This window comes from Ziziphus jujuba, chromosome 12, assembly GCF_031755915.1.
Source record: "Ziziphus jujuba cultivar Dongzao chromosome 12, ASM3175591v1".
Lineage (NCBI taxonomy): Eukaryota > Viridiplantae > Streptophyta > Magnoliopsida > Rosales > Rhamnaceae > Ziziphus > Ziziphus jujuba.
The window spans coordinates 10,202,150-10,274,238 of record NC_083390.1 but is presented as its reverse complement, the minus strand read 5'-3'; the positions used below and the strand labels follow the sequence as shown (position 1 = coordinate 10,274,238).

Genomic DNA, 72,089 nt, shown 5'->3' with positions numbered 1-72,089 from the left:
TGATACCTGAAAGAGGGTAGGTTTTTTATTTATTTATTTTTTTCAAGGGAGGGTTGCTTGCTTGAACTCTCCTCTTTAAGATTTTTTTTCTTTTTTGTCAAAAAAGTTGAAATCGGCTGAAAGGATTTTTCACTTTTTTCTATGTATATTTTTATTTTCCTTAGAAGGAGATGAAATCTATTAAAAGGATATTTTTTACTCTTTTTTTTTCTATATTTTTATTTATTTTTAAGGAAATTTTTTAACTGACTTTAAAAATGATTCTTAGTATTTTTTTTTTTCATAAAACGTTTTATTATTTTATAACTATCAATAAAAAATTTTAAAGAAAAATTGCAAATGACATTTAATATTTTAAAATGTGTAATATATAATAAGAAATGAAATATATATATATATATATATAATGTGATAAAATATTTTAATGGTAAAATGACCATACTATTGGTTTTTTTTTTAATATAAGTATTTAAATTATTGTGTATTAATAATTATGAAACAAATGGTAAAAGAAATGAATTTGTTTAGCGTAGGGGTGTTTAAGTCATTTTATTATGCCATAAAGGAAAGAGGAAAAAAATTGAAAGGAAGTTAAATTTTAAAAGGCATCTTTGAAATATTCAAAAACTCAAGTTATAACTTGAAATATGATCAAATCTCAAGGGATGTGTATGATATTAAACCCCTAAACGAAAAATAATTTCTAAATAAATTTCTTAAATTTACTAACCATATTATCTATGTTAAGGTTGTCAAAATCGTTTTTACTTCTTCAAATGAAACATGGTCCAAGTAATCTAGTATGAATCAAGCGATCCATCTATGTCACTAGCTCTTCTTGATCATTCTTTTTTGCTTCAGGATAAATTCTATCAAGAAGCATTTTTCAATCAGACTTAAAAAAAATTTCTTTTAAATTTTTGCATTGTTTAAAGATATTTCATACTTTTTGATGAAATGCATAATCTTTGGAGTCGCCTTTTCTATTTGGATCAAACTACATATTTTTTAACCATTGCACATAATATTTCCCCTCTAAATGAGCCACTAAGTAATTTGGAGAAATATTCAATATAAGCTCTTTGGATGGATATGGTTGAACTGAATTCCTTCTATCATTTTCTTGTTCTTCTCTTCTATAAATATTTTGTTCATCATTTTTTTTTTCTATTTTGTACTTGATTAATCTCTTTCTTCACCTTTTCCATATGTTTTGAGTTTTCCTCTAAATTTATGTCATGGTTCTTGTTCAATGGAGGATTTATGCTGTGGTACTTGGCTTAGACTTTGTTAATAATTGATACAATCAACTTGTGGTTTACGGACATTACCATTGCTATTGACTCGTCATAGTTCACTATTCAACATTTCTTTATTAATACGATGGATAAAGCTTTTAAGAGTTTCTTCCTTCATCTAGGTGATTGAGAAGAAATATTGAGCTTCTTTTCAAAATTTTCTACTAGAGCAAAATGTGTCTTAAACTTCTTAAGTGAACAATTCAACTGAGTTTGACTCCAAAAAGTTGAATCAATTGAGCGTTATCCTTTTAGACTGTCCATAAAGATCTTGCACATCATAGATTCTCTCTCCTCTTGGGATATTAAGCTCAAGAACATCATCTAATCGTGGTGCAAAATGTGATCAGATGGGTTGGTAGTTTTATCATACAAATCAAAATTCAAAATGACAATTGTGAGGGCAATATCATACCAAGAATCTGAGCTTTGCAATGAGACATTACCAAGCTAGCAACCCATTAATTGTCAAATATAAGATCATCTCTCTTTGGCTTTTTCATCTAGTGGGCTATTAGTTCTCTTAGATCCTCCACCCTCAAAGGTTCATGCTCTAAAGAGGACTCTTTTTGGTCCCTAGTTCTAATGTGCTTCTTTTGGATGAGTAGTCTCTTTTCGTGCCGATCGATTATGCATTTAAACTTCTCTTTTGCAATGAACTTACTTCTAATTGTGATGGCTCTAGAGATTTGGTGATCATCACAATTTTACTCTTTTATGAGCCTTCATGCTCCATTCTATATTTCCCATTAAACTACTTAAGATTGAGTTAATCTACAGATTTTGATCGCTTTCAACTCTATTTATGCCTAAAACTTGGGTAACTAGCCTCTAGAAGATCAAAGTATCAGGCGAACCCAATTGATAGAAAAGATTGAGATTAATACTTTTAACATCTTTATTTGCAACTATCATGTTAGCCATCTTTTTTAATTTTCATGAGTTCAATCAGAAGAGTATCTTGTTGATTGATGTCTCTAGTTTGAACTTGATTGTCTTCTTCATTTTAAGCAACTATGCTATTGATTTATGCATAAACAATTGAACTTAGACATTGGTTCATAGGTGTTTTGAAGGTATTTACATACTTACGCAAATGATAAATCCCTTATTTGGTGCACTGCTGATATAAAAATAAGCACTTTGTGGATACTATCACAATTACCACCTGAAGCCTTGATAACCTACAAAAAAAGGGAAGAAAATAAAGGTTTTTCAGCACCAATATAGTGCCAGCTAAAGATACACCAACACTCAAGTCAAATAATATTTTGAGAGTGCCACAAAACATAAGAATGCTTGTTTGAACGTACATTGAATGAGGATCTTAATGATGTCTTTATAGCTTTGGCATTTTGGTTTCTTAAGGAAAAATAAATAAATTCACAACCTTAATGGGCTAGGTAATAACCATATATATTAAATAGGATTTTATTAGATGAAAACCCTAAATTAAGGAGTTAAGCTGGTGGCGTTAAATTTTATGGAATGTTCTATGAGTTGATTCGACTTCTTCTAAGAGGATTATATCTTAGTAATGATTATCTCAACCATAACTATAGGTTGATATTGCTATAAGAGAATAATATGTCTCAGTTATATCTCATCTTGGTCATGGAATTTGAACTATTAACTCACATAATCATCTTAGTATTATTGGTTCTCTCAGATATATAAGTTTCCTTTGCCAAGTTAGTCCTTTCAGAATTTTTAGTTTTCTTAGCCTTCATAGTTCTCTTAATCTCCGTAGTCTTTTCATGCTTCATAGCCCTCTCAACCTCTATAATTTTCTTAGACTTATCATTCTTCTTAGCTTTTCTTGAGCCTTCATAGTCTTCTCAGCCTTTATAGTCTTAGGGGCCTTTTTAGCCTTAAAAGTCCTCTTAGCATTCAAAATCTTATAAACTTTCAGAATCTTCTCAGTCTTGAATGTCATTTCATTTTTAAGAGTATTCTTTGCCTTTAAAATCTTCTCACGAAGAAATCAACTCTTAGTTTATTTTCACCCACATAATAATAATAACAATAATATTGAAACCAATAAGTAAAGTCCTTGGACATTTCAACTATGGATCAAGATGATTTGATAAGTAATATTTTCTGGGCAGATGCAAAAATGATGATTGCGTACTCTCATTTTGGTGATGTAGTTAGCTTTGATACAACTTATAGGAAAAATCAAAGTGGTCGACCTTTTGCTATACTTCTAGGGGTGAACCACCATAAACAAACTGCTATATTTGGAGTTGCATTATTATGTGATGAAAGTGCTAAAACATTTATCTGGTTGTTTGATACTTTTGTAAAAGCAATGTCAGGTAAAAAACCAAAAACTATTCTTACTGACCAAGATCCAGTAATGGCAAAAGCATTAGCTTCTCAATGGCTAGAAACATGTCACCAGTTGTGTATATGGAACTTGTATCAAAATGCAGCAAAACATCTTAGTGCAGTTTTTGCCAAATTTTGAGAGTTTGCTAAAGATTTTAGCAGCTGCATATATGATTATGAAGAAGAACAATAATTTTTTCTAGCTTGGAATGCAATGCTTGAGAAATATGATCTTAAAGATAATGATTGGCTTATACAAATGTTTGATTTGAGAAATAAATGGGCATTGGTTTATGGCAGAGAGACTTTTTGTGCAGATATGACTACTACTCAATGGAGTGAGGGTATGAATAATGTGATTAAAAATTATGTCAGCTATCAACATAATTTATTGAGGTTCTTTGAGCATTTTCAGAGGTTAATTGAAGATTGTCATTATGAAGAACTAAAGGCTGATTTCAAAGCAACTCAAAGTACTCCATCGTTATCATTTCCAGTTGAAATTCTAAAAGATGCAGCAAGTATTTACACCCCAACAGTATTCAATGTGTTCCAAGATGAGTTATGTAAGGCTTATGATTGTGCTATGCAAATATTTGATCATATTGGGACAGTGACGGAGTACAAACTTACCAATCATAAAAAACAATTTCAACATACTGTTAGATATGATTTTTCTAATAACACAGTGATTTACAGTTGTAGAAAGTTTGAGTTTACGGGAGTTTTGTGCTCCCATGCTCTTAAAGTTCTTTCTTCAAAGGATATAAAGAAAATTCATGTACAATATATATTGAAACGATTGACAAAATCTGCAAAGTTAGGAAATTCTGAATTTTTATTTGCGATACAATAAATGAAGACCCTAAAGTAAGTTTGGCAAGATGTTATAAGGTTTTTTGTAGATTACAAACTCAAGCGCCAATGAAGGCAACAGAAACAGAAGAAACGTATAAAATTGCAAGAACTGCTCTTGCTAAGATTTCAAAAGATGTGGATGCACATTTAAAAGACAATAATATTGGAAAATCCATTTCTAAAATCACAGAGGCTACAACCGTACCAAGTGCTAGTGAGAAAATTAAAGGAATTGAAAATAGGGAAAGAGTACGTGGAAAATCTACAAGGCCAAGAAATACTCTTGAAAGGGTGCGAAAGAAGAAAAATGTTGCACTTGGAGAACCATCTCAGTAACAGCCACATGCTAGTGAAATAGCACAGAATGATGTAAGAATTCACGTTCAATTCAACAAACTTAGTTATTTCAATGCATTATAATTATTATTAACCAAAATTTTGTCTACGTTATTTATATAAATATTTAATATATTTGCATATATTTTCACTTGCAAGTTTCTTCTAATTTTAATAGTCAAGATCTATTAAACTTGCCATTCAACATTGTGCATGGATACCATGGTGATCAAGTAATTCTATATTTTTAATTACATTTCATCTTCGTGGTTCATGCTTTTTTTTTTTTTTTTTATGGTAAAAATTATTAATATTATTTTATTTTCTTGTTTTTTATACATATTAAAATATTATATATATCCTAGCCATGTTACTTCAACAAATTTGATTCAGAATACAAGTATGTTGAATTTATTAGAACAGGTATTTCAAAAGATTTTTAAATATATATTTTTTTATTTTTTATTTTAAAGTTTGCATTATTTTTTATAGGAAATGACATGTATTTGTGTGTCTTTTGTAGGTGCATGCAATCTCCCAAGAATACCAAGGTTTTGGATTCAGTGACAATTATATCATTGATAATAACAAGAATATATAGAAGTTTGTTACAAGGATATGGAAACATTGAGAATAAGTTTTATGTCATTTGTTTTTACTATTTAATGCACTTTAGAAACATTTATTACATTTCTTTAGAGTAAAAAATAATATTCTTTTATATATATATATATATATTTGATGAATAAAATATTTTTTTATATTTGATGATAGATGTGTTTTGTTAAATTTATAAATTAATTTTTTTTAATATATAACATAACAGAAAGAAATTGCTGCAGTGCTTGGTAGAAAGAAAAATAGAGAAAGAAGCCTTAATGCCTGCTGCCGCCCCACGGTAGAAAAAAATAATAATAAGTAAAAAAGGTATAACAGTCATGGAATGAAAAAAGTGAAGACTGGCAGGGGATTGCACAAGGAAAAAAAAAAAAAAAAGAAGAAGGAAGAATGATTTAGGGCTTTCTTAAAACTTTAATGAGTGAGACTTGATTGGTATAATAATAATTAAAAAATATACAAGTTATAGTTGAAGGGGAGAAGAATGGCTAGAATGGCACAAGATACAACCCAAAAAAAAAAAAAAAAAAAAAAGAAAGGAAAAGAAAAGAAAAAGAACGATAAATGACTTTTTTTAAAATTTTAATAAAATGAGCCCAGTTGGAGTTTTGCAACCATAAAAAAGCTTCCGTTAGTATAACTTAATGGTGAGTGATGTGAAAATAGGAAAAAAAATATATGATGTTGCTTTAAATGAGGTGTTAATTTTTTATTAGTGAGATAGGAGTGGTGATATAATTTTAGAGATAAAAGATCTGTATCCATTAGTCACTTTTCTAAACTATAAAGGAGTTGCCTAATCAAATTTAAATTAGGAAATTAATTAGAATTTAGGATTTTGAGTTTAGGAAAGTATTTTGAACGAATTTCTTGTTATTTTTTTGCATGGCTTCAATTTCATTAATATAATAACTTTTGATCTTTAGCAAAATTAGTACTTAGGAGAGTTACACCTTTTGGTTCTCTAACAACTATAACTTGAGAATAGTACTTATGAAAGTTATACCTTTTGGTTCTCCATCAACTATCCTTTGAATTTTTCTAACTTAAAAATTAAAGTTCAATCATTGACTTATCAATAAGGTAATTCTACAACCCTTTTGTAGTATCATTCATTCCACAAAAACTTAAATCAATTAGATGATCAAGTATTAGTTTGTACGAATCTAGATTGTATTCCTTAGGTTCATATCATCAATAATAATAATAATAATAATAATAATGATGATGATGATGATAATGCATGACACTTTTTTTTATTCTTTTCTTTTTTTCCATGTAGTGTTTCTAAGTAAAATTAACCTATTAAATAGTTTATCAAATAATATGACAATTAATGTTATCTTGTTTTATTATTACCAAAAAAATGTTATGTTATTATTAGTTATCAATCTGTTTAGATTATAGGAGTAAGTATAGTTTACCGTATAAACCATACTACTATATATGTTTTCCATTTTTCCTCCTAAATTACAAAAGATCACATATATTGTAATTAAAAAAAAAAAAAAAAAACCACTTACATCACTTTTTGAACTATTATTTTATTGAGTTTGTTTATCCATGTATTTAGATTAAGATTATAGGGGTAAATATATATTTTACCATATGAACTATATATATACCACATTTTATTTATTAAGTTGTTTTATTGGATTTGTTTATCCATATGTATAGATTATAAGGGTAAATGCATTTTACTACATGAACCATACCACATGGTGTACTTCATCTCTAAACTACAAAACCATTCACGTTTAATTATTAATTTACACTATCCAAAGTAAAATAAAAGTAAGTTGTATTACTTTCGTCTAATTTATATGCCAAAATATATGATTGAATTTAACTTTAAAAAAAAAGAAAAATAAAAATTTAGAGGGATAATGTGAAAGTTTTACAGTTTAAGAAGAAAAGTGCAGAATATAGTTTAGTTCACGGTGAAATGTAGGTAACCCTAGGTTACATTAATTTGATACTAATTAACATTACTTGTAAATGTACATATATTAATTATTTGATACAATTATTTTGTGACCGTGGGAGTATTTTCTTCTTTTTTTTTATTAACTCAATTACTGCATTGTTTTGGTAACCTTTTTAGCATTATACTGCTTTAAAAAATAGAGATATATAATTAGGTTTAGATTCTTTTAAGTAGACATTAAAATCAATAAATAAAAAGCTACCAGTTCTAATTTTAAACAACACATAGGTTTCTACTACTCATATGCCCATATACAAATTTCACGAGACTTTAACACACACATATATGACACGTGGCAACAATTGTCATAATTATGACAAATATTTCTATTTAGATTAATAATAATTAAAAAAAAAAAAGATTTCGATGATTATCCATTTAAATACACACTAGGCTTAACTTAATAAGAGAAAAATTAATCTTTTAGTTTAATGTACCAATTAAAATTACATCGAAAAAATTTAATACTTTAGAATATAAAAGGCATAAAAGTTATATCGTTTTCAATAATAGATACATTTCTACTCAAATTGTATTTTTTTACTAGAACATGATTTTTTTAAAAAAAATAAATAAAAATTCCAAGTGATTTAAATAATTTAGCAACCAAATAGATAAATATTATTTATAATTTCTATTCATAAAAATTCCTACATGTTTCAATTGTCTTAGAAATTTATTTTTAAAGCAATTTCCCCCGACATAATGTCATATTGCCCTTTTTTTTAAAAAAAAAAAAACTAAATTAACCATCTATATTCAAATAAATTATTCATATAAATAAAATAATTCTAATTGTAAATCTTTTCAAACAAAACTGATAAAGAAAATGAACTGAAATAGTTTTTTTCCTGTAATCTTTTATCAATTTTAATTTAAAATTATAATTTAAACACACACACACATACACACACACATATATATATATATGGATCATTTTTATCAACAATTAATTCGATTATTAAATTTATCAATTTCATCAAACTCTCACAAAAAGTTTAGACAGGGTAATTTAATATTGTACTATAATATAAAGGAAAAATTACTTTAGAAAAAAATTATAAAAGCAAATTCAAATATGAATAAAAATAAAGATATAATGTGTTGAGTATTAAAATTTCCAAATTCAACTCGTATAATTTTAAAAATGATTATGTTAACCATAAACTCATGAAATTTTAATTTTTTTTTTTTTTTTTTTGGGGGGACAAAATTGGTTTGGCTCATTTAAGCTTGGTTCAATTTGGTCGCGGTTCATTATAATACAAAATATTAAAAACTTTGAACAATTATTTTTTATTTAATTTTTTATAAATATTTTATATGTTTAAACTAATAATATAATTTTTTATATTATATGTAAAAACAATACAAATATAACATCTATAAATTAATTCATAACCTCCTCACATCTGCTAACATATTATATGAGTGTGATTTATTTTTAATATGAATATAATTTATTGTTCAAAATTGATTCATTTTTCCGATAGATGGAGCTCAAACAAATTTAATCCGAACTAATCTGGAACCGAATTTTTTTTTGTAACTTTCCCAGATTGTAAACGAATAAAATCCACATTTAGCTGGTGCACTGCTTTTGTTTTGTTAGGTGGGGCTATATTCTGTGGGGACATCTGCCTATTTGGTCGCACCTTCACATGAGGCATTTACTTTGCTGTTCTCAACTTGTCATTACTTTAGTTGAATATGCCCTTTGGATAAGGGGGCTGCGCAAAGTGGATAATGACCTCCCCCGCTTTGCATCCAATAATATTAATAACAATTTTTATTTCATCAAAAACTTTAATATCAATTAATGAAAAAAATATATATATTTGTTTTAATATATTTTCTTATAGGTAAAGGTCCTTAATATTCTAAATTTAAAAAATTCTCACTATTATTTGATAAATATCACAAAGATAAATAGGGATGCTAATTTAAAGCTCAAAATGAAACTGACAAAAATAACTAAAAATTTTTTTTATGTGTTAGACATTTAGTGATTACATGTAACTTAAATAATTAACATGTATTTTTTTTAAAAATGATAATCTATATCATAAATTGCATATAGTCCGTTATCAGGCGCTCAATCTGAGTCAATTGTCATTGATCTTTTCATCATATAAATTATACTATGTGATAATATTTTATTAATTTATATCAAATTAACTTATCTATTTAAAGATTTATTTATTTATATTTAGTTTATATTATTATTTTTTAACTATTAATATATACATTATTTACTATAATAATTGATAAATAAAGTTAGCACTAAATAAATGCACATAGGTTATTTTGTGGTTGCATTTACACATTATCTAAGGTTTCAGAAAATATGGATATATTTGCTAAAAATTCACAACCAATAGTAAATAAAAAGTATGAACAAAAAAGAATAGAAGTTAAAATAACCCAGAATATAAACTTACATAGATAACTCTATACAACTTGATTAAGATATAGTGTCCTAAATATAATAAATTTTCCCTGTCTTTATGCTTGAATTTCTATAAAAGGTTGTCTTCCAAAAGTAAACTATCTATATTTCAAATGTTTGATGTTTTATGTGTGGATTGTCTATATCATATGACTAATTTATAAAATTTATTTGTGTCAATAATGAGATTGATTTGTTTATTGAATTTTGCAATGAGGTCCTTGGATACACATTTTCTATAATATTTCAATTGAATTATTAAACTAAAGGATCTATTCTTTCTAAAAACCCAACTGGCTTATTCCCAATTTATTATTATTATTATTATTATATGTATATTTAAATTGGTGAATAAATCATATCACTTACACATAATTTTAATTTTTAAAAGATTGAGGGATTATTGGTAGTGTAAGTTAAAATGATATGATATATATGGTATTTATATCAAATTAGGGCTTGAGGCATCTATATTGTTTGCTTGGTAAAAACTTGAGATAGAAAAGTTTGTCCATTTGGCATCGCTTCTATGCTTTTTATTTTTTTGTTTAGCAGGTTCAAGAATTCAAAGAATTCAATGAATCAATGGCTGCATTTAAGAGGTTACAAAACTGATATATCTCTAATTGAAATATAATATATGATAGTATGTAGTATTGAAAACATAATGCTATATTGTTTTTTTATCCACATGATTTATGCATATTTAATTGATTAATTTGTATATTATCACTATCATCAAAATTTGGCACAAGATATCAAACCTTTTTGAACTTGTATTCTTTCTTCTCTCTTTATAAATGTATAAAATCAAAATATGTAGTAAAAAAACTTCTTTGAAAACAAAATCAATCTTAACAAACATAGAGATCAAAACACCTTTACGTAGAGTGATGCAACTATAGTGATATCTTTCTAGAAGAAGACAAATATTCTTTGGAAACCATGAAAGATTTTTTCTTAAGTAGCCTAAGCCCAATACTAAAAGACTATCTTTTGACACAAGCACAAGCACATGCACACCCACACGCGGGCATGCGTGCGTGCGCACACACACAAACAATATATGCAGTTTTGAATTTTTGAGAATATAGATTTCACCTTATGTTAAACATCTGTAGACATGGAAATTGATAAAGATAGCTATTTGCTTAGCTAAAATTTAGTTTTAAATCATTAATTTCCATAGCACTCTCAACATTTGACAAGTTAATACATTCTCATTTTATGTTGGAAATATGTTTCCAACAGATAATTACTCTCGTGATATATATATATATATATATGTATACATATTTTTATAGTGAAGGCCCATATTACTTTATGCTCTATTAATATATCAAGTAACATTTTTAGGTTTCTATATATAAACCACTCAATAAACTTCCTTTTTTTATTATTTATTTTTTAAAATGTTTGATTTTTTCAAAACTACAACGATATTATAGAACCTAGATTTTGGAGGGTAATCCAAAGTTTAAAGGGGAATCTGGCCTAATACCCCTCGTTTGGAGGGCTTAACGAAATATACCCATACTCTCTCAAAATTTTTTTATTTACCCTTTCATATCTATTTTGTCCCTAATAAAAATTAAAAATGACTTAGATATCCTCTTTTTGTCCTTCGAGAAACCCATGCCGCAATCCCCCATATACATGCACTCTTTCTTCTTCCTTCTTCCCCTCTTTCTTCTTCCTTCTTCCCTGCATGGAAAAGAGAACATTTTACAAAACTATCAAATCCCAATAACAAAGGGTGTAGCTTTTTCTTTATTTATTTATTTTTTTGCTTTTACTTTCGGCTGTGGATTTTTGGCTTTTAGAATCGGAGTCATTTCAAGGAAGGAGGCCGGTTAATCTGATTACTAATTTTTTCCCATGTCCGTGATCACTGATCATATATATTTTTTTCATTTAAAATATTATTATGAATCGATGGGTTGTAAGTTGTTTTCCGAAAACAAAAGAAAGAAATAAAAACAAAGAGAAGAAAATAGAATGATTGCTGAGCCTCAGATGCTTCCTCCACTCGTCCCTCCTCTTGGTGAACTCTCCCTAATCATCCCAAGCGGCTTCGCCATTATCCCTCACTTCCTCTTTCTCTTTTCTTCGCAAGGGAAAAAATGGAATAGCTTTCACTTTTAATTTTTTCTTTTGGTATTTGAAAAGGATAACTTGGGAATATTAAAAACTAAAAGGGTAAAATAAAAAAAATTAAAACAACGCGGGTAGATTCCCCAAGTTTAAAGTCTCACATTGACCATAGGATATGCCCTGGTCTATACGTATGGGCTTAGGATTATAAAAGCAACAGGGGTAGAACTTTTGGGCTTGCTTAAATAGGCCAATGGACTTTACAAATGGTCAAAATCAATACTAGACTAGAATAGTTGATGGACCAAGAAGGTGGATTCTCTCTTATTGAAATGACAACAAAAAAAAAAAAAAAAAAAAGAAAAAAAGAAAAGAAAAAAAAAGTAATAGTTATAACGTAACATGATGGTGTCCTGCCTTTAATAGGAAACGGCGATAGGACTGGTCTTTAGAGCCCTTCAAGATTCTTAAATGGTCTCGTCTAGTGAAATCTCACTAAACAATCCTTATGGGAAAGCTTGATGGAACCTCATCAAAACCAAGACAACCAATCCCATGTAAGTATTGTTTAGTGGGATTTCACTAAATAAAGCCATAATAGTATATAGATTGCAAGTATAATCAACAACTATAGCACATCATACAATAGGTCATTACTAAACATACATACTAGGGTCATAAGTATGTTTACATTTTAGATCGAAGCATTTTAAGAATAATTATAAATATAGGTTATAAGATAATTCGATTGAGTCTAGAAAGAAAAAGACAAAGTAAGGAAAGATAAAATACTATTACTATTGTGGAAAATACAAAAAACGAGAAGTGATCTTGAGGTTAATTGTCTGCTAACTATCTGAATTTAGGGAAACAAATTAAAAACAAATAAAATACGAAATAAAAATATCTTAGTGAGTCATATAATACAACAAAAAATAATATTTATTTTCTTGTAGACCTTTCTCTCAAAACCTCTTATTCTACTATTTTGAATAGTTTCATTTTTTTTTTTAAAACCATTTCAGAAAACCTAACTTATATCCCAAATCAATATTATAAATTGAGTATTTCATAATTAAAGTATTTAAAATATTAATAACCTACTAAAATATAATTTAATGCTAGATAATAAACAATATAATCATAATTGTAGAAGCGATAATGAAAATGTAATAAATCCACCAATATATATATATATTAGCAAGAAAGAAAATCATGCAATATGCCATACAATATACCTAGTGCTACCAGTTGGTGTAAGGCATCCCAAAACATTATTAGACAATAAAGAAATAGAAAGAAACCAACATCATAAAGGAGTGATGCACAACTCATCATCATTCTAAGAGAACAGAATGGCATACTCAATCATCATTCTCTCATATCATAACAATATATCATCCAATGGTTACGAGGGAGTGGCATGCAACTCATCATCACTGTGAACGAATGGCACATAACTCAATCATCATTCTCTCGTCTTGTGACTACACATAAGATGATCAAGCCAAAGCGCGGGTAATAGCATAAATAAAACCACTAGTACTATATACACCTTTCAAAATCAACAATGCAATATTTATAACAATTCTTTCAAAATCATACTTTTTGTTTTTCCCAAACAAATATGATACCAAAAATCCAAAATTTAATATTCAAACCTAACCATTTATTTAAATATTCCAAATATTTCAATTCATCATTTTTTGCCAAAAAATAAATACCAATAGTGAAATATATAATATCATAAACTATTTTAAGCACTTTAAAATATAAAACATTTATATATGCTTAAAAATATGCAATTTCCAATTTACTTTTTCAAAACCAATTATTTTTCAAAAGGACTAAAATATTAATTTAAATATGTTGAAGATATTTAAATATCAAGATTTCTAAGTTAATCAAGAAATTATTATAATTTAAGATCATTTAAAACTTGTCAAAAATTACATGAAATGATAACACATATATGTAAAAGCATATATTCTTATATATATACGATAAGCATTTAAATCAAACCATATACACAAAAATATTCAAACCATATATGTATATATAATATATATGTTGTACTCATATGTCTAAAATCATTTGAAAACATAAATCACTCACTGATACCATCGATAATCACTCCTGCTCTTTCGTAGGTTCATCTCTAGGTGCAGTACAGGTGCATATAATATAATTAAATATTTTTTAGGCTCCAAGAATCATATCAAAGATATTGGTGTGTACCAAATATCTGAAAATAATTTAAACAACTATAAAATTACATAAATTGAATACCCAATAGTCCAATTACATTGCAAACGCTTAAGACTTGGTATCCAAAATTGAGATTTTTCACACGAAAATTAATTTTTTTAAAATTGAATGTTCCAATTAGGGCAATTAACATCTAATTACATAAATTCAACTTTAATTTGGTTCTACATTGTCCAATCACAATCCAATTTTCCCCGGTACACAAGTTGACTCATTTTGGGTTATTACTTAAAACTCAATTATAAATCGCAAGATCTTCAGCTCCGTAGTGTGGAAGCTCTCAAAAGCTCCCGTTCATTTATGAGGTCCTATTAGGATAGGTAGGTCCAAGCCTTTCCCCTCCCCACTATCGAGTATTAGTTTCCCATGACTGACAAATGGGACTTTAGGCTATTAAAGAAGGGGCATCGACCCCCTATTAAGATTTTACTTTCTTTATCTACATGCAAACTGAATCAGCATTAGTAAAAAAATGGTCGGCTTTATTGAAGAAAGCCCATGGGATAGGTAACACGGCGATAAACTCACCTTAGTCAATCGTTGCTAGTGGTGGCTGGAAAATGAACGAAAAGTTTGGGCCAAACTTGAAATCAACATATCTCACAAAAAGGTTTGGAATTTGGTAAATGGAGATCATATTCAAACTTAGAAGGTACAAATTAGGAGGGAAAGGTCAGTCCTATGGCTTGAAAGCTAAGATTTTCTAATAACCAGAGCAAGCGGTGGTCATCGATGTTTATGGCTGATTCAAGCGCATCGGATGACCCCAAGGCCAAAAATTTTAGGGAATGATAAAAAAACTCATGGGTATTACAGGGATAGGGTGCATGGATACTAACTTGGCTGGGAATTAGGTTAATTTTAGTGAAAACTCTTATAACATGGGTGAGGTGAGCGGTGATCTCCAATGGGTTGTACGTCAGTCATGGATTTTTTGGGGGCGACAAAAAAGGTATTTTGATGAGAATTTGCCTTTAATCGCACCATCAACAACCTGCTAAGGTGCTGATCCTATACAGCTGAAGACTAGGCCAATCACTAGGGCATAAGCCAAGAGATTTAAGAAAAAACTGGTTGGCTTCATATAAGGAGTTATCAATTCTCAAAAGGGCTTGTCAATACCCGAAGATTAAAAGCCTGTTTCAAGCATCCAAGTGGTGGAGGCGGATATGGACCAATGTAGTTGTTTTAGTGCATTTGTGGACTCCGAGTAATAAGAAATGGGTTCAACACTTCTTGAACTCAATTGATATCACTAAGAGGTCATGGAATCATGTCAAGGCAGAAGAAAAAACAACCAAAGAGGCCATTTGCGCATGATACACATTTTTGGTCAAAAATGTACCTTTTGCTGCTCGGATTGACATATCTTGATGATTAAGCTCTTTCTCTTTGTTCCAATCAATGACAACGTATGGGAATCCTAATTAATCCTATTTGACATCCTATATGGCATATTGGAGATGATTTGGAGCCTTTACAAGCTCGAAATTGGTCAAATTTAGCTTAGCTATCAAACTAATCAACTAATTTCCTAATTTGAGTTTGCCTTTATGTTTTAGGAAACTATCTTTTATTTTGATCTTGATTTTTTTATTTACCCGAAAAATCAACTTAGGAAAGTTAGAATTTTTTTTATTTTGATTGTAAATTAATTAATTCTTAAATTAAAATAAAGAAATTAATTAATACAAATTAGTTTAGAAAAGGAAGGTGAAATTTGGCCAAGCATAGTTTCCTATTTTCAATGGCCAGTTTTGACCTAATTGTTTATTGTTAATTTAAACCTACTTGAAGGCTTATTTTTCAATGAGAAAGCAGCTTACATGTTATTCAGAAATTTATTTATCAGAAAGAATTCTCTTTGTTCTTTTTAAACACCTAAAACACTTAATAGAAATCAAGTGTTTTAGTTTGACTTATCAATAGGACATCCATCACCTATTGTGGCATCTTCACCGTATACCAAGATTTCTAATCACAAGTTGATTAAGGGTTAAGGTTTCCATTAGAATCTGAACTTAATTGTGATCCAGGAAATATAATATAGGTTTAGGAGCAAGTCAAGCTAGGTTCGTATCATTTGGTATTAGAGCCAAGATTTTGTTCAGGTTTGATCTATCTATTTTTTTTTTTTTGTTATAATGCAATTTTAACATTAGTTTAAGATTTTATTACTTCACACAAGTTCTACATAAAAAAAAAAAAATAATTTTTTTCCTAGTCAAATTAGGTTTCCTTATTTTATCGTATTTTTGCTTTCTAGTTTGTTGATTGGTTTTCATCATTGTTCTTGTTAATTTAGTTTATTGTTGATTTTTCTATCATTGTTCTTGTTAATTTATGTTATTGTTGATTTTCCTTTGTTGATTTAATCTTAATTATTTGCATTCATATATTCAAAAAAAAAAGAAAAAAATAAAAAAAGGGGATTTGCTGCAACACAACAAATTTACAAATTTGTAATTTGTAGACATGGATTTGATTTTTGTTGAATCTTAAATTAAGGTTTGTGTTGTTTATGGTACTGCTGGAAGTTGTCCTTGCATTATTCTATTTGTGATTAAAAAAAAAGCCGAGAATAAAAAAAAAAAGCTACACAAAAGGCTGATTTATTGAAAACAAATTGGGGTTTGAATTTGTTTGAGTTGGAAAGATTGAAATTGAGATATTTAGAGCTGCTGTTTATTAGTTCTACATTATTGCTGGAAAATTGAATTTTGGATGGTAAAATTACTTGGATTAAAATTAGTTAAAGGATTTGATACAAAGACTTAAATTACAGTAATAGTAACCAACGACTATTCCAAGTTTTGTTCAAATTGCTTTTTGTTGCTTCTTGTTCATTGTTTGAATCTCTTTTCTAAATTTTATACTTGAAATTTTGGGTTGTTATTATTCTAGTTTGTTTCTTGATAAATCCAAAATTACCTTGTTAAATTTTTCCTTATTTTTGGTTAGTTAGGCTGAGAATATGTTTTGTTGATTCACTCGGTATTTGTTTGTTTTAGTTGCTGTTTTGTTGATAAGTTTAATTGAGGTATACTTGTGATCTAGTTACTATTTATGTGTGTTTTAATTCTCAGTTTGAGATATTCTTGGTAGTGAAAAAAAGCAAGAGTATGTGAGCTTAAAAGAGGATAAAAGCCGAAACTACTGTGCAAACACAAATGCCGAGACCTTATTTAATTGAAACACGTGAGAGAGTGATTTTGGTGAGAATTTTTGTGTTATTTATACTAACAGGGCAGATTCAAGGATAAGAAAAGGAATTCATAGGGTTCAAGGATGATTCTCGAGCAACGGGAAATGGAGGTGAAGCTACCGACATGATGGCGGTCTTGGAACAAATTCAAAGGATAAATGCTTGCTTTGATTACCTAGATCAAATGATGGATAAGTTAGAAACATCACAAGGTGGGTCGAATTCAAGGCAAGAATTTCATGCAGGCCGTTGGCGACCTAGAGAATAATTCAGGGATGGAAATATTGGAGATAATTTTGAGGAGGAAATTGATGATGTTTTTGTACTCCAAGAAAGGCCAACTCATCGGAGACAGGCAAGAGAAAAAGATGATAATCTTGGAAACATTAAGGTCAACATCCCACCATTTATGGGAAAGAGTGATGCATAAGCTTACCTATAGTGGAAGGAGCGAATGAAGATGATTTTTTATTGTCATAAGAAGGTTAAATTGGCAGCTTTGGAGTTTGGATATTATGCACTCTAATGGTGGAAAAATGAGCAAAGTACCCCAAAGAGAGTTGGTGATGAATTGATTACTATTTGGGAACAAATGAAAGGAGCCATGATTAAGAGATTTGTGCCAATCCATTATCATAGGTTGCTGCATTAAAAACTCCAATCATTAACTCAAAAAAGTAGGACCGTGGAGGATTATTATAAAGAGATGGAGATTCTCATGATGAGATTGAGCATAAATGAGGATCGTGAGGCAACCATGGCAAGGTTTTTGGGTGGTTTGAATTGCGAGATAGCTAATCAAGTGGAGCTTCAACAATATGTAGAATTGGAGGAGATGCTTTAGGTGGCCATCAAGATTAAAAATCAATTCAAGAGGAGGGGTGCAAGCTCACATTTTGGAGATGTTTTAAGCAGCGGGAGGACAAATCCAAGTATTTGGAGAAGCAATCGCACATATGATACAAACCCAAAATCGAAACATGGAGAAGAAAGTTCTAATCGGCCAATGAAGGAAGTAAAAGCCGAATCTATCCAAGCACCTAAGTTTGAAGGTAAAACTGATCCTAAACCTTCTAGAACTCGTAACATTGTGCATTTTAAGTGCTAGGGACAAGGGCATATTGCCAATCAATGTCCGAATAGGAGGATCATGGTGCTGAAAGGTAATGGAGACTTGGAATCCGAAAGTGAATAATCCGAGGGAGAGGCCGAACTCGATGATGAAGAACATGAGGAATCCAAAACACTTAAGGCTTCAAGGGCTGAATTGAGCTTGGTGGCAAGAAGGGTTCTAATCGTGTATAAAGATAAGGACCAAGTTCAAAGAGAAAATAGCTTGCACATCCGATGTGAAATTTAAGATAACATTTGTAGTATGATAGTTGATAATGGAAGTTGTACTAATGTAATTAGTAATGTGGTAGTTGAAAAATTAGGTTTAACAAACATTAAACATCTAAAACCATATAGATTACAATGGCTTAATAATATTGGTGAGATAAAAGTAAACAAACACGCCAAAGTAAAATTCAGCATCGATAAATATGTGGATGTTGTATTGTGTGATGTTGTTCCCATACATGATGGTCATATTTTACTGGGGAGGCCATGGCAACTTGATAAGAATTTCATATATTATGGAAGAGAGAATTCATTGTTTTTAAACTTAAGGGAAAAAAAGGTTAAGCTGGAGCTGTTAACTTCAAAGGAAGTGTTTAGAGATCAACTCCCAACAAAGAAGGGAGGCCGAACGACTTAAGGAGAAAGCAAGCATGGCACCCACGATTTCTCCATCCATCCAAGAGGGTATGTTTGAACTTGTTGTCCAAGGTAAGTCTTTTAAAACCCAAATTGAGTGGAAAAAGCAAGACAAACCCGAGAGTGAGAAAAATCTAGTAAAGGCCAAGAGTGAAGGAAGAAAAGGACAGCCCGTGAGTGAGAGGGGAAAAGAAGAGAAAGAGAAGAAAGAATGATTTTAATCTTAATTTTGGGGAAGTTAAAAAGGCATTTTTGAATGATAAACCCTTGCTGGTCATGATTTATAAAGATGTTTATTTAAATGATCAAGCTAACTCTGAAAAACTTGAATTGCAAAGTTCAATCTCCTCTCTTTTATAGGATTTTGAATATGTCTTTCTGAAGGAGATTCTTAATGGTTTACCACCTATTCGAGGGATTGAATATTAAATTGATTTTGTGCTGGGAGCTGCAATTCCTAATAGACCTACATATAGGAGTAATCCCAAAGAGACAAAGGAGCTGCAAAGGCAGGTAAGTGAGTTACTTGACAAAGATTATATTCGTAAGAGCATGAGTCCATGTGCTGTCCCTGTTTTATTAGTGTCTAAGAAAGATGGTTCATGGCATATGTGTGTTGATTGTAGGGCTACTTATAATATAACTATTAAATATAAGCATCCAATTCCTAGGTTAGATGATATGTTAGATGAATTACATGGAGCATGCATATTTACTAAAATTGATCTTAGGAGTGGATATCATCAAATTAGGATGAAAGAGGGTGATAAATGGAAACCTGCATTCAAAACCAAATATGGATAGTATGAATGGTTAGTCATGCATTTTGGTTTAACTAATGCACCTAGTACCTTTATGAGATTAATGAATCACGTCATGCATCCTTTCATTGGAAAATTTGTAGTTGTATACTTTGATGTTATTTTAGTATATAGCCGAAGTCTTGATGAGCATATAGAACATCTTATGCAAGTTTTAAATATTCTGAGGAAGGAAATTTTATAATATGAAAAAGTGTGATTTTTGTAAAGATGAACTTTTTTTCCTAGGATTTGTTGTAAGTGCTGCAAGAATTAAAGTTGACCAATTTAAAGTCCAAGCAATTCAAGAGTGGCCGAAACTTACCTTCATTACCCAAGTGAGGAGCTTTCATGGTTTGCTTAGTTTCTACTAAAGATTTGTCAAGGATTTTAGCACCATCGCAGCACCTTTAACCGAGGTTATAAAGAAGAATATTGGGTTCAAATAGGGCAAAGCACAAGAGAAGTCTTTCAATTTGTTGAAAAAAAATTATCTAATGCACCTTCATTAGTATTGCCAAATTTTGATAAAATTTTTGAAATTGAATGTGATGCTTCAGGTGTAGGTATTGGAGCTATCTTGATGCAAGAAGGAAGACCCATAGTATACTTTAGTGGAAAGCTAAATGGAGCGACATTGAAGTACTTGACATATGATAAAGAGATGTATGCGTTGGTGAGGGCTTTGGAGACGTGGCAGCACTACTTATTGCCAAAGGAGTTTGTGGTTCATACGGATCATGAATCATTAAAGCACATCAAAGGCTAAGGGAAGCTTAACCGATGGCATGCTAAGTGGTTAAGTTCATTGAGACTTTTCCTTATGTCATCTGCTACAAAAAAAAGGTAAGGATAATATGGTTGCTGATGCATTATCCTGAAGGTATGTATTATTTTCTACTTTAGATGCTAGATTGTTTGAATTTGAACAATTGAAAGAACTTATGAGCATGATAGTGACTTTGGAGAAATATTTAGGAACTGTAAAAAATATGGTTTTAATAAATTTTACATTTTTAGGGATATTTGTTTAAGGAAAATCAACTTTGTGTGCCTAATTGTAGCATTAAGAAATTGTTAGTGAGGGAAGGTCATGGTGGTGTTTAATGGGTCATTTGGGTGTCTTGAAGACTTTATCCGTAGTGCAAGAACACTTTTATTGCCTAATATGAAGAGATATTGGAAAGAATTTGTGAAAAATGCTTAAAATGCCGAAAATCTAAATCTAGGTTGAAACTACACGGTTTGTATCTCCCATTGCCGATTCCATCTATTCGTTGGGTGGATTTGTCTATGGATTTTGTTCTTGATTTACCAAGTCTAGCACAATTAAGGATTCAATTTTTGTTGTTGTGGATAGATTTTCTAAAATGGCACATAATAAAACTAATGATGCATGTAATGTTGCTAATTTATTCTTTAAGAAAATTATGAGGTTACATGGTATGCCTAGAATTATTGTTTCGGATAGGGATGCTAAATTCTTAAGTTACTTTTGGCAAAACTTTGTGGGATAAGTTAGGAACTAAACTTTTATTTTCAACTACTTGTCATCCACAAATTAATGGACAAACTGAGGTAGTAAATAAGACTTTGTCTGTATTGTTAAAGGCCTTATTTAGTAGAAATTTAAGAACATGGGAGGAATGTTTGCCACATGTTAAATTTTCTTATAATAGAACTTTGCATTCAGCTACTAAATATACACCATTTGAGATTGTTTATGATTTTAATCTTTTAACTCTATTAGATTTGACACATTTACCTTTAAGTAAACATGCTAATATAAATGGGAAGCAAAAAGCTAATTTTGTGAAGCGGATTCATGAAAAGACAAAAGCAAATATTAAAAGAAGGATCGAGCAATATGCAAGGAATGCTAACCAAGGCCAGATTAAAGTTATCTTTGAACCTGGAGATTGGGTATGGTTACATTTAAGAAATGAGGGGTTTCCTGAACAAAGAAAATCGAAGCTTATGCTGCACGAGGATGGACCTTTTCAAGTTTTGGAGAGGATTAATGAAAACGCTTACAAGCTTGACCTAACATGTGAGTATAATGTTAGTGCTACATTCAATGTTGCTGATTTATCTCCTTTTGCTGCAAGTGATGATTTTGATTTGAGGACAAATCATTTTTCAAGAGGAGTGGAATGATGAGAATCCGCTGGTAATTATACAACTGCCAACCCGCTGGGATGCTGATCCTATATAGTTGAAGACCGGGACAATCACTAAAGCACAAGTCAAGACATTTAAGAAAAACCTAGTTGGATTCATACAAGGAGTTATCAATTCTCAAAAGGGCTTGTCAACACCTGAAGATTCAAAGTTTTTTTCAAGCATCCAAATAGTGGAGGCCAATATGGAGCCGATAGCTATTTTAGTGCATTTATAGACTCCGTACAGTAAGGAATGGGTTCAACACTTCTTGAACTCAATTGATATCACTAAGAGGCATGGAATCAAGTCAAGGTAGAAGCAAAAGCAACCAAAGAGGCCATTTGCGCATGGAGGACATTTTTGGCCGAAAATGCACCTTTTGCCACTAGATTGACATATCTTGATGATTAAGCTCTTTCTCTTTGTTCTAATCAAGGACAGCATATGGGAATCCTAATTAATCCTATTTGGCATCCTACATGGCATATTGGAGCTGATTTGGAGCCTTTACAAGCTGGAAATTGGTCAAAGTTAGCTTAGTTGTCAAACTAGTCAACTAGTTTCCTAATTTGAGTTTGACTTTTTGTTTTAAGAAACTATTTTTTATTTTGATTTTGATTTTGATTTATTTATTTGCTGGAAAAATCAACTTAGAAAAGTTAGAATTTTATTATTTTGACTGTAAATTAATTAATTCCTAATTCAAAATAAAGGATTTAATTAATACAAATTAGTTTGGGAAAGGAAGGTGAAATTTGGCCAAGCATAGTTTCCTATTCTTAATGGTCGGTTTTGACCTTATTGTTTAGGGTTTTATTTTGTTGATTCAAACCTATTTAAAGACCTATTTTTCAATGAGAAAGCAGCTTACATATTATTCAGAAATTTATTTGAGAAAAGAATTCTCTTTCTTCTCTTTTAACACCTAAAATACTTAATAGAAATCAAGTGTTTTAGTTTGACATATCAATAGGATATCCATCATCTATTATGACGTCTTCACCATATACCAAGATTTCTAATCACAAGTTGATTAGGGGTTAAGGTTTCCATTAGAATCTGAACTTAATTGTGATCCAGACTAATATGATATGGGTTTAGGAGCAAGTCAACCTAGGTTCGTATCATATTTTATGATCTATTTCATGAGACATGGTTTTCCATGTATATATAGGGCCCTGCATCACTAATAGATAAAAATCCGAGATTGATTTGGACACTAATATATACTGAACCTCTTAGAACTCTAAACTTTTTGGCCATAACTCAAAATTTGGTGTGCTATCAGTCTATAAATTCATATCGACATGCTTTATGTAATAGAATACCAGTTAAACCAAAACCTTGACCATACAAAATTCAAGCTTGAGATCCTCAAAAGATCTAGTTGATCAAACATTGTCAAAATTTCAAAGTTTTAGGCATTTCCCGAAATAGAGTGTTACAAGAGGATTCCTCATTAAAATGGGTTATTTGGCCAAGGACAAGGCAAAACAATATACCCTAGACTACGAACAGGGTGGTGTGAGGAATGAAGTTCATATATATATAAAATAACATGACATAGATATATAGTCAGACTTACATCAGATCTATATTGTAGATTTAACACCAGATCTTCCTCTATCAGCCATTAAATCACTTTAAAAGCTAAGATTTAAAAATCAATTAATGGTTTAATATTGATTTAGTGGTATTTTAAAATTATATTTAGGGAAAGTGAAACTCGTAAGGACTAAATGAATCATAAATGTATTTTTAAATTTTAGTTTTTCAAATAATCAAATGGTTGATAAACAACGTCTAATTGTATAGATATATAATATTTTTAAAATTATTATATATATATATATATATCTATATATATATTCAAACTATGTTGTTGATTAAAATTGTTCTAAATCTAAAATTGAAAAGTAGAAGGAAGATTTCTCTTCTCTCTCCCAAACATAGATCACCACTAGATGCCTTTAGTCCACCTACCCAGACCTCAACCATCAAACATTGTTGCCACAACTAATCGATCTGCTTGTTGGCCACAATTGTCATCTTCTCTCATTTGCATCCTCTTGATCAAGCCAAAGAAATTTTCTTAAGCCAATCTTCCTTTCCTCACATCTACATTCTCTCTTAGTCAAGCCAAACAGATCTATTCAAGTAAAATGCATCTCTTGGTCTATCTATCCTTCTCCTTGTCTTTCACTTTGTCACTCGACTCGATGTTGGTACTACTAAGTATTTTGTAAACATAAGTGTGTTTATGTGACATTTGAAATACTAAGAATTTGTTAACCTGAATTGTAAATTTGTGAATCCAAAAATTCTGTAATTTTTTTAATATTTTTATATTCCTTCTCAACTATTTTTCAAATTTTTTTTTTCTTATTCATCTTTTACTCCCTTTTGTTATATCTATATATATAGAGGAACTATTATACTTAGAGGAAGTAGCTTTGTATCATATGCCATATACATTGCTTCGTTTATTAGCCACTATATTAGTTTATTGTAATCCTAACAGTCCTAGATAATTATGGAAAAAATTTCAAAATGTTATGTCAAAGGACTTTATGAGATTATATGATAACATGAAACATATAAAAACTAAAGTTTTAGACCATATCAATTTTACTTTAGGGTTTATAGGAAAAAAATGTAGATGATTATACCTTAGTAGGCTTTTATAAACCTCCAAATAATTTAAGATATATTAGTGCTACAATATTTGAATACAGAATAGAAGTATATATGCATATGATATGATAAAAAAACAACATTTTTTATTGATGGTCTTAGAGGTAGCAGAAAAACATATTTGTATATACTTGCTACCATAAGATCTAAAATTTAATTGTACTTGCAACGACATCATCAGGAGTCGCTTTGTCAATACTCCCAAGTGGGCAAACAACACATTCAAGATTTAAAATCCTACCTAATATAGAATATCATAGTAACTGTATATTAGCAAGCAATCAGGGCTATTAATACGTTTGAAATCTACACAGTCGATAATATGATATGAAGCTCCCATGTCTAAAAGACAATCAATTGAATATTTAGATAGAATACTAAGAGATATTAATGATTCCGACATGTTATTTGCTGGCCAAATAGTTTTTATTAGTGATGATTTTTGTCAAGTGTTATCTGTTGTACCAAAGGGAATAAAAAAAAAAATTGTTAACACAAGTTTAATTTGCTCATATCTTTGGCCTCAATTTCAAAAAGTTAAATGAAGTTAAAATATGTGAGCTCAACTTGATCCCATTTTTAATGAATATGTACTACACACTGGTGATGGAATTGAACAAGTTATTTATGATGATAATGTTAAAGTACCTTTTAATATGGTCATACCTTATATAGATGAAGATGATGATGATATAGCTTTAAATAGAATGATTGATCATGTACTTCCACATAGAAGTGACTATGCTAATAATTTAGACACCATGATAAATCGAGTAATATTGACTCCAAAAATATGATTATGTAGATGAGGTAAATAAATTGCTAATTAATCAACTTCCAAGTGATATTGTAAAGTATTACAGTTTTGATAAATGTCAAGGCATATATGATAATTATGTTAATGAGGAATTTTTAAATACTTTAGTACTTAATGGATTTGCTCCTCTTGAATTGTTATTGAAACCAAATTGTCCTATTTTTCTACTACATAATATTAATCCCTCAAAAGGTTTATGTAATGGCACACTACTAATTTGTCAAAGGCTTGATAGAAATATAATAGATGTAGAAATAAGTATTGGTCATTATCCTGACAAAAGAGTATCAATAATGCTATGGGTACCAAAAATTTAACGAAAATTGTAACCCAAATGACATGGCATTAACATGGCACTCCATCTAATAATGCCATATCATTAACAAAATTCCTAATTAATTAATTAGTTTTTTTTTTTTAGGGTTTATAATACTCTTAAAACAAGAAAAGAAAAAAAAAACCCAGAACTCCAATCACCAGCACTGTTGCCTACTAGCCCATCATAGCTCTTTTCTTTCTTGGACGATGAGGAAGAAGAAAAACTAGATAAATACCATTCTCCATCACAGTTGACTAAAGTTCTTATCCACTAGTCAATTGTCACCTTTTCTGGCTATTTTTTCCATCTCGTACAAAAAGATAGCTTGAGTCTCATCATCCATATATTGAGGAGTTTCATATTTGAAAACTTTCAAGTGCAAAGAGTTTCATTATCCACATATTGGAAAGGTTCATATTCAAAAACTTTCAAGCCATTGTCGTCTATGGAGCGAAATTTAGATGGTAAATTGATTTTTTCTTTACTAGATTTTTTATAGAAATGCATTTGAACTTCAATTACTTATGAGACTTTTATGTACTTTTACTTGTTAGGTTGATGCCTAATTTTCAGCTATTGTATACTAAGACCAATAAGTAGTTGTGCAGTTCCAAATTACCAAAACTTTTTTTTTTTTTGGGGAAAGCTTAAATATATTTCTTCCATTTTCTATGAAATTTAGAGGACACGCAACAATATAGGTAGCTCACATTCTTAAATATATTAATTTGAGTATGCTTATTATCTGCAACATTTGTTCTTAAGTGCTTCAATATCCAAAATAATTTTATATTCTTTTAAGAAGTTTCCAACATGAAATAGAGTGCTCCTTGTGATGATGCCATATAACTTAAAGTCTATATATATATATATATATATGTAGATATATATAAAGGGGATTTTGGGTGATGGGAATGGTTGGACATTATGGTCTCAAATTATATATAAAAGTTTTAATAGAATTATGGTGCTTGTAAAATTCATGTTTGTAAACTATGATTTTGATATGAAATTATGGTGCTTGATCTTGTATCTTGTTACGAAAAGTTTCACAATGTTTAGATGATACATTTGGCATGTGAACCTGAAATCTGGAAAGTTGATTAAAAAATAAATAAATAAAACTCTTTGTCATTCCATAGTTTTAATAGAAGATGTTAGTGTTGCCTTTGTTATTATATGATATGTTACACTTGACTTTACAATGAATAATTTTTATATCAAGTAAAAGTAGTTCATATTTATAATTTTTTTATATGACAGAGAATCTCTTTAAAGACTTGCCTCTACATAGTGAAGAATTTCATCCTCTTGAACATGAACAACAAGACGAAACAGGAGCATAATCATATTTATTATCTGAAAACCTTACTAAGGTATGTTTATGCAATATAATCAATTTCTAAAAATAAATTTAGTTTATGCTAATTTATAATTGTTTTTAATTTGAGTAATTTTCCAATATTTAAAATAGGATATTGATAATAAAGAAATCGACACTACAACAAGCACAGAAGACAAAATAGAGCCTAGGATTGGAATGGTTTTTGACTCACCTGATGAATTAATGGAATACTATAAATTCTATGGGAAGGAAAAAGGTTTCGAAATTAGCAAAAGGACTTCAAGTAAAGGAGATGATGGAGAGGTGAAATACATTACATTGGTATGCTCACGCAATGGCAAGTCAAAATGTACATCAAGAAGTGCTTTGAAATTGTATCCAGTGATAAAAACAGGATGTTAGACAAAGCTTAAAGCTATTAAATGTCCAGATGGAAGGTGGCTAATTGATTCTATTGTTCTTTAGCACAACCATGAATTAACTACTCTAAGCAAAGCTCGATATTATAAAAGTAATAGAGCAATGAAGCCATATATACAAAGGAAGTTGGAAATAAATTATAAAGCTGGAATAAGGCTTAATAAGAATTTCAATTCTTTGGTAGTTGAAGCCAGTGGACATGAATATTTGACATTTTTAGAAAAAGATTGTAGAAACTATATTGACAAGACCAGACATATACGACTATGAGAAGGTGATGCTACTGCAATTCAAAAATATTTCTTGAAAATGCAAGCTGATAATTCAAGTTTCTTTTATATGATGGATTTAGATTATGAAGGTCAAACTAAAATTTGGTTTGGGCGAATGCCAGGAGTAGGGCTACTTACAATGAATTTGGGGATGTGGTCACATTTGATACTACATATTTAAAAAATAAGTACAATATGCCTTTTGTGCCTTTTGTGGGGGTCAATCATCATGGACAATCAATATTATTTGGATGTGGGTTGATCTCTAATGAGGATACTAAGATATTTACTTGGTTGTTTCAATCTTGGCTTGCATGTATGTGTGGTTGTGCTCCAACTGCAATAATCGCTGATCAAGATAAAGCCATGTAGAATGCAATTGAAATTGTTTTTCCTTATGCACGTCATATGAGGTGTCTGTGGCATATAATGAAGAAATTACCTGAAAAATTGAAAAGCTACAAGCAGTATGAAGCTATTAAGGTTGCTCTTCAAAATGCTGTATATGATTCTTTAACTTGTGATGAATTTGAATATCGATGGAATATCTTCATTAATAAGTATGCTCTTCATTCTAATAAATGGTTATCTGGATTAGATATTGAGAGGTGATGATGGATGCTTGCATTTGTTAAAGATGTTTTCTAGGTAGGTATATCTACAACTCAACATAGTGAAAGTATGCATGCATTTTTTGATGGGTATATGAATTCAAAGACCTCTTTAAAACAATTTGTGGAGCAATAGATAATGCTTTAAGAGATAAAGTTAAAAAAGAAAACCATGAAGATTTCAATTCTTTTAACTCTTGGATCCCCTATATAACTTCTATAATATTGAAAAACAATATCAAAGTTGTTATATTGCTGCGAAATTCAAAGAATTTCAACAAGAATTAACAAGAAAATTTGTTGTGGTTTAGCTTCAAGTAAAGAGATTGCAGAAAAATAATACAAATTTGTGGTGGATGAAGATATAATGACTGGAGAGAGTAATCAGCATGTTTCTTTCATTGTATGCTTTAATGAGGATAAATATAAGATTACTTGTACTTGTTGACTATTTGAGTTTAGAGGTATATTATGTCGACATGCAATTATGTTGCTAATTCATAAAAAAAATATTTTTGTTCTAGAAAAGTATATTTTAAAACTGTGGAGGAAGGATGTAAAAAGATGTCATACTAAAGTGAGAATAAATTATATTAATTGGGGTGCCAAACCTGAAACATATCGATTTGATAAGATGTGCAACTCATATTCTGAGATTGCAGATTTGGCAACGGATAGTAATGATAAGTGCAACATGGTGATGGGGTGATTCACAATTTGAAAATGAAATTGATATTGAACGAAGGTATTGATATGTGTGCTCAGACAATAAGTGACAAGGAGAACAGTGTTTCAAATAAGAATGGAAAGGTTCTTACTCCATTGGTTGCTCAAAGTAAAGGTTGTCCTCCATTCAAAAGAAAACAATCTACAGCTGAGCAAATTTTTTGAAAAAGAAAATAGAAGAAAATACGATCAGAAAGTGACGGCAGTAAAATAACAAAGGTATGAAATAAAATGTCATTAATTAATATGTTTTAGAAATATTTTGCTATCGATGTTTTATTATTTATTATTTCTAATGTTCTTTTTTGTTTTGTAGAAATCGAACAGAAGAACATGTGGCTCAAATTCTATTGTGGACATTGAAAAAGCTTATGCATTTGGAACACAAGAAAGTGTTACATCAAACGTATAAATTGGTATAGTATAACTATATGATTTTTGTTACACAAACATACTTATATTTGTCATTGCCTAACATATTTAAGTAATTATTTTAATATTTCTTGGTATAAGGTAAATAGGACATTGAATTTTGGAGCTAATGAAACTTTTTTGGATGGACTAAATGAGTTTTATGGTTCTTCTTCTTAAGTTCATGGCCAAGGTATTGGAATGAATAGTCAAACTAATTTTATGCCTACTTTAGAAAACCATTTACATGTATTTTATACTTCATTTCATTACCTTGAGCTTATGGTTATTAAATGTGTTTATTTTTTATATATAAATATCTTATATTGTCTTATTATCAAATATCATTATCTAATACTATGAATTAACTTTCAATTTATATAGGGTGATAGGAATTTGGGCAATGAAGATGGGAGCAACAACTAGGTGGCTGCATAGGCTATATTCTTTTAGACCTATATTGTCTAGTATTTTTATGTAAGGTTGGAAAGGTGGTAGAGTTGATTTTAGAATCTGGAAATAAGAACAAAAATCTTATTTAAAATAAATTTTCATCTGAGGAGGCTTATTCTGAATTTATCAGTTGGTGGTTTCTTTTTTTGAGGATTTTATTGAAATTGATTATTTTCAAGCTGTCAGTTCAAGTTTAAGCAAAATGCATTATTCAAGAATGTTTTTTGCTGCACTCTATTAAGCAACCTCTTTAATATTTTTCTAATTTTTTATTTCTATTCTTTTTTAGAAATTTATATGTGGTGATTCCATTACAATTGATAGTTTTTATTCTAAGATAGAACAAAGTCTCTGATGGCTGCATAATTCTCTTGACAATGATATGACAAACTTTGCTTGTTAATTTTTATGAGGTTTTATCCAAAAAAATATTTAGGAAAAAAAAAAACAAAGTTGGAACTTTGAAGCTTGTTTTGATCATTTTAGTTCATACTTGGGAATTTGAAAACCTCAACTTTTCATAAGCAAAGTGTCTAGAAAACCAAAGCTGGAAGAAAATCTATGGAACTTTCAGAGTTGTATTACTTAATTAATTAGAAAGCTTACAAAGGATGCTGATGTTTTTGACCATTTATACAGAACCAGTTGAGACTTAACAACCTCAAAAATAAACTACTAACAAGCTAAAACAATTTTAATAACCAAGCTAATAGACTTTTCAATTATGTCTCTATCCCAATGATGATCAATGTTGGTGATACTAACTCTACTGATGCAATCTCATCAGCAAGATCCTTCAGTTTAGCAAAAACCTCACGCTCTTGAGGTGTGGTGCCATGCTCAACTGCAACAGCTAGTGGTAAGCCATGATGCATCAACTTTTAAGCAAGAATGGAAAGGTAGATAAACCCATATAAACCACAAAGGTCATATCAGGGTCAGTTGCATTCTCTGCTACGAACAGAGGATCTGTTCCTCCTCTCTTTGAGTGACCAGTAAGAAATCTGACACTATTTACAACACCTCAGTGTGCTAGTGGGATTCCTAACTCTGCTGCTATCCCTGAAGCAGCAGTTATGCCTGAAAAACATTCACTTTCGATTCGTAGCTGTTGTAGAAAATCCATCTCCTTCTCACTTCTTCCAAACTCCAGTAGATCCCCTCCTTTAAGTCTGACAACAGTAACTCCAGCATCAGCAAAACTAAGTAGCAACTTATGTATCTCCTCCTAGGTTCTGCTATGGTACCCAGCTGTCTTGCCAACGTAGAGAAGTCTAACCTTAGGTCCAACCAAATCTAACATATCATTGGACACCAAACCATCATACAACAAATTCGCACTCTAAATAACTCTGACTACCTTCAATGTCAATAGCTCAGGGTCCCTAGGACCAGTACCCACTACGAACACATTGCCAAGCCCACATCTCTGAAATGTTGATTTAAACACAATTCATGAGAGAACACATGCATCATCCTCACTGTAACCGACAATGGCAATTTAAGCTAGGGATTGTACGATCAAAGCTTAATGGGTTATTGTAACCTCTTTGACTTTCCTGTGGTTCCTATAGTTTTTACAGAATTGATAAGTGAACGAAAATATGGGCAAAAAATATGTTTAAAAACTAAAGCAAAGATTGCTTTCAGAAGTTCATGCAACTTTAGTCTTGAACTTAACAAGTGGCAAATATCTGTGCATGGAGGTTAAAAGGAGTCTGAAGTTGAAGAAATAGTTCCCAAATAGTTTAGTTGTCATTAAATACTACCTCCTATAAAGAAACCATCCCAGACTCTCAAATCTTCAAGTATTATCTACCTCTTAGCTTATAGCAGTATCTTTGATAATGCCACAGCTCATATTATATGTTTGTGGGTTTTGGTGACATGAAATTCCAACCTTAACTACACAATTTTAGAGATTTTATATACACTTTGGAAACCTCAACTGCCTCTTTTTCCTTCCTTTTACACATGAGAATGGTATCATTGACCATGAACGTTCAAGCTAATTTCATACACACCAAGGCAACGGAAATATTCATATGATAGGTAATTGAAAAGACTATATATCATCTCTAACAGATACACAATGAAAAAGAGTATAGTGCTTTTATATCTGATGTGAACCAAATAAGAGCAGTGCCCTCAGGTGCCCATGAGTAACTCAAAGGTAAATCCCTTGCAAAACACTTCTTAATTGCTTCCATACTTAAGAATTGTGAATATGAACACGAGACTAACTAAACCAGCTACTAAGCAAAAAATCATAATGGGTCTGCATTGAATCTGTAGAATTCAAAGAAACAACATACAGTTCCATGTTCCTATTGAATTTTTTTCTTCCTCAAAGGAAACCCGCCATCTTAGAGAAGGCAAATCATATGTCCAGAGTTTTGGAAACCAGTGGTTGCAGCTCTTATTCATCACCAGCAATACTGGATTCACCATCTTCATAGCAAGCATCACCTTTTCAAACCCCTAAAATTAAAATTAAAATAAAATCATTGATAGCTTAAACTACAAAGCCAAATAAATAAATAAGTAAATAAAAGTATATGTTATATATATATATATATATATAAAACTTACCCGTCTGTAATTCAGAGGAGCAGCAATACCTCCCACATATGCAACCATTAGTAACCATTCCAAGTATGACTCACTGAATTCGTAGCCAAATACTAACAAAAATTTCATTACCTGTTTTTTTTTTTTTTTGGTCACCAATTTTTCTATTTTTCAAAAGCAAACAAAAAAAAAAAGGAAAAAGATTGGAAAGTGTTTTCAGTTTCTAGGGCATCACTTGAAAAAAGATTGAGATAAACCCACCTAAAATTGAGAGAAACCATGTGATTACTCAGTTTCGTAGTCTTCAAGAACTCCATAAAATAGCCGACAGTTAAGGGAAAGCAGATAGTGCTGCTAGTTAGATGGCTTGGAGGACAAAAGGAATAGACGGTATTTTTTTTTCTTTTTTTTTTTTTTTTTTTGCTTTTTGAGCATATTATGTTTTAACACAATTATAAAACCTAAAAGAAAAAACTAATTAATTACTTAATTGGGAATTTTATTAGTGATGTGGCATTATTAAGTGAAGTGCGATGTCAATGCCATTTCATTTGGGTTACAATTTTGGTTAAATTTTTAGTATCCATAGCATTATTGAAAGAGTATTTCTACCATGAATTTCATTTTTACCTATTGGAAAAAAAAATAGTGTTCTCATTCAAACAGACATAATTTCCAATTTATTTAAGCTTTGCTATGACAATAAATAAAGTCCAAGGACAACCATTAGAGTATATAGGTATATATTTATCTGAACCTGTATTTTCTCATGAACAATTGTATATAGTTTTGTTTAGAAAAAATGGGTGATTCAGTTAAAATTTTGATTAAACCTAATTTTGTTGGTACAAGTAATCATATACTCACAAAAAATATTGTATGCAAAGAATTATTAAAGTTAGTTAACATATAATTGTTATCATATTTTAATATTTATAATTAACGATTTAGTGTTATTGATAATGAGTGTATTATTATATTCTATAATTGTGCTTTATTACATAAATATTAAAATACAAACTTTAAAATTTATATGTTATTTTGTGCATTATTGCATGTGCAAAACAATAGTGCAACGATGCAAGTTTATAAAAGAAATTTCTCCAATATCAAGAAGTTGGATTGCAAAAATTATCCTAACTGAAAAGGGAATGCTTAGAACATCATATAATAGTCTTATTAAATATCAAAGACTTATTTTTATCGATTCTGAGGTTAGACTGTATTTACTATTATTGATAACTAATTATTTCTTATTTATCATTAATTTTTAGCATCTCAAACTACATATATTATATATTAAACACTAAGCATGAACTATATGCAAAACATATAGACTCCTATTTAATACAATTAAATATATGTTTTTACTACACGTAAAAAGTAAAATACAATATCATTAATGTCATTATAGTTATAACACCTTTTTTAATCTATTACATCATTTATGCATTTTTAATTACATGCAAGACATATGAAGCAAGCTTTTCTTTCACTAATAAACGTTCTTTCACTTAATGATTTTCACTAGATTTTTTTCTTTTCATAAGATCATGTTACAATACTTGTATTTGTAACTTTAATTTTTTATTACTTGTTATTAGGTAGCTTGGACTATATAGCATCTGAATTTATACAATCATAAAATTAAAAATAAAAATAAAAATAAAAAAGAACATTTGTTGCACTAATTATTATGCAGTTTTACTTTTTCCTTTATACATGGTTATTATAACATATCTATCAATTAATTATTTCTTATAAATATTAAAAGGGTACACAAGTCCAAGCTTGCATTTTTAATGGAGATATTAAATTCCTTGAAGATAGTTTGATCATTTCAAAGACCTATTACATCTCCAAAGCCCATGTCAAATTCACCAAACCTAAATTTTGGATCATGGATAATGAATATCAATGGATCATTAATGCAACAATATTGATTGAAAAAGTTGTGGAAATGATGAGCCACTTATACATATCATGTACAATTTCATACCCTATGATGATCTAAGATTTTATTGGATTGTGTTGCTCAAATTGGTAAAATCCATTCTATAATTTTTCTTTATGTCATTAATACAAATTTCTAATACTTAGTTATCATCTAACACAAATATATTTTAGATTTTATTGAAGTTGTAATAGATATTCAACCAAGTAGAGATATGTTCTCAAAAAGAACAAAACGTAACATACAAGGATTGGTTTTGATCACCAAAGGTATGAAATCACCAAAGATCATTTCTAAAAATATGTTATGATGCAATCTTAAACCTATCATGCTGACAATGTGGGACCAATTTGTTACAAATGAATATGCTACCGTTGCAAATATCATAAGTAAAAAACCAATAATTATTGGAACTCATCTCAAAGTTGTCTCCCATAATGGTAAGTTTATTTTATAAGAATATCTTATTTTATTTTATTTTTTTAAAAAGAAAAAAAAAAGGCATATAACTTTTTTACTTATTTTTCTTTTCATTACAGGTTCATCATTGTCTACCAATGTAACAAGTTCTTTTGTAGTTGATCTTGACATCCCTGAGATAGAAATGCTGCATGCATGTATAATCCATCCTTATTTGGTACTAATTTGTTTATTTTAACATTTAATCATACTAAAAATAATCATACTTCCATAATTGCAGTAATATTTAGATTGATTTGCTTAACAGGTATTCTTTTTCACTAATAGGCATGCTAAATTATCCGAATCCGTCCGTACCTGCAAACCGATAACCCGTTGGGTTGCTGATCCGATACGGATGAAGATCGAGCCGATCATTAGGGCTCAAGCTAAGAGGTTAGAGACAAATTTGCTGCCTTTATCCAGGGGATAATTCATTCTCAAGAGCACTTGTCCATACCCAAAGATCCAAGACCTGTTTTGGGCATACAAGTGGTGGAAGCCGATAAGGATCCAGGTAGCGGTTTTGGTGCATCTATGGAGTCTAGGTAGCAAGAAATGGTTCCAACTCTTTATGGATTCAATAATATCATTAAGAGGTCATGGAAACAGGTCATGGCAGAAGTAAAACCAACTTGTATGGACTTGCATTGACAGCTTCAAAATTTGGTCGAAAATTACTGTATTCCTTGCTGGCTTTACTATATTTTGCTGAGTTGGCTTTTTCTCTTTCTTCCAAGTAAGGAAAACATGTGTGACTCCATAATAAGCTTATTTGGCATCCTACAAAGCATATTCAAGCTGATTTGGAGGTCAAATTGGTTAAAGATTGGTCAAAGTCAACTTAGTCAAAAAGCTAGTATTTTAGTTCCATAATTTGATTCTACTTTTTGTTTTAGGAAATTACCATTACTTTTTTGATTTTATTTATTTATTTTCTGGACAAATAAGTTTAGGAAATTTATTATTTTATTATTTTTTATTGTAAATTAATTAATTCCTAATTCAAAATAAAGGAATTAATTAATCCAAATTGGATTAGGAAAAAGGGAGACTTTCAGCCATATCAGGATTCTTCATTGCGTGGCTGGTTTTTCCTTTTTGTTTTAGGGTTTTATTTTGTTTTATGTTAGCCTATAAAAGGGCTTGTTTTTTAGGAAGAACACACCATTAATAATATTCAGAATTTATATTGTGAGATTGAATTTCTCTTTGTTCTTTTGAACACCTAAAACACCATTAGAGAATAAGTGTTTTAGTTTGACTTATCAATAGGACTTCCATAACCTATTGTGGCATCTTCACTATATACCAAGGTTTCTAATCACAGGTTGGTTAGGGGTCAAGGTGACCATTAGAACTTGAATATAATTGGATCTGGGCTAACATTATATGAGTTTAGAAGCAGGTCGTCCTAGGTTTGTATCATTAAAAATGAACAATATCTTTACAAAATTATCGTTGAAAAATCTTGGCTTGCCTTTAACACCTCCGTCAAATGAAGATTTTCAAGAAATTGATCAGATATCAAGATAGCTTGATGTGGCAAACCTTAAACCTTTTATCTCATGCATATGTTTATATCTTTTTAAAGGTATTATAAGCACTATTAAATTTTCTTTTTAACTATAGTAATCTCTTGTTTTTTTTTTTTTCCCTTTTCTTGTTCCCTTCTTTTAATGTAAGGTGACTACTTTATCAAGGTACAAATAACACTATTTCTTAAAAGTGTAACTTATGATTGATTGGCTATTATTTCTTCTCTAATCAATTTCTACATTTTATATAATATTTTAATCAATATTTATGATATATTTAATATAGGTGTCATGTGGATGTGACTTTGACTGATAAATCTGGATCATTAGTTGCAACCTTATTTGGTAAAAGCACAAATATATTGTTGGGATGCTCTGCTAAAATCTCATGAAACATTCTTCTGAGGTATATATTACCATTAACCTATTGTTGATGACATAAATTATTTACCTTTAGCTTGCCAATATCTATATACAGCAAATTATCATGCAAAATAACATTAAAAGTTTGGATACATAAATTAGTCACTACATTAATAATACCCCAAAACGTCTGTGAGGACCATTAATCTTTGGCCTTAAATGACATGGGTCTATTAATACCTAAAAGCCTTAGAGAGAAACATCACTATCTTCTTATTCCATAGCATCAATCTAAACTGAAACATACTGTTAGCATCAATTTTCAACAATGAAAAAGCAAGGCTTAAAAAGTGAGCAATTAAGTATTTTACTCTTTTGAACCTTGATTTTGTTTTTGTTATAAAGGTTTAATCTATTTTCTTTTTTCTTTTTTGATAAATAAGGGTACTTGTTTGCATGTTCACAGCTAAATTAGTATTAAATATTTGCCAAGATTTAGACCCAAATATGTATAATTTATATTAATTATGTCTAATGATGATCCTTATTATCAACCCTAAATGGAAATTGTTCAATAAAACCGATCAAAATTGAAGTATCTATTCTTTGAGTGTAACCTTATTGTACATTCTAATCTTTATTTTTAGTAACATAATGATTTATGTAGTTAAACTTTTGTTCTTTGTTAAAATTCATTTCTTTTTCAATTTATTTTAGGATTTTTTACAGCCATGCCCCTTAAATTTCTAGTGGATTTACAAATTGCACTTTATACTTAATATTCACTATCCGTACACCTTAAACTTATAGCATGTTCACACCTATACACCCTGGCTTTAATTTCGTCCACTTTTTCTTGTTAAGTGTCATGTGTTTTGTACATGCACCATTCATTTAGGGGTATAGTTGAAAACGTCTAAATAAATAATAAAAAATAACTAAAAAAGTAATTTTTAGTTAAAAAATTATGATAAAAAAAGGAAAATAATTAAAAGTTATTTTTTTTAATTTGTTATATATCTACATAAATATTAAATTTTATTTATTACATTCTCTTAAAAACTTTATGTTGATTTATAAATACGAAATGAAGAAAATGTTATAGATAAAAAATATATCAAAAATCTTTTTTTCTTCATTTTGTTTCTGGAGATCATTGATTAGTAATGGAATCAGTCTCCTTCAGAATCAGCCAATATCACCTTAAAATGCACCAACTCTAACTCCATTACCATCATCATCTCCATCTCTAGTCATTTATCCTACCTCCATCTCAACTCCACCATCAATGCCTGATTAGAAGCCCTTGCATCATTGGAAAACAACATCTTTCCTAACAAATTTGCTATCTTCGACTCGTGAGCCCATAGAAGAATCACAAACTACCTAAATTGCTTCTATGATGCCATTTTTTTCTTAAGATGGATCCTCCCCCTAGTTCCTTGTCTCGGTGTCAAGGAAGGAAAATGCCTAATTGGTTTTTTATATTTTTGGTTTTTCTTTCACTTTCATGGATCAATGTTTTGAAAGAAAAAAAAAATTGGGTTAAACTTTAAAGCATCTTTTACGATTATGAAGATGATTTCATAAGAAACTCATAAAAAAAATAAAGAATAAATAATCAATTGCTATGTAGAAGAAGAACATCTTTTTTGCACAAATTTGGCACCCACTGAAAATAATAATAATAATCATAATAATGATGATGATGATGCTATGAAGAAAAAGAAGAAAACAAGTTGCTTTGCCTACTTTTCTGTTCTGTCAATTTATGAAGAAGAAGAGGATATGGTGAGAAGGAAAAGATGAAGAAGGGGTTAATTCCCAAATCATTTTAATTTTGTTTTGTTATATTTTTTATTTTTAATATTTTATAGGTAAACAGTTCAAATTATATGCCTGAGCTAATGGTGCATGATGCAAAGTACATGACACTTAATGGAGAGAAGTGGATGGAATTAGGGCTAGGTGTATAAGTGCAAACATTTTTGAAGTTCATAAGCATAGATGATAAATATTGAATACAAGATGCAGTTTGCAAAGTTCCTAAAAGTTAAAAGGTATAGCTCCAAAAAATATTTTATTTTATTACTGCTTAATTGGTGATTACTTCAATCTGTAAACACCTTGTTTCATGTTTCCTTTAACATATTCATATATTACAAAATACTTCAAATATTCTTCTATTAATGTTTATTTTATTTATAGGGTGCAATCAAATACATAAGTTTCCTTACACTATCCCACGATAAGAGTTTCTTCATCCACATAAAAGGCTCAAAGTATGAAAATTATAAGGGTATAGATTGGAAATTCAATGTCCTCTATGTTTATGATGAAGCAACTGTAACCATGAAAATTCCTACTCAACCTGCTGATGTCTATATAGGAGTTGATCAAGAATCCATCCACTCTCAAATAGAAGTTGCTGCTTTGACCTTGACTCAAATCTTTCAAGGAAGATTATGTACCAAATTTTGCCACTGCTTCTAAGGAAGCTGTATCATTCTTGCAGCTAAGGAAGTTTCAACAACTTTTGTGCAATCACTTGATAACATAACCAAATCATTATTCAAGTCCAATGATGCAGCAACATAAGTCAAGAAGTTAAAAAAGAAGGCAGTAGGTAGTAAAATACAATCTATTACTTATTTTGAAGTCTGGTCTATTGTCTTATCCACTGATACAAACTAACTATGAACTCTCTTTGGAGCCTATCTTTAACCTTATCCATCGATGCCAAAACTAATATGAACTATTTGGAGCCTATCTCTAGACTTATCTACTGATAGTAGACTAATAAGAACTCCTTTTGTTGTATGTAAGACTTAATTGCACAACCCAATGAAAAGCAGTACAATAGTTCTATATTGGGTAAGGCAATTATTGTCAGATGATGTACAAACTTTGTACAACTGTTTGAAACTTTATCATGTGAAGTTCTCTCATCAATATTAAATATAAACAACATAACATCTTATATTGCTTTAAGGCTTTCATAGGATGTATTTGAAATGAGAATTAGGAAGCCAAAAGAAGTTAATATCTAAACTGTCAATTTTTATAATGAAATCCTACAAGCTTTTCATATAAAAAAATCTAAAAAAATTTAGCTTCAATATTAACTTTCTAAGATTATGACCTCCTTCATTTTTTTATAAATATCATTAATCATATTCACTTTCAAATTATATATATAGCAACCATTTTCATTACCATTAGCTACTCTCTCTTAAAATAATTTGAAACATTTTTCAAAATAATAGTTATATGCACAACTTCAATAAAATTTAAAAATTTAAAATTTTATTTAATTACACTTATTATTTAATTAGATTTTAAATGAAAATTAACTTCAAATAAAAGAGATGTATATTTAATGCAATTAAATCGTGGTTCATGATCAACACACCGTGTCTGTATATATATATATATATATATATATATGGGAACGATTTGAAAATCTAGATCCAAGAATATAAAAATAATTAATTAATTAATTAATTAAAAAGGAAAAAACAAATATATATTTCACATATACGTATATGTATTCACGTATACACATAGTCATATACATATAAAGACAATCTTGTTAACAAATATATGCCTGCTCATATATATATTTATACAAATATATATATATATATATATATATTATCTAGCAAGAAAAAATAAAAATAAAAATAAAAGCTTTAATTTTCTAAAAAAAGCTTTATTCTGCTTCTAGACTTCCCATCAAGCAAATCAAAGAAGACCAAAAAAAAAAAAAAAAAAAAAAAGATGCTATTCTTCTTGGTTTCCCATCTAGCAAATCGAAGAAAATAATTGACAGGATCACACTTGGGCTCTTTTCCACACATCCAAAGTAGTCCCGCCTAAGGAAATCCCACCAAACTAGTACCAAAAAGTCTACTGGAACCTCCCTATAAAATGGATATAACCCAACAGTATAAGTAGAATGTCAATAATACCTCCAAAAGATTTTCCATAAATTAACAATATCAAATCAAGAGTTATACATATTATGTAAATCCATTAAAGCAATCTAAAAAAATGCAAGAGTTTAAGGCTAAATATAGGACAATATAAATGACAAATCTAGTGAAAGTATGCAAAAAAGAAAATACATCAATGATGGAAGAATAATGGTGATAAAAATATGAGATGGTAAATATAGTGGGAAGATGATAAAGATGCCAGATGTAATGTACGATACCTGTCAACTGAGGCCTAAAAGAACAATTAAAAATAAAAAACTATAAGACAAGCTCAATGGATGAAATAAATTAACTGTATGAAAATAATCATTTAGAATTCAAACATCTTCACTCAAGACCTCACTTTCACTCCTTTGAAAAGTTTCCATTTTTAAAACCATTTTATAAAACCCAACTTATACACTAAAACAATATTATAAAAAAAGTATTTCATAATTAAAGAATTTAAAATATCATTAACTAGCTAAAACATAAATGTAATCCTAGACAATAAACAATATAATGATAATTTAGAAACAATAATGAAACATAATAAAACCACCAAAATATGTATATCAAAAAGAATACATACAATCTATCATACGATATATCTAGTGCTACCAGATGGTGTTCAACATCCCAAAACACCACCAGACAGTAAAGAGATACACAGAAACCAATGTCATGTGAGAGTGGCAAACAACTCATCATCGATTTGAAAGAAAGGCATACAATTCATCATCATTCTCTCAGATTTATGACAACTTATCATATGGTCACGACGAAGTGGCAAACGACTGATCATCACTCTGAGAGAATGGTGCACAACTATAATCATTCTCTCATATTGAGGCTACACATAGAATGACTAAACCTGCTCGCTGCTAATAACATAAACAAAACCACTAGTACTATATGGTACACCCTACAAAAATAATAATAAAATATTTATAAGCTATCCTTTCAAAATCATACTTTATATTCTTCCCAAATAAATATAGTAGTATAAACTGGAATTAATATTCAAACCCAATAATTTATTTAAATACTCCAAATATTCACAATCATCATTTCATACTAAAACATAAATACCAATAGGGAAATATATATTATCATAAACCATTTTTAAGCGTTTTATAATATAAACACTTAAACATACTTAAAAATATACAATTTAAATATCTTAGTATTTGAATTGAGGTTTTAATCATTTTAGAAAATAATTGATTTTGAGAAAGCAAATTGGAAATTATATATTTTTAAGCATGATTAAGTGTTTTATATTTTTTAGTACTTAAAAATGGTTTATGATGATGTATATTTCACCGTTGATATTTATATTTTGGCATGAAATGGTGATTTGGAATTTTTGGAACATTTAAATAAATGATTGGATTTGAATATAAAATTATACTTCATGATACAATATTGTTTGGAAAAGTATAATCTTACAAAGATTGTTTTATGGATATTATATTGTTGTCTTTAACTGATGTACCATATTATACCAGTGTTTCAGTTAAGTATTGTATTATAGCATGCAGGTTTGCCATAATACTTATAGTACGTTAAGGATCGTACACTAAAGGTCATAAGATGGGTCATCACACAAGTTTGTATTGCCATGATGCCTTTAGTATGCTAAAGGTCATGAGAGTACGATGATGTTATGCAACGTGCACCATTTGGCAGCGCTAGGTATATTATATAGTACATTGTTTATATATCTAAGTACATTATCAGTTTTCTGATATTTATAGTTTTATTATACTTCTCATAGTTATTTTATAAAATTATGTTTATACTATTTTATGCACAATATTTAAATCATGATTAAACCAATTTATAATATTTCAATAGTCATTAATTTATAATATTCAAGTATCACTTTTATATTGATTTGGAGTACATGTTAAGTTTTGTTAAATGATTTTCAAATGGGGAACCTTTGAAAAGAATGGAAAAGAAATATAGAAATAAAATATTATTTTACTATTTACCGTGCCGCTCACTGAGATATTTTTATTTCACATTTTATTTATTTTTGAATTTGTTCTCCTATGTTCAAGTAGTTAGCAAATAATCTACCTCACGCATCATTTATCGTTCCATATTTCCCACAACAACAGTAACATTTCTCTTTCCATGTTTATCTTTATTTTCCTAAATTTATTCATATCAATTGTATTATGTAATTTTACATATACTCTTAGAATGCTCTAACCTAAATTATGAACATAATTACCCTATTATGTATATATAGAAATGGTATATAGTATGACAAGCTATAAATATTGACTATAATCGTGGGCTTATATATTGTTGTTGCTCTATCTTTATATATTGAGGTATTATTTGATATTTGCATGTATTTGTTTGTATGCAGTAAGGTAAGCTTCCGTTAAGTTTTTCTCTATAAATTGTCCAGTAGAACTTCACTAGACAAAACCACTTGTGAGATCCTCAAAGAATTCTGGGGACAAGTCCTATCAATTTGCATATCTCTTATTCTTCTTTTTTATTTGCAGATTGAAAAAGCAAAAAATAACAAAAAAAATAACAAAAACAAAAAAAATAATAATAATAGAACAGTGTGGTTAGGTTGAATTGTCATGAGAATATCTTTTCAATTGTTTTTCTATTAGTTGGGTTTTGGTCCTTTTTTAAATTATTGGAGGTTTTGATGAATTCTTGTATGGTGGAGAGCCATTTTACATTGGTGCATTTTGTGGAATTTTTTTTATTGATTTTTTTGGATAAAAATGTTGGGAATAATCTAAATTCGTAAAAGAATTTTTTTACTTCTATGTGAATGTTGGCAATCAGGGGTAAGAGAAATTGTTATTTGGATGAACAATGCTCAAATTTATTCATATATCTTAATTGGTTAGAAGGATATTGTTGATTAAAAAATAATAATAATAATCAAAATTTTGTAATCTCTACGATGGAAAATACCGGCGTGCCAAAAATAAAACAAAAAAGAAGATCAATAAAAATAAAAGCAAAGTACTTAGAATCTCAAAAAGAGAGAACTAAAGAATTTTAAAAGATTGTTTATATTAAAAATAAAATATTTAGAGTAATTAAAAAAATGAAATTGAAAAAAAATATGTAGAACTGAAGTAAAGCCGGATAGATATTCTGAGGAAGTTCCAAAAAAAAATAAAAATAAAAAAAGGACTATCTCATTCGTTTCACTTCTCTAGCCGCTGTGGAGTAGACTTTCTCTTGTTCCTGACTTTTAAAATTATTTATTCATTTTTTGGGAGGCAAAACTTTTTCTCTTCGGTAATATTTTAGGAGGCAACGCTTGAGAGCGCGCAGCAATTGCTCAGCTCATGTCTTTTAGCTGACATATTAATTTTTTAAAATTTTTTATTGCAGATTGGCTTCCATGTGAGACTCTGGAAAAATTGATACAAAGAGCTTGTGGAAAATCTTGTAAGTCACCGTTTACAGGGGCCCCCTGTGGAAATAACGACCAGGTGCCCCTATTGATTCTGGTATACTGACTGGAAAAGAAAAAAACAAAAAAGAAGGCACCATCAGAACCTTATGTGAGTCTTACATTATTCATTTATAAAAATGTATTATTTAACTAAACTTATAGAAAAAATAAAAATAATAATTGATAATATGAGAGTTTTATATTTAAGAAAAAAATGAATAAATAGTAGTTTTATTTTTTTGGCCCCCTTTAACGACACTGCATTTTACACCTTGCAATCCAAACTCTTTTACATTGTCTTTCCAACTTAATTTCTTTTATCTGTTAGTCCATTCATATAATTCTTTTTAATAAATTTAGCAAGATCAATAATGTATTCATCCTAAAGTAAAACAAAATAGAAAAAACAGTTTATATGAATTGCATATGTCTAATTTCATCAATTTCACCTGCTCAAAATAAAGGATTAGAATTAATTGATAAGAAGGCAACATTTTTATGATAAATAATTGACAAGAAAGCAACAGTTAAGGGGATATTGTGAGTTTTTATAGTATAGGCCCAAAATTTTAGTTTAGCTAGTGACATCCCTGGTTTATATTTTATTTTTATTTTTTTGTATATTAATGGTTTGAAATTTGAATTCGGAATAAATGTTATCGGTACAAAAAAGCATGCTTTTTGTCACGTAATTGTAATTGCCATGACGCTGGACGTGGTAAAGTTAGTAGCAGAAGGGTTCTATAAAGAAGCCCTCTGCTTCTACTCCCAATTATTCTCTGCTTCTTTGCATCCTCAAAATTTCACCTTTCCTCCTCTTCTCAAAGCATGTGGTAAGCTCTATTATTCTCTTCAAGGCCGAATGCTACATACCCAGATCGTTAAAATGGGTTTTCTGGCTGATGTTTACTCGGCCACGGCTCTTGGAGACATGTATATGAAACTTCATCTCATCGATGAGGCTCTCAAGGTGTTCGACGAAATGCCAAACAGAAACTTGGCGTCGATGAATGCGGCTGTTTCTGGGTTTTCAAAAAATGGGTATTTTAGAGAAGCTCTATGGGTTGTTAAAAACGGTGGCTTTGAAGGGTTTAGGCCCAATACGGTCACCATAGCTAGTTTGTTGCCAGCTTGTGAAAGTGTAGGACATGGCATGATGATGCATAGTTGGGCGATAAAGTTGGGAGTTGAGAAGGATGTTTTTGTTGCAACCTCGATTTTGACTGCGTATATGAACTGTAAAGAATTGGTTTTGGCTGAAAAGGTGTTCAGAGAGATGCCTAATAAAAATGTGGTGACCTATAATGCTTTCATTTCAGGGATCCTGCGGAATGGGGTTCCACGTCTGGTCCTGGATGTGTTTATGCGCATGATGCTAGTCTTAGGCGAGAAACCCAATTCACTTACATTTGTATCTGTTCTTTCTGCGTGTGCTAGCCTTTCGTATATTCAATTTGCTAAACAGGTCCATGGATTGATCATGAAAGTTGAACAGGTGCTCGATGTTATGGTTGGAACAACGCTTGTTGACGTGTATTCCAAATGTGGTCATTGGAAGCTGGCATATGATGTTTTTAAAGAACTCAATGCTATCAGGAACTTAATAACCTGGAATGCAATGATCTCAGGAATGATGCTGAATTCCCAGAGTAAGATTGCTGTTGAACTGTTTAAACAGTTACAATCTGACGGACTCGAAGCTGATTCAGCAATTTGGAATTCAATGATTAGTGGGTTTTCACAACTAGGACAGGGGATTGAAGCTTTTAAATACTTTAAGAAAATGCAATCGGCTGGCATGGCGCCAAGTTTAAAATCTATCGCAAGTATATTACCAGCTTGTTCCGACTTGTCTGCTCTGCAAACTGGAAAAGAAATCCATGGTAAAGTAATTAGGATTCATGCTATGAGTGATCAGTTCATTGCCACTGCAATTATCGATATGTACATGAAATGTGGGCGTTCTTCATTTGCAAGAAGAATTTTTCATTGCTTTGGTAGTAAACCAGTTGATCCAGCATTTTGGAATGCCATGATATCTGGGTATGGAAGAAATGGAGATAATGAAGCAGCATTTGAAATTTTTGACATGATGATGGAAGAAAAAGTACAACCAAATGCAGCAACTTTTGTCAGTATTCTATCTGCATGCAGTCACACCGGTCAGGTTGACAAAGGATGGGAAATTTTTAGGATGATGAAATCGGAGTTTGGCCTGAAACCAAGCCCAGATCATTTTGGTTGTATGGTTGACCTTCTGGCTCGAGCAAGCCGTTTGAATGAAGCCAAGGACTTGATAGAAGAACTCCCACAGCCTTCTGCATCTGCTGTTGCTTCTTTACTTGGTGCTTGCAAGTATAATTCTGATTGGAAAATGGGTGAAGAAATGGCTAAGAAGCTACTAGAATTGGAGCCAGAGAATCCAATTCCATACGTCATTTTATCCAATTTGTATGCTGCGCGAGGAAGGTGGGTGGATGTTGAAAGGATTCGAGGGAATATTAATTATAAAGGATACAGAAAGCTTCCCGCCGTCAGCTTATTAGGAGTCGACTTGAAATGAAGTTCAAATGCTAATGAAGGTTGAGCAACATTGACAAAAACAAACAAAAAAAAAAAAAAAAAAAGGGGCTCTAATGAAGCATTTTCCACAATTTAATTCTTCTGTGGTCTGAAAACCATTATTACAAGTCTACATATCCATTTTGTGGTATTTGAAAACTGAAAGTTTCACTGATTCAGCATTTCTTTAACTGCAAACCCCAAGTAGTTATCGAAATGGTCTGGGGGTTCATAAATGAAGCAAGAAATCACATCCCTGAGTGTGACAACGCCAACAACTTCATTTTCCTCACCGGCAACCACATAAATCCTGTGCACTGACTTGGAAGCAAGGCTGTGGATCACGCTGCCAAGGGTTGAATTTAGTTTGCACGTAATTGCTGGGACAATTTTTCCTGTTTCTGGGGTTGTTGTGACGATGGTGTTCATGAAGTCCTCAACAGTGAGCTTCCTGAAAGGAAAAAAAGTTGGTTTACCATTTAGACCAACATCACTGGACAAACTACTGCTAAAGATTGTTAAAAGGAAAGTTCAAAATTCGCCTTTACCCTACCTGAAGTTGGAGAAGAGCTCAGGTTTCAGCAGCAAATATCTGATGTCTCTAATGCTTACATTCCCGACTATCTTCTTCTTTGGCCCCTCTACAACTGGAAGACCACCAATTTTATTATCTCGCATCCGTTTGAAAGCTTCAAGAATTAGATCATCGCTCTGGATGCTAATAACCTGTTCAATGACAAAGAACTGTGCTGAAACTCCAAATGCAATGGTCAGCCAGATGAATACTTTAGTTATCATTGATAACCTTACCTCATTGCAAGACATGAAAGGAAGTCCTAAATCAGAGATAGGCAGGGAAGAAATGCACTCAAACCAGTCCCTTCCTCTGCATCCCTCTAGACCTTGAACAACTGCTGATTGAGTAATGAAATTCTTGATATCAGGGTTGCCTGGTTCTATTACAGGTACATTCCTCAGCCTATATTTTGAGAGTAGAAGTAGGACACTTAACATAGAACTGTCTGGTGCAACTGGAATGAAAGGGGCCCAGCGATAGGATTTAAGTATTGATCCAACCTGAAACAGACGGTGTAATGTCATTAACAGCCGATCTTTGCAGGTACCTGGATGAAGGACTTGGCAATTTAGCAGATAGAAATATGATTTTCATTTTTATGACGGCAGGCATAGACTAACTTATTTCTTTATGCCGAAACCAAATATTCTGTATGGATCAGTTACCAAAGTTACCAACAGAACTCATACTCCTAATAGTCATTTTTAAGGTTAACTTACTGTGGTTGACTTGAAGGGTTCATCTTGCAAAATAACTTTGTAGAAATCATCGCCCAAGTTATCAGCAGCTGTTGGAGCATCCTTGCCCATTCCTTTATCAGCAACCACACCACCGGCCACAGCGGCACCAACTGCGGCCGCAGTTAACCCTGCAATTGCAGCTGGACCTGTCGCACCCAATGCTAGAGCGCCAAGAGCGCCAACAGCACCTGCACCAACTCCAGCAGCTGTCGCTGAACTTGCCGAAAGAGCAACTGCAGCAAGTTCTGCGCTTTCCAACACCCACAGAACAATGGCTGAATAGTCTATAGTTCCTAAATACCTGTCTCTCCAATCCGAACTAGTTTTTGCTTCTGGATTTTTCACTGGAGCTGACAGAATGTTGCATTCAGAAAGAATCTTCACTGCATCAGCAACAGATGTATCTGCTAGAATCTCCACGACTGTAAAAGGTAACGTTGCAGGGAACTTTTTTCATTTATTTGCGATGTTATCGTTTAATTCATGTTTAGTAATGTAATTTTGCAGGAAAATAAAAAGAGCGGTTACTGCTATTACCTTTGCCCCCAGGAACTAGTGGGAAAGATGAAACTGGAATCTTTCCAAATGCAAGTGTCAAAGTTTCCTGTATAGAAAAAGGTAATTTCTTCCTGGATTGGATAGTCTCAAAGTAGTCATCATAGCTTGAGAGTTTGGAGCTTGCCCTGTCCTGTGCTTGAGCCATATATACGCTAGAGGCACAAAATGGAGTGGACTAAAAAATCAAAGTCTTTTTACATGGTGTTAGAATCTATAATGAAATTCCCTGAATCCAAATAAATCTCATTTGTGTGCATTGTGGATCACCCTTCTGAGATCGCACTGATTCTTAATTTTTAGTTCAGATTCAATTTCCTTAAAAGGATGATTGAAGTGAAACTCTAAATACTAGATATATGCAAATCTTGTAATTAAGGATACCAAGATTGGTTTGTCAATGTTAGATCAATTGAATATTAACTGGTTCCCTAGGTGTATTAAAGATTCAAAAGTTTTGAGTTTTGACAGTAAGTTCTGTCATAATACTATGTTGCTTGGCATCACAAATCTTATTAAACAAAGCTGCAAATAAGAAAGAAAAAGAAATCCTCATACCATTTCACAACACACAATGCATATATAACATGTAAATTTATCTGCTAGCAACAGGACATGAGAAAAGATGATCCAAGAATTTGCACCGTGTACCTTCGAGTCTTTGCTTCCTCTAGGCACTGAGAAATGGGATTCCTGATTTTGTTTTCGGGGAAGCTGTAGCTTTATCTTCATCCTAAACGAAAAGACAGTTCATCTGGCTTTTGAATGAATGTTTCCTATTTTTGCCACGTGTGGAAACCACGCACGTGTCTGTTGTTTGAGTTGCCACTTTTACATAGATGAATGGGTTAATAACGGAAGTAGTCAACTGGGCCTGATGAGGAGTTGTCCAGTCCCATACATAGACCTGTAAACCAACGGCCTATACATAAAAGGTATGCCCTAAGTCAACTTATGATCCGGGGCTTTTCTCTGTTAGGCTGGGCTCAAAACATGTCAATGAGGCATAACCACAACCATTTTCTTGCGGCCCATTAATGGAATGCCAATTTATGTGGGTTGTTCTTTTGGCACTCCCAAAATTTCTCTCACATAACCAAATTCTTATTGGTTACTGTTGGCCGAACAATTCTTAAAATCGTTCGGAGACATTTTATTGAAACTTAAATATGTGTGGTCATAAACTAGTGAAAATGTATGTCCAACACTTTATGCGACGAACATGTTCAATATGTAAAATACTTTGTGATTGAACATTCTCTAGAATATTCCGTGATAAGTTATTTCACAAATCTATATGAATAATTTAGTAGTTGTGGGGGGAAATTATGGTTGTGTAAGTAGAGGCTCTACAATCAATTATGGCATTGCTTCTGATAATGACACCAGACCAATAAACCCACTTTGTGGATGATTATACTGGATGCATATAAATTTTCTTACTGTATTATATATTACTTTTTTTTTTTTTTTTTGGGGTTCTCATTGATGACAAAGCTCAGGATATTGTATACGGCATATGTGTACCCTTAACAGAGCACGCATTAAAATGCATATACACACATTGCCGTCCAACATATTCTGGATTCCATTGTCAAAGAGAAAATTACTATATATATTACAGGCTTCTATATTTACCAAATATATATATATATTACATGCTTCAATGATTTATGCTCGAAAACATATTTGGTAGAGCCTTGTTTTAGACAGAAATTGAATAACTGCGAGGCGTTTATTTCAAGGAAAGAAAATGATAATGTTAGAGCATCTTCAATAGAGAAGTAAACTGCCAAAAAATAATTGCTACATCTTGAAATAAATTGACATTTTAAAAAACCTCTTCCTAGGAAACTTTTTATTTTTTTAAATTAAAAAATAAATAAATACATCAATAAGTAGTTGTGTTTTAGACAAAATTATGGGAGATTAGTCTTAGGATTAACTGTTTAATAAATAGATATCTATACCTAAGCAGTAAATATTTCTAACTTTTACATCACATAAATACTAATTCACACATTTTTATATTTTTTTGCCATATAGATAGCAATTTACATTTTCATTAGAGTTTTTTTTTTTTTTTTTTTTTTTAAAGTTACTTGTGATGTAGTTATATATAATGATTAATATGATAACGACTTTATAAAGGACTTATGACGAGGAATTTCTATGCGTTGCTTATGTGTCAATCCACATCATCCAAATAATAATACATTATTTCATTTTATTTTCAAAATATAAAACCTAACAAGAAAACAATAACTCATAAACTATGATGCAGGACATAAAAAATTTCCTATTTCATTTGAATTTCAAAAAATAAAACCCAAAAAGAAAACAGTAACTCAAAAGATATGATGCCGGACATAAACATTTTCCTATGTTGCAACCGATATAATATGTTCCTTTTGTAAATCTTTTATGAAGTTTTTATCATATCAAAACTATATATATATGCTTATAATTTTTCTACAATTAACATTAACACTGAAATTATGATTGGTGTTGATCGATTATATCTTGATATAAGTAGCAAAAAGCTCACTTATATCTTATTTGGACATAGCTTAATGACACCAACCATAATTTCGGCTTTCATACTCATCATAGCAAGTATATCTATATATATATATATATATATATATATTGGATTGCTTGCATTTGTAATTGTTTAACTTTAGGGTACTTGATGCTCATACTCGTGATTGGTTTTTTTTTTTTTTTTTTTTTTTGGGGGGGGGGGGGGGGGGGGAGGAATATTTTGTCCTTCAACTATAATGTTTGTTCCACCTTTTTTTTTTTTTTTTTTTTTTTTTGGCTGAAATGTTTATTGCACCGTTATGTACTAACTCGTGTGTCATGAACATGCCAAGAGTGTAGGGCGTCTCTTTGAAGAGTAAAACCGTGATCAATTTTTAGGCATTTTTTATCCCTTAAGTGTAATGTTTGTTACAAATATACAACATCATATCCTTAACTCATTTCCATGTCAAATATGTCAAAAATATGTTTCATGCACATGGCAGAGGTATGGACTGTATTTGTTTAGTTATTTCTTTAAAAGTACTAAACATCCTAATGCTAGAAGATTAAAAATGCAAATAACTTTTTTTTAGGTTTTTTTTTCTTTTTTCTTTTTTTAAATTTTGTTATTTGTCACCATTTGTAATGAACATAATAGTTTTCAAATATGTCAAAAATATGTTTCATGCACATGGCAGAGGTATGGACCATATTTATTTGTTTAGTTATTTTCTTAAGAGCACTAGACATCCCAATGTTAGAAGATTAAAAGTGCAAATTACTTTCTTTCTTTTTTTTTCCCCTCTTTATCACCACATCTAATGAACACCAACAGATCTATTATTTAGATGATAAATATTAATTAAATGTATTTAATTAAATTTTGATTCTTTTATTCTAAAATTTAATACAGAAAAATAAATTCTTTTGAAAAGCCAATTAAATTGTTGCATCCTATATTTATCATAGAAGTGATAGTTATTATATGTATATATATATATATATATATATGTAAATATTGGGACATGGAGATTTAAAATTAGTAATAAAAATCATTGTCAAATGGCTTTGCCACTGTGCCAGACAGAACCTAAGCAACTATACTCAAAATAGAAAAATGAAAATGTACTAATCTTGTCGGGGTCTAGACATAAACTACAAATACTTACCCCACAAGAAGAACAGAGGAATTAAGGTAAGTTACTGCAAAAGGCTTTATTCATATGAAATAAACCTTTTAGAGTATATCATTTTGAGAGCTGCTGGAAAACTAAGAAGCAAATACATTTTATCTCACAATTAAATAATGCTGACTCTAAAAACAAGATTAGACATTAATTTTAACCAATCTATCTCGTAATTAAATATTCAATACCAAAACAAGTATGAATGCCTAAATTTACACGGCACTCTCCTAGCTAGTTTTCTTTGTTATTGTCATCAGATACTACCAACTAATCAAACATTATTCTGTCCAAGAAAAAAAAACTAATCAAACATGAAATATTAACATAAAATCAATCTAAATGATAAGCTAAAAATCCCTATTATTCTCTGTGGGAGACAAAGAAGCACTTTTTGATGTAGAAAGTGATAATGTAGGAGGTAAAAGGTTCAAATTATTCCCTTGCTGTAGCTGTTGAGAATTCATAGTGCTGGACGATTTGTTCAAGCAGCTAGAACCACACCCTCCTATCCCATTCTTACCAGCCGGAAAAAGTGAATTCACTGTCGAAGTCTCATTACCCCACTTCAAGCTCATCCCTGTAGAACCCTGATCAGCACCACCTTGATTTTTACCAACCCCATTTCCACTGTTACCAACCACCGTCGTAAGAGCCGCGGCCAAAGCCGATTGGAATTTCGGGTTCGAAGCGATGGCCTTGGTTGCAGCGGCTATTGTCTCCGTCAAGGACTGCTGAGAATTAGAAGCATTCTGAATGACATTGTTCATCATAAATGCTGGTTCTTGGAATATTGGCCTTTTTCCATTGTTGTTGAGAAAGCTGGACTGGTTTTTACTCTGATTATATGGAGCATTACTTCCATAGTTGAAGTAGCTACTTTGATTGGACATCCATGGTGTTTTCAGGTTGTTGAAATCTAAAGAAGAGGAAGAAGAAGAGGAAAAGTTCAGAGATGTTGAGGAAAATCTTGGTGCGGAAGAGAAAGGAGAAGAGAATATTCTTGAATTGGAATTAGGAGCAGTGAGATCGAGAGTGATGGTTGGATGAGCATTGGAGGTAGAGATTGAACTGTTTGGGAAATAGTATTGTTGTTGTTGTTGTTGTTGCAGTGATTTTGAGTTGTGCAAGGAAGTGAAATTGAATCCATGGATGGTGTTATTGGAAGGTGTAGATGAGGTGGTCATTAATGGAGCATTGGATGAGTTCATGAAGCCGCCTGGTTGAGAGGTTGAAGAGCATGATTGAAGCATTGAAGCAGCGGCAGAAGTCGTGGAAGCCATGGCTGTTGCTGAAATGGGAAGTGGGTGGTCATGGGTTCCTTCATAGGTTGTGATCAATATTGACATGTCTTCAGCACATCTTTGGACCTGAAAATTATTTGAGAAAAAGAAAAATTAATGACCTATATTGAGGATTTTATTTTTCTTTTGCTGAAGCCAATATTAAGGATTAAGAAATAGATCAGTGCGAATTAAAAATCCAGGTGGGAAAGATAATAGGCACTTCGGCTCCGTTTTCGAAGTATCAAGGTTTTGAACGAATCTTATTTTTAATTATTGATATTCTGTACTAGCAATTTATATTTTTATAAAAAAAAAAAAAGCATTATTATTATTATTCTTATTGTTATAGGAATTCTTGGAAATTATTATCCAATGAAACAGCAAGGTGTCTCCAAAAGGACTTATACTATTAGTTACAAATTTATATTGTCAATACAAACAAATTTTAGCTTTATTAATTATTGACTGGATTACACGTTCTAAAAATCAATTGTTGACTTTTCCATTGAAGCTTTTGTACCTTATTCATTTGTAAATCTAGTCATCATGTAAAGTAATAATCATTGTGGTGATAGTTCAAAGCGACTATAAAGTTGATTTAGAACAACACGTGCATATAGTCCAAAAAGAAAACAATATAAGCTCAAAAGCATATCAGATTTAAGAGATTTCCTCATTTCTTGGACAAAATGCATGCATGATGTCATCCTCCATCGAATCAAGGTATATAGTTCACCAAAATGATATATATTTCAACAAAGGAAGGAAGCGAAAAAAAAATAATAATAATCTTATTATTTAATTACCTGTTTTCTCACAGGGCAATTTGGTGAGACTGTGCAACGATAGTATGCTCTTGGACATGGATTTCCTTTTGCTATTTTCTGACCATATTTTCTCCATTGACATCCATCGTTCATCTGTAAAAAAAAAAAAAAAAAATTCATATAAATACATATATATACATATGTTAATAAAATTCATATAAATACACATATATATATATATATATATATATATATATATATATACATATTAATAAAAGTGTTTGATGAAATGGGTTAGTTTCAGAAGTTTATATCAAAGTGTGTTTGATGATTACAGTTGGGGCATCGCAACGAGCTCGGACCGAAACCCTAGCTCTCTTCAACGCAGCTTGTTGTGAAACCTCATCATGATCTCCATTTTTTGTCGTCTTTTGAATTTTGCTCGGTGACCATTTTCGATCAGTTTGCTCATCTTCCTTATTGAGTTCTTCAAGGCTATTATCCGAGCTTGAATTGTTCTTCAAAATCTCGGATGCTAATCTTGCAGGCTCGAACCTGTAACCGAGCCCTAGGGCAAGTCCTCCATCGAATTCCTCGTCATCTTTGCCATTATTGATCATATTATTGCTCGCCTTTTTCTCATCCTTTTTAGGCTGATCGCTTGAGGTTTTTCCGAGGCTAAGGGAGACAAGTTCAGGTTCTTCATTTTCTTGGTGGGTATGATCAAGAGCAGTGGTAGTTTCCTTAGGTTTCTTAGCTTCTTCTTGTTGAAGAATGTCATAGAAGTGCGTTTGGAGGGACTGGTACTCCTTGACAATTTTTGCTAATAACACTTTTAGTCTTTCATTTTCTTCTCTAACCTCCCCCATTTCTGCTTTAGCTGATTTTAGTTGATCCTCCTGAAGCAACTCAAATTAAAATATGTCAAGCTAATCAAGTATATGATAATTTTATTTATTTATTTTTTTATATGAAATCATCTTTTATTAATTTTAAAATGATTAAATATCTGTACATAGTTGACTAGTGAAAAATTATATTTTTAGATAATAATGTTTTAAAAATTCTGATATCGTGTTTAAGTATCACATTTTTGTCTCAAACCAGTGGAATTGTAGATTAATTGGTCGAAGAATAGATTATATACTCTAACGTCAACTATCGAAGAATAGATTATTCTTCATATACTCTAACGTCAATTATTTGTTCTAATTAATAATATATGTGTGTATATATATATGTATATATAGAGAGCATGTGGATGGATGGAAGGCTTACCTGATTCTTAAGCGTTGAATTAGGAGGCGAATGGTGACCATCTGTATTTGTCTCCGTAGCTGATTGATCCGTGGTGGTTGCCAAGATTGCCTGGACAAATTAATCTCTTAATTATGAGACAACATATAATTAACTTGATATTATAAAGACTGGGGGTTTTATATATATAGAATTCAAAATTTAAAATGGAACCTATGACCATTATTAGAATTTATTTATATAAATTGGCTTTGACAGATTTAAGGTCTTAATTAATTAATTAAGCTATAGGTTGCTCGAAATTGAGATAAGGTCAGATCTAGGTAGCCAGCTACCACTAGACATATAAAGAGAGATTTAAACATATCTTTAAATACCATAAGTTACCGACAATGCAGTTTTCAAAGCCCCTATTGAGGATGAGATTCTTTTCTTTAATTTAATCATGGATCAGATTGTGGTAATAAATTTTGCAAAGCTGATAATAAGCTTGGCACAAGTATATTAATTTTATGCTAAAGTCAAACTTTTATATATATACATAGTCATCATGAAAATATTATCGAGCTTTCGCAAAAACCTCTTTTCCTTGAACCTCAATTAGAGATGATATAGAAAAACTCAAGAAGTACGTCAAAATTAATTTTGAGAGAAGAAAAAAAAAAAAACTATAATTCATGCATAAAATATGCATATAATATATATATATATATATATATATATATTCTTATCAAAGATCCTAAATGAAAAATAAAAACTAAAGCAGCTTACAAGCATTTGAAGACGCCTTCATTAGTGCTTATACGTTGTTTAACTTTGATTTTAGTCCAAAATCCTAAACAAAACCTATTTTATTACCTTCTTTAACATATCACCAGCCACATCTTCCCTAACATATGATCATATCCATGCATCACACATGTATAATATATTTAATTATTAGAGCATTAAATAGAGGATAAGCATTAATTTGAACATCACCAGCATATGCTTGAAAAGGCTGAATATACTTTAAATACCATTGATCGAGATTTATATTTTCCATGTCAATCGACGACCAACAATATGATATGTGAAAATAAACGAGATATGCAGTTCAAGAAGTAAAAGGGAAAAAAAAAAATTCATAAACACAAATGAAAGAAACTAAAATCCCACATCAAAATCCGACCAGGATTTGGTTTATATAATAATTTTTGAGATAATTCAAGTTTTCTTGCAAATTATGTATCGAAATTAAGTTGATTTCAGTAATCGATCTGTTATTAATCCCGGAATGAATCCAGAGAATAATAAAAAGAAGAGAGAGAGAGAGAGAGAGAGAGAAAGAGAGAGGAAAAACAAAAAAAAAAAGGGACTTTGAAAGGAGGAAATTCATCTTTACCTTGTCTATTTCTGCAGAAGCACCTTCTTCATCACCATTAGAAATGGTTGTTTTCTCCTCCTTAACTGGAATTCCAAGAAAAGACCTTTCGGAATTTTTGTTCTCCATAGTTTTGTCAACTTCTTCTTTCTCTATTTCATGTCCGTATATCTTTACTGTGGCTTTTCTTATATATATATATATATATATATGAAAGGAGACAGAGCCACCAGATTTTGACTTAGCAATAAATTTTTGTCAAAATTCAGACCTTATCTTTGCATGTTACTCTTTCAGAAATGTCAAACAACCAATATATAATTTTCCTGTTATTTTTTAAGGGAAAAAAAAAAACAAAATAAAGAAAATGTTAAAAGGCGTAAGGCAAACACATCCCAAGAAGCAACATGGAATGACATCCATTTTTATAATAAGTTTAATTATTTTAATATATTTTTTTATTAACTTGTAAAATAAAATAAAATAATCAAATTCAAAGGTTTTTTTTCAGAGAAAGAGAAATAGAGCGGGCCATTCTAAGGACTCAATTTTAGTAGTAGCAGTCAGGTTGAAGATTAAAACGTCTCAGGACCGTCATCAACATTGACTCCCACCGGTGACTTCTTATTTGCGGGTGTTTGGATTCTTAGATTTCGGTGCAAATTCTTCATTTTATTTATTTATTTATTCTATACCCTTATATTTAGTCCTAGATCAAAACGCTTGAGAAAATTTAAGAGCTACCCTATTTATTAACTTAATAGTTAGAACATTTCTAATTTTACCTTCCACCATTCTTCTCTCTCTTTTTTTTTTTTTCACCACCAATAAAATTGGAAGTGGGTAGAGGTACTAGTTACTATAACTAAAAGGAAAATTTATTTCACTCTATTTCTAAAAATAACAAATAGTCGATTGATAATGGAGAAAAATGCCTCTTCTCTCTAATTTTGTATAGATTTGTCACTTAATTTACTTTTCCTATTCTTCAGAAAATAATTGAGGTCTTTAAGTCATATTTTTAAAATGTTTATGTATATTTATATATATATGGGAAAAATTAATTTAGTTAGAATTTTAGGAATAAGACTGATAGGGGCGTGTGTGTTTGGCATTGGAAATTTCATAAATGCATGGCTGCGCATAATTTTGTCCCTTTAGAAATGTGACTAGCACGAAGAAGGAGGACCTTAAATCTGTGATCCATATGGGGTATGCATCATGTCTGCCTCGTGGTTTGAAAGTCCAGAGGATATTAATCAAATTCTAGTTTGCAGACTCTCTCTATCAAATGGGCAATTCTACTTTAGCAGGGGTTGCTCAAGTTGGCCTCTAGAATTTTTTGCAGCCATTCAAAAATGTCACTGTAAGGGAAATATTCATGAAATGAGTACAGCGATAAGAACCTTCTTTATTACTCGTTTTAAGAACCTTCTTTATTACTCATTTTAAAATTTTCTGGTATGGTGGGGCTTGGATGCCATATTATATTAGGCTTTTATCCGTATCAAAGTGTATATACGTACATTTATATACATCTAGATGCATTTGAAAGTCTATTATATTAGGTATCACGCTGTTATAGAAAAATTATTTATAAGTATATACGATATTGAAAATATTATATTTACACTTTTTAAGATTTAAAATAAATAGAAAAGTATCGTTCATCTTTTTTATAATATCATTGATATTCTTTAAACGAATTGAAATTACTTTTATAATTTTTATTTAAATTAAATTAATTTCAAATTTATTTATTTATTTTTTTTACAATTATTAACTTGAAAACTTCAAAAAAATTTAATATATTTTTATTTAAATTATGTAATAATTTTTTGTTTTAAAAAAATAATAATTTTAATTACATGAGCTTTTTAAATAAGTTATATATTTGATAAATACATTTGGTTGAATACATTTGAAAAATTATAATATATTTAGATGAATATATTGATAAATTATATTGGATTATAATACATTTATCAAAATATACTTAACAAATTATAACTTGGTTAACAAATACATATCTTATTAAAATCACCACATAGTTTTTTTTTTTTTTCAACTTGAAAAATTATCACTTAGTTTAAATAGAATTAATTAAAACATAGATTAACAAAACTTTGAAGTTTTCAAATTATTTATTGCCCCAAAAAAAAAAAGAAGAATTTTGAAAGTACTTTAATGTAAATAAGTAAACTCCTCTAGTGGATGTAAATGATATTATTAAAACTCTTATGGATATTTTTGTTTTTACCCCAAACCTAAATGGGTGTAAATGAAATATTCCCTATAACATTTTGATAGACTATGTAGTTCACTTTATGATAAACCAACATTGACATGGCATAAAATTAAATTGGGGCAAAAGAGAAAATGTACAAAATTTATGGTTTTTTTACCCATGATTTTACCAGCTTAGATGTAACTTTCATAAGGCTATGTTGTTCAGTATTAGATCAAAATTGTTTACCTAAAATACATATACAATTTTGATATGATGGACAATGTTGTTAAGTTTACAGTGAGTTACAATGGCAAAATTTGTGAATTGTGGATGAGCTAGTGAAATCATAGATAAAAATAAAAATAATAATAATAACAATTTTAAATTTGAATGTTTTCTCTTTTATCTCCAATTAATATTGTAGGGATATAATAAATATCTTATAGTAAACAAGGTTCAAAATTTCGCTATCGATGGAAATATTAAACGTTCAAAATATAAAAACTTCCATGAATATATTGGAAAATATCAAATATCGATAAAGACTTACAAATAATTATGAAAATTTATTTAATAAAATGAAAAATTTTGTTAAAACTTTATAATTAGCTTATTTAATCAATTAATTATCAAATTGATTAGAAAATTGCTAAAATATTGAATAAATATTATATTTTTCTTAATCAATTAATTTATAGCAAGCAATAACGATGGTAAATAAATTATTATTAATAGAAATATGCACAAAAGGTATATATTTGATAAAAATTGTTTATTAATTAAAATAAAACAATTATTATAATTACATTATATTTCATAAATATCATCTCAATACTCATAGACTTTTTAAGTGGTTGAAAATTATTGATCTTTTTCTCATTCTCATTTTGAGATATGAAATATAAAAAATAATTATTAAAAAATATATCTCGCTAATAATTTTTCATGTAATTATTGGTATGTAAATTATAAAAATATTGTATTAAATGTAGTTGTCCCTGATGTTTAGTATATTATATTCCATCATTTTTTTTATTTGCTTAATGATATTAATTTAAATACTATCAATATCGATTCTACATAATATTGTATATATTTTATGCTATTATTTTATATTATTATATAATCAACTATTAATTTTTAATTATGAAATTTTAATGATTTCATCTTATACAAAATGTATAATAAGTATATATATACTTTATTAATAAATAAAACATATAAAAGTTATTCAATTTAATTTATTCTGTTTTATTCATATCATTAAATATTTGAAAGATAATAAAAATATAAAAAAAAATTCACTGAAGTTAATTTGATAAAATAATTTACTAAATATCAATATATTTATGAATTTTTTAATAAAAATTTTAAAAAAATTATAGATAACTTCAAAATTTTCATAGAAATTTATATGAAAATTTCTGAAATTTCCATAGATATTATGAATTTTTTAATCAAATTGTTAAAAATTTAATATGAATATTTTAACAAAAATTTTCATAAAAAATTTGATGAAATTTCAAAAATTTTGATAAATATTATGAAGATTCTATCAATTTTTATTTAGGATCTAAATTTATTTTTAATCCTCTAAAAAAATAAAAATTTTGAAAAAATTTTGACAAAAATTTCAAATATTTAAAACTTTGATAGTAAGTACGTTCTATATCGCAAATTGTCATCCAAATAATATAAAAATATTTAAATATTTATTTGTTTATTTTTTTTTTTTTTTTTAAGAGTAAAACATTATAAACGCAGAAGTACAACCAAGGATGACAACACTGGAGGATTCACCATGCGACGACCAGGGCGGCAAGTGACCCCCTCTCATTTTATTTTTTTCTTTCAAAAATTTTTTATGTCTTTTACTTTTCTTTCTTACAATACCATTAGTGCCCCCTTTCATTTTTACTTTTAAAAAGTTATGTTATTATTAGATTGTTTTCCATTAAAAAAAAAAAGAAGTTATTATATTTTCTTCTGGTTATTCATATTATTTAATTTGATCCAAACAAATTGAATTGAATTGGGTAGTCGATTTCAGCAATTGGTCAATTTTTGGAACTGTCTAGGAAATAAGCTGCAACATGCCACCATCGTGGAATATAATATCTTTCATTTGAATTACTTTATATGAGTCCCACCTGGTGAGGTTAATTAAATTGGTGTAATTTTTGTTTAGGAAAACCATTCCAAAACTTCTAAAGAATAAATTTATTTGTTCATATATTATACATATTTATACTATGGAAATTGTCGAAGTCTAGATCGTTGAATCTATTTTAATTTAGGTCTTCATCAACTTCTGTCCTTTACTAGTAAGGACCATTCATTTTGCAATAATTCCATCCTTCGCACTACTGCGTCATTGGAAAAATGTTGAACAAGTTTGCATTAGTTTTCTTAAATATTGATTTATTGATTAGCGTTTGTCTGGTATTTAGTTATTTTAAATAAACTATACACATATATCTGTGAATGTGTATATAAAATTGACAAAAATGATTAAAGCAGAAAGTATGGCGCTCTTGATGGGTGTGTTGAAATTTTCAGGGCCAAATCTCTTTGACGAAATGAAAACCCAATTAATCTCTATATCACATATTCAAGGGCAACGTATATACAAATTCAGAAAATTCTGACAGCTTCATAGCCATAAGATTTGTTTCATACTTTCTTGGTCTATTTTTAGAAATAGTCTTCTACTTAATTAGATAAAAGCATTTAGAATATATATATATATATATATTTTTTTTTTTTTTTTGGCTGAGAAAAAGCATTTAGAATATTAGTCTTATAAATATAAAATTGTTTATTATTACCTGTTGGATCAATCTAGATCAATCTAGAATACCGTTTAACTTTGATGGTTCATTTATTGTTTCTGATTCAAACTTTTTACTACCTACTCACATCTTTGATATTATTTGTTACAGTACTCTGATCTATCAAATCTGTCCAAAAAGTAGTGACCAATTTACTTTTAAGAATTGAGGTTCAGGCTCGTCTTGTTATTATCTTGACCCCATTTGGATGATCCATGCTATATCGAACTTTATTATTTTCTTGTATGATTTCATGTTATATAGTATAGGACTATATGATATATGATTAAGATTTATGATACTATCAGTAAGTATTTTTTTTTTTCAAGCAAAAATTTATTTTTAAAAATTTACTTTTGAGGTCTCAAACTCACATTCAATATAGTGTGAGATTTTATACAATTATTTTTTTTCTCCAATAAATACTAATTTACAACTAAACCTAGCCAAAATCTGTCTAAAAATTAGTTTGCGCTGAGCTTTTTTTACCTCTCACTTGTTCCCCAAAAAAAAAAAAAAAAAAAAAAAAAATTTCCTCTCACCATACAGCATTATTCTCCAAATACATTGCATCATCTTAGCTGCATACTAAAAAACAAGAAAAAATTGAATAATTTTTATTTTGAAAGAAGTGAAAAAATAACTAATGCATGACCAAACAAACTCTTATTAATTATATATTCAATGAGGAAGAATTCAATAGACTTGGACAAGAAGTACAACTATAAAACAAAGACTCTGGTCTATATAGTGGTCGCATCAAAGTGGCTGATTCAAAATTGGCCGGTCAAAAGCAGCCAGAGAAAAAATTAATTTATAATAATGTTTCAGAGACATTGAATTCTTACAAATTTGTTTTTTCGTAAGTCTATTATGTTTAACCAAAATATAATTTTTCTTCTTGATAAGGCCATAAGTTTACTGGAATAATTAATTATAATTTTGTAATGGAATAATTCAAGAAATGTACCGCTCGTTGTGACAATTTAACACACAAATTAATATAAGAAAACAAATTTTGGAAAAAGGTTCATCAAGGCTTATATAGCATACAGTTGATTCCTAATAAACTAAATTATCAATACAAAGATTAAGTGGGAAAGGACAGAAAGCAAAGATTAAGTGGGGAAAGGACAGAGAGCTTGACCTTTTTATCCTTGAAATTTGGAATATACTTTGTTTCATTACCCACAGTTCTTGCACATCAGACAATGAGCTTGACAATATTTTCTATAAAAAAAATAATAACAATAAATTCACCCAAAAAAAAAAAAAAAAAAGCTTTGACAATATTTTAGAATGGGGAAAGAAGAAACTTTATGCTGATGAAATTAAGATATGATCACAATTAATTGGATAAATATATATATGAATAATGGTACTATTACCTACCCAGAGGTGTGACAAATAATGTACTATTATTTTATTAGTTTGTTTGAAAATCATTTATCATTTATTTATTTATAATAATCTTTAATAAATAAAATAATTTCATACTATTTTCCAAATCAATTTGTTAATAATTTGGTAAACAAATTTAACATATATATATATATATATATAACATTACTATAATAAAGATGAAAACTATTCAAACTGAAAATGACACTATCCTTTCAGAGACAATTGGATAAATATATATGATAGATATGAATATAGGAATTGTAGCATTTAGGCAACATGAAGCGTCATATTGTGCTCTATATATAAGTGCTGTTGACTCATAATTCCATTTATGCAGTTCATTCCCCATTATCATGTAATAATAATATTATTTATCAATATATTTATCAAATTTATTTATAAAATAATATAGCAAATGATATAACATCATTTAATTGATTTATTTTTAAAATCTAGTTATTTATTGGAAAGTTGATTTTTTTATAATTAAGATAAATAAATATGTTAATTAATAATATTTTAATATGTATTATTTAGTAAATAAATTTGGTGAAGATTTTAATATTATAGTATTGATAGTCATTTTTGCTTTTGAGTACCTCCTATTCAATTCACTCATTATATATGGTATTAAAAAATATTTTTAAAAACTCTTATTTAATTAAATATACCCCGATGACCTTAAATTAGAATGTTGCACACCTTTTTAATTCAATTTAATAAAAAAAATGCATAAAATTATATCAAATTAAGTATTATATATATTATATATTCATATCGGATTAAAATTTAACATTCTAATTTAAGGTCGTCGACGTTTTAATTAGATGTTTTAATGAAATAACAGTTTTTCAAAAATAATTTGTAAATTGTAATAACATAAAATGAGTAAATTGAATTAGGAGGTACTCAAAAGCAAAAATGACAATATTTGTTTTCTAAATAATACTAGAATTATCAAAATGTTCATCAAATTTATTTATTAATTAACATGATAATATTTGATTATTTTTTATTTACGTATCCATATTAAATTTATTTGAACATATCAACCAATATATAATATATTAACACATATTATTTAATAAATAGTTTTATTGTGTTGCCACTAATATTATTATATTCAAATTCTATTCTTATGGTAAAACCTGCACTTAATCAAATTCCAATTAGGTTAAGTAAAACTATATATTATCTTAATTAATTAATAGGATTTTGGTGTATATATACATATATATATGGACATTTTAGTTTTACAAAATGTAAGGGACTCAACTGCCTAATGAAACTAACACTAGGATATCGTTGACAGCTAATTTTACATAAACATAATTTGGAAAGCACGCAATCAAACGATTAATTAATAACTTAATATCTAATACTAAAGTCCAAGTGGTATCTATTATATAAACCTAGGTCAACCAATGGCGATATTAAACTATTTTAATACAAATTAATTAATTACATGTTGCAGTAGATTAACATATTGACCTTAAAATAATGTAAGACTTAAGCATGCAATTTGCTAGAGGTAAGTCGTTGGCTTGTTGGAATTATGTATTTACATATATATATATATATATATGCATATATCATCACCCGCCATGTTGCGTACGCCTAATGAATATGATAAAGCCCTTACGAAAGTCCATAATATGTATATAATTTTATATTGAACTATGTGCGTGTATGTCTATATATATATATATAAAACTTGTTTACAGTTAGATCTATATATGCATGCGGATGATCCGTACCATAACAACGGTGTATATATATATATATATTAAAAATGAAAATCCTTAAAAATAGAAAAGAAAAAAGACAAGAAGTCTATTTATATTCATTGAAGTCAATGCCCCTTCAAATGTGCAAGTACTCCCTGGCTGGCTCTGTCTTCCATTTGATTTTTTTTTTCTTTTTTTGTTTTGTTTTGTTTTTGTTTTTCAAGGAGAGGGAGAGAATATATAGATCACTCCTTTTTAAGGTTATGAATTCAAATTAATTCTGTCACAATAAATAAATAAGAATTCAATTTTATTCATTTTTATTTATCTGAGAAACTATCATGACCAACTAATCAAATTCAAAATTCAAACATTGTATATTATAACATATAATATGATGAAATTTTATTGGTTGGTAAGCTATTTTTTCTTAAAAGTTTGTAAACTAGTTATGAGGTTATAATAAACAAAGAATATAATAAATTTACATATGATATTTGTAGTCATTCCGTATAATTTTTTAATTAATTTTACGTTCAGATAATTACTTTTTTTTTTCCTTGAGAAAATCAAAAACTTGTATTTCATGGAGGCCCTGCCTCAAGCCAAATAGAAGGTAGATTAAGGTAATTACTCATAAGACTTAGAGTATACAATATCTCCCCAACCATAATTTGAAAAATATTTTCTAGAACAATAAAACTAGCATATATAGCCAAAATTAGTCTTCAAGTTACGAAAATTTTATACTCCGAGATGGACACGATCTCTTATAGAGATCTAATAAGAAAGACTCCACAATGTTAAGCATCAAAATGTTTTTCTTCTTTATTCTTTGTAGAAAAAGATTAGGGGCAACTACAATTTATTTCCGGTAAACTATACGGTCTTCTGCTTTTTGACCTTCTAATTGCAAAACTAAGTGCACTACATCCTAAACAATTATCATGTTTCAGTTGAGCCTAATTATACGATTTTCTTTAATAAATTTAATAAAATTAAAGACTGCTAGTTGTCTATTCAATAAGTGACATTGTCTATCTCTGTTTTAAAAATCGAAATATCTAATCCCTCATTTTTAAGGATTCAATTTAATTCAATCCAATTGGTTTTATGACCAAGTAATCAAATTCAAATGTTGAATATAATGCCCCATTCAAATGGCAATAGCCATTCTGATTAACTACCATAATCCAAATTCAACCCTAATTATGGGTTTTTTACCAATAAAAGAAAATATTGTGTATCATGTATAATATAATGAAATTCTGTTAACTACCATAATCCAAATTCAACCCTAATTATGGGTTTTTTACCAATAAAAGAAAATATTGTGTATAGTGTATAATATAATGGAATTCTGTTAGTTTGTAAAGTGTTTATGAATTTATAATAAACAGAAAATATGATAAATTACATATGATATTAGTAGTCATTTCACTATACAGTTAGGTTCATATTAGGATGATTTGATAATTTTAATATCATATTTTTTTTTATTAAACATTATATCACATCAAAAGTTAGGATTTAAAATTTAAAAATGATTAAATTTGGATTTAGTAACATATTCTAATTTTATTTAAATAAATAAAAAACCTTATCTAAACTTGATGATTAATAAATATAATTTTAAATTTTAGCCATTAATATAATTAAAAAGTTGAAAAAGAAAGTTCAAACATTACATCTAATATTCAAAACCTGATTTAAACTTGATCATTTCACTGTATAATTTTTTAATTAATTATACATAGGTAATTATGCATAATACTTATACCATATTATATCCCCCCAGTTAGAATTTGAAATATATTTTCTAGAACAATAAAACTTGAATATAAAGCCAAAATTATAGATCATATGAGGTATATAATTCAAGTTACGAAAATTTTACAGCGCGAAATTGGCATGATCACTTATATTAATAGGAAATACTCCACAATGTTAAGCAAACACATTTTTCTTTGTAGGGGAAAAAAAAAAAAAGATTAGGGGGTAAGTACATTTTAATTATTTCTCATAAACTTAACTGTCTTCTACAGTATGACCTCTAAACTACAAAATACATCACATTGCCTTATATTAACTTTCGGTTTAGTCCAACTATACAATTTTATATAATAAATTTGATAAAATTAGTTATAGCTACTATGCAAAAGTAAAATACTACAGAAAAGAAAAATAAAAAAATGGTTTCTAAACAACGGTATGGTAGCTATACATGTTTAATTTCATAAAATTTGTCTGTCAAAATATATGATTAAAATTAAAATGACAAGAAACAAATGGTTCAAGGGCATTGTGAAGAGTTTCGTAGTATAAGGGGGCAAAATGCAAATAACAATATAGTTAAAATTTTAAGTAAAATTGATTTAGTTGGTCAGTCAGTTATAATTAAAATTTGGAAGTTGAGTTTGAAACAGGAAAAAATCAATGTAAATGTTCACAGGAAATTAAAAAAAAAAAAGTATTATTAAGAGCTAATTAGGAGCATCTCCAATCGAATGTTAATATTAAAACATCGCATTCGTTTTTCCTAGATGCTAAATATTGGCATTGTCATTTTTTAATAATAAATCTCATGACAATAAATTATGTCAATCCTATAATCAGTTATTAAATAAATAAATTAATTAATTAATTTTTATTTTTTATTGATAAAAATGGGCATCATCATTTAATAAAATTTATAATTTTTTTAAAAAAATAAAATTTATAATTTGACATTATTGTTTTTTAGCATTTATAATTGAAATATTTATGAGATCCTTTTAAAGAAAATAAAATGTAGTTATCCAAAATATTATCATATGTATTAGTCCACTGGAAACCAAAAGAATTAAATAAATAAATAAACAAATAAGGTTAACCTGGTCTTTTCGGAACCTTAATATAGATTATATGTTACTTATGTAGTTGTCCACTTTCTAATTTTTGCAAAAAACTACAGGCAGATATAAAGAAATTATTATTATTATTATTATTTTTTTGGGGGGTAATAACAGACAGATATAAAGCTGAAAGTGGACTAGTCTTCACTGAAAAACAAATAGCAAAATCAATTAGCCGTCACTAAAAAACAAATAGCAATCAATTAATTAAGGATGTATGGCTGCCAGCTACCTTAAAAGAGATGCATTTCTAATATATATATATATAGATCGCGATTTCATGACGTTTGTAAAGTAGTTAAAAGTTTAAAATATATATTAATTAGTCAATGGAGTTAGATCAAGACAAAGATCAATAATTAAATTTAATACCGTTAATGACAAATTTGAATCCTCTGCTCTTTCAATGTATTAAAAAAAAAAAAAAAAGGTGTATATACATTTGAAATATGCTAATAATAAATAATTAAGCAGGAAAAAAAAATAAAATAAAAGAAACATATAAATAAACAACATCTTACATTCCCTGTCCTAATGGAAATCTCAATCCCCATCCCAATCTCATTTGCCATTTATTGAGAGGTGAGTCGTTACAGAGGTCTTATTCCTTATCCCTTCTTTCTGTTTTAAATTTTTTAAAAATTTTAATAATATTTTAAAACTTGGTATTATTGTCTTGTCCTTTTTCAGAAAAGAAAAATTTAAATAAAATTATACAAAAAATTTTTAAAAAAAATATTTTTTTTATTATATATTATATCTAGGGATCAGGATTATAATCTTTTCGTTTGTCCTAATAGTAGAAATATCAGGTATCATCTTTTTCAACAAAGTCTTTTTATTCAAATTTCAACAAGTGATAAAAATTAGTTGATTAGGACTTAATAATTTTTTTTTTCCCAATTTTTCCACTTAAAATTTTCTTCCATTAAAAATTTTACCCGCCAGTTAAATGTTTGGAAAATTTTTTATTTTCCTTTTAAATATTTTAACTTTTTTTTTTATTTTAAATTTTATGGATTTCATTATTTTATATCTCTCTCAGTGTTTATCATCTTCTTTTAATATTCATATAGCTTCTGTTTGATAACGTGGGCATTGGCTTTTTCTTTTTTTGTTTTTTTTGTTTTTTTTTCTTCTTCCTATTTGTGTGTTTATTCCCCATAATTTTTTTTTAATGAAAAAATTATTAAAACTATGAAACGGCTAACCAGTTTTCCAACATTTTTCGTCCTATGCTTAATCACATTCAACGGAGGAAAGCCTTGAACGACTACCTTGACAGAGCACCTGAAGAACACCATGTATCAGTGAGTATTCTCAGTGTAGCAATCAGTATCCAAAGACTTCCCTGGACACTGGGAAGATCAAATCTCCAAAGAAGAAAAATAGTGAAGCAAAATTAAAAGAAATAAAGGAAATATCAAAAGGGGATTTTTGTAATTTTATATAAAACTTGCAGTGTGGAGAGAAATTCGAGTGGTGTAAAAAGAAGCACCTCTAAAATTATTATCAGCTATAAAAAAGTCGTCCCCTATATTTCCGCACTCAATATTGGGCCAAAAATTTCTACTTTTTGAAAAAGCATGCTACCCCATCCCCAAGATAAATATTAATTAATTAATTAATAAGGTTGCGGCAACAAATGAAGTAGATTTGAAGAACAAAAGCTTTACCCAAAAATTTGAAATAAAAAAAAAAAAAAAAAAGCTGAAAGAAAAAGTAAAAGTTTCATTACTTGATAATAGGAATGTAAATTTTTGTTGAACAAACCAGTTTAAGCCCAAGCATTTGGGTTTAGATGGATTCGGGCTGAATTTTTTTGGGACCAAACCGGGACTTTTGGGGCCGAAGTATCGGATTCAACTTCAGGTTTAAAAAATATGCCCGAATTTGGAACCCATAGGTTTTAAATATTTTTTTTTTACCCAAAATTTAATTTAAAGATACTTTTTATTTTTATTTGCTTAAAATATTTTTAATAAGAAAATAAAAATAATAATTTATCTTATGATATTACAAAATATAAAATATGACTAACAATAAAAAAATACATCTTAAGATATAATAAGTATTTTATAACATATTGAATAAACATAGAGAAAATATTATAAAATTATATGGGGTTAACTATTATTAGAAATTTCTTAAAATATAGGAAAGTTTGGAATAGAAAGCTACAAAAAATATATATATAAATATTATATGGACGTTATATATATATATAGATATATTTTAATTTGGAAGAATGACAAGCAAAAATGAATTGATAATTTAATTTTTTCCAATTAATGCTTCTCTACATAAAGAATTTCTTGAGTGAACTATTTTTCAATAAGAATTTCTTCTTTACATGTTTTTTTTAAAATTTTATTTTTGCATGGCAAGCTACGTTTATGCAGTCACATGTAGCTACTGCCCAGTTGAACGTTCGTTTATAGCATGCAATAATAAAAAAGAAAAAAAAAAAAGTTTGCAGGTGACATACTACAATCTCTTTATGGGTGTTATACATTTAAAAAGTTCAAAAAATTTAAAGACAATAACTAACTTTTAAGATAAAAAAAATTATATTGATTGCTCTGTGATAACTTTAAAAATGAAAATTCCCCATAACATGATCTCTTCCTTTAAGCATGAAGCCAATATAGAGACAAAGAAAGATTAAATGTTTGTTGGTCCTTAGAGTGTGATCTGTTACTACGGCACAAAGCGACATTAATGTATAACTAATTACAAATTTATCATCTTTTTGGAAAAATACTTCTCCAAATTTATAATTCTATCACCTTTTTATCCCTTTTAATATAGAATTATTATAATCCCAATAAAAGAAATAAAAAAAACAAAAACAAAAACAAAAACAATTATAAAACTAAAAAAAATACCAAAACATAATAAAGTAAAATCAAGATTTTCATCTGAAAATATTATATTAAATCTAAGTTCAAGAAATCTGTCTAATCTGGAAAATATTATATTCACAAAGAGCTTTTTTAAGTTCTTTTATCAATTAGAGAGCTATCTACATCAAACTCTCATTTCTTATTTTCCTGCTTCATCTTTTTTATGTTGTGTAAGAGTGAACTCCCTTAAGCAAGCACAACACAGTATCAATTTTTAATAATTTAGTTATTTCGTGAACTATTGCAATATTTTTGGATAGCAATATTGTGGGTATTCCTTGGAGTTCCAACTATACAACATTGTTTAATCAACAGGTTAGATAGCAACCTATATGCCTCCTATCAAATCAATAATTCAGTATGGTATTATAAATTGAACTAATGTTAATCTTTCAAGCCACATCTTGGTCCTGCCTCAATTTGTGACTACATCGCCCAACATGTACAAGTAAGTGGGTTGATCTCCATTACCATTAGGTGTAGGAATGTCAACGTGGTGGGATAGGGTTGGTTTTTGAAATACCGTCTCTATCCCCATGGGGAATTTGCCATCCCATTCTCGCTGTTTTTCCCTTTTTTTTAGATACGGGACGGGGACGGGAACGGGAATTTTGCGGGGCGGAGACAGGACCCGGCGGTTTTCCTTTTTTTTAATTGATATATATTATTTCCAAACAAATTAATTATTAAGGTCTTGCATGAATGATTTTGGAAAATCTAAAAAGTCAATCTTG

General features: G+C 29.4%; 4 protein-coding genes, 1 long non-coding RNA gene and 1 pseudogene across 9 annotated transcripts; 2 read left to right on the top strand and 4 right to left on the bottom strand.

The window, feature by feature from the left end:
* The first annotated feature begins 3,366 nt into the window (after positions 1-3,366).
* LOC132800137 (protein FAR1-RELATED SEQUENCE 5-like) lies at positions 3,367-4,823 on the top strand. Its single transcript, XM_060813140.1, has 3 exons — positions 3,367-3,616; positions 3,833-4,448; positions 4,535-4,823. The coding sequence occupies exons 1-3, from the start codon at positions 3,367-3,369 to the stop codon at positions 4,821-4,823; spliced, it is 1,155 nt and encodes a 384-aa protein (XP_060669123.1).
* Positions 4,824-30,367: 25,544 nt separating this feature from the next.
* On the bottom strand, positions 30,368-32,230 carry LOC107428839 (S-adenosyl-L-methionine-dependent uroporphyrinogen III methyltransferase, chloroplastic-like; annotated as a pseudogene).
* A 96-nt stretch (positions 32,231-32,326) lies between these two features.
* On the bottom strand, positions 32,327-33,236 carry LOC132799335 (uncharacterized). The gene is made up of 2 exons (XR_009635226.1): positions 32,826-33,236; positions 32,327-32,714 (listed from the first exon to the last, which is right to left on the bottom strand). It is a non-coding gene; the product is annotated as an uncharacterized LOC132799335 (long non-coding RNA).
* Positions 33,237-44,337: 11,101 nt separating this feature from the next.
* Positions 44,338-47,117, top strand: LOC107428840 (pentatricopeptide repeat-containing protein At2g02750). Its single transcript, XM_016039432.3, has one exon. It carries the CDS (start codon positions 45,250-45,252, stop codon positions 47,107-47,109), a length of 1,860 nt encoding a protein of 619 aa, XP_015894918.3. The 5' UTR covers positions 44,338-45,249; the 3' UTR covers positions 47,110-47,117.
* Positions 47,118-47,178: 61 nt separating this feature from the next.
* LOC107428842 (SNF1-related protein kinase regulatory subunit gamma-1-like) lies at positions 47,179-49,789 on the bottom strand. Of its 5 annotated transcripts, none has more exons than XM_048462620.2 (6): positions 49,632-49,789; positions 48,963-49,135; positions 48,405-48,847; positions 47,919-48,185; positions 47,662-47,834; positions 47,179-47,559 (listed from the first exon to the last, which is right to left on the bottom strand). In XM_048462620.2, exons 2-6 carry the CDS (start codon positions 49,126-49,128, stop codon positions 47,277-47,279), a joined length of 1,332 nt encoding a protein of 443 aa, XP_048318577.1. In that variant the 5' UTR covers positions 49,129-49,135; positions 49,632-49,789; the 3' UTR covers positions 47,179-47,276. The 5 variants fall into 5 exon arrangements, with proteins under 5 accessions (XP_048318577.1, XP_048318579.1, XP_048318582.2 ...); XM_048462622.2 differs by having other exon boundaries at positions 48,963-49,173; positions 49,632-49,770; XM_048462625.2 differs by having other exon boundaries at positions 48,963-49,158; positions 49,632-49,764.
* A 2,988-nt stretch (positions 49,790-52,777) lies between these two features.
* Positions 52,778-57,575, bottom strand: LOC112493086 (WRKY transcription factor 72B). The gene is made up of 5 exons (XM_048462916.2): positions 57,385-57,575; positions 56,022-56,111; positions 55,079-55,642; positions 54,783-54,896; positions 52,778-54,060 (listed from the first exon to the last, which is right to left on the bottom strand). The coding sequence occupies exons 1-5, from the start codon at positions 57,490-57,492 to the stop codon at positions 53,041-53,043; spliced, it is 1,896 nt and encodes a 631-aa protein (XP_048318873.2). The 5' UTR covers positions 57,493-57,575; the 3' UTR covers positions 52,778-53,040.
* Positions 57,576-72,089: the final 14,514 nt, after the last annotated feature.

Coding starts and splice junctions, on each gene's coding strand:
- LOC107428840 (XM_016039432.3), top strand. CDS start 45,250: ATGACGCTGGACGTGGTAAAGTTAGTAGCAGAAGGGTTCTATAAAGAA.
- LOC112493086 (XM_048462916.2), bottom strand. CDS start 57,492: ATGGAGAACAAAAATTCCGAAAGGTCTTTTCTTGGAATTCCAGTTAAG. Junction 54,897..55,078: donor CTCGTTGCGATGCCCCAACT/GTAATCATCAAA, acceptor TTTTTTTTACAG/ATGAACGATGGATGTCAATG. Junction 54,061..54,782: donor ATTGCCCTGTGAGAAAACAG/GTAATTAAATAA, acceptor AATAATTTTCAG/GTCCAAAGATGTGCTGAAGA.
- LOC107428842 (XM_060813477.1), bottom strand. CDS start 49,712: ATGAAGATAAAGCTACAGCTTCCCCGAAAACAAAATCAGGAATCCCAT. Junction 48,848..48,962: donor ACTAGTTCCTGGGGGCAAAG/GTAATAGCAGTA, acceptor TACCTTTTACAG/TCGTGGAGATTCTAGCAGAT. Junction 47,560..47,661: donor GAGCTCTTCTCCAACTTCAG/GTAGGGTAAAGG, acceptor TTTTCCTTTCAG/GAAGCTCACTGTTGAGGACT.
- LOC132800137 (XM_060813140.1), top strand. CDS start 3,367: ATGGATCAAGATGATTTGATAAGTAATATTTTCTGGGCAGATGCAAAA. Junction 3,617..3,832: donor TTTTGTAAAAGCAATGTCAG/GTAAAAAACCAA, acceptor AATTTTTTCTAG/CTTGGAATGCAATGCTTGAG. Junction 4,449..4,534: donor CGATTGACAAAATCTGCAAA/GTTAGGAAATTC, acceptor GGTTTTTTGTAG/ATTACAAACTCAAGCGCCAA.